The following is a 70,970-nucleotide window of genomic DNA, read 5'->3' on the forward strand; positions in this document are numbered from 1 at the left end:
AGGATGCCACCTCTCCACTCTCTCTCCAGCTGTGTGAGGATGCCACCTCTCCACTCTCTCTCTCTCCAGCTGTGTAAGGATGCCACCTCTCTACTCTCTCTCTCTCTCTATAGCTGTGTGAGGATGCCACCTCTTCACTCTCTCTCCAGCTGTGTGAGGATGCCACCTCTCCACTCTCTCTCTCTCCAGCTGTGTAAGGATGCCACCTCTCTACTCTCTCTCTCTCTATAGCTGTGTGAGGACGCCACCTCTTCACTCTCTCTCCAGCTGTGTGAGGATGCCACCTCTCCACTCTCTCTCTCTCTCTCCAGCTGTGTAAGGATGCCACCTCTCCACTCTCTCTCTCCCCAGCTGTGTGAGGATGCCACCTCTCCACTCTCTCTCCAGCTGTGTGAGGATGCCACCTCTCCACTCTCTCTCCAACTGTGTGAGGATGCCACCTCTCCACTCTCTCTCCAACTGTGTGAGGATGCCACCTCTCCACTCTCTCTCCAACTGTGTGAGGATGCCACCTCTCCACTCTCTCTCTCCAGCTGTGTGAGGATGCCACCTCTCCACTCTCTCTCTCCCCAGCTGTGTAAGGATGCCACCTCTCCACTCTCTCTCTCCCCAGCTGTGTAAGGATGCCACCTCTCCACTCTCTTTCTCTCTCCAGCTGTGTGAGGATGCCATCTCTCCACTCTCTCTCCAGCTGTGTAAGGATGCCACCTCTCCACTCTCTCTCTCTCTCCCGCTGTGTGAGGATGCCACCTCTCCACTCTCTCTCCAGCTGTGTGAGGATGCCACCTCTCCACTCTCTCTCCAGCTGTGTGAGGATGCCACCTCTCCACTCTCTCTCCAGCTGTGTGAGGATGCCACCTCTCCACTCTCTCTCCAGCTGTGTGAGGATGCCACCTCTCCACTCTCTCTCTCTCCAGCTGTGTAAGGATGCCACCTCTCCACTCTCTCTCTCTCTCTATAGCTGTGTGAGGGTGCCACCTCTTCACTCTCTCTCCAGCGTGTTTTAGTTTTCCATGACCTGGTCCGGGGGGAAAAATGTCGGTTTGCATTTTAAAAATGATTTACCATGGCAATTGAATATATTTTTCTGAAGTTTGTTAGCCTCTCATTTTTTTCTTTTCTGTAATTTCTCTACCCCTTATGAAGCTGTTTTCAGTAAGATTCCTTGTCTTCTCATGACTCATAATGGAGGAACTTCGAATTCAGTGAATTTTTATCCCTTATCTTTTATATATGCTGCAAATATTTTCTCCTAGCCAATGATTTGGTATAAAAGTTTAAAATTTTATGTGTGTGCATGGTTCTGGGAACCAAATCCAGGGCCTCTGTGTGTTGTGCACCCATGTATGTATGTTCCTGTGTAGGCCGGGGGTTGATATCAATTGTCTTCCTCTATCATTCTCCAGTTTACTTTTTATTTGTGTGTGTGTGTGTGTGTGTGTGTTGTGTGTTATGTATGAGTGGTATGCATAGGTGTATACTTGGGCATATAGGGAGTGTGCAACAATGGAGATCAGAGGAGGATGTTGGGTACCCTCCTTTCTATTACTCTCCACTGTATTCCCTTGAGGCAGGGTCTCCCACTGAACCCGAAGAGCACCATTTTCCCGCTAGGCTCATAGGCTCTGTTTCTTCTTCCACCCCTGCTTAATTTTGCTTGTTTTCCCCTTTGGAACCAACTGGTCAAATTTCTCTTCTTTATCTCTCCAGGTTGCACTTAATTCTAGATAAGTAGGTTAGGGAAAAGTCTTCCATAATGTTGGCTTCCTTTCTAGGGCAGTATATCACCTTATTCTTCAATACATCTATTATGTCACTCAATAAAGACAGTTTTCATTATAATAACTCTACATTTTTGTAGACCGCCTGGCGGGTCACTCAGTCTAGGGGTGTAACCTGCCTAGCAGGATCAGTTATTCCAGGGTCCCAGAGAGGCGCTATCTGGAAGATATGGGCGGGAAAGAAGAAGAAGGCCAGGCAGATTTGTCGAAGCCTTCGTTTATTAGAGTCATGGTTACAGCTTATATAGGATGAGGAATTTGGGGGGCAGGGGCATGGGCTCTTGCCGCGTGGTCCACGCTGGTCACGTAGGCCAGGAGGTTACGATCGGTCAGGTCACGATTCCTCGGCCAGGAGTTTACAAGTTGACACACCTAGTTCTCTAGATAGTTTGGAATGTGAGGCGGGTTCCACTAACAGTTAGCTCTCTATTAGCAGATAATTGGGGGGGGGGGGGTAGGCTCTGCTAATAAAACAATTGTTAGGGTGTGGAGCTCTCTGCAAACTCCTCAGGGTGATGGTTCCTGTAATGATTTTTAGGGGGAGATGGCTCCTGACACATTTTCTTTTTCGTTTAGTTTTTATTTATAATCATAAACTTAACGCTGCAATTTACATAGACTTGGAGGGAATAAGGAGAATATGGACCCTAAAGAGATGCAATGAGAGCTCAAAGATGATGGGTACTGTGAGCAGAAGGGATGAAGGGCACTCCCCTGAGCTCCTGAAGAATGACCTGCTGCTTGAGACACACATGTCGGAAGAATTAGAGATGCCTATGCTTAGCAATGGTGGCTTTCTTGATGCTCTTGCTGTTTCTGGACCCAAAGTGCTTCATGACAATGCTCCTGCCCAGGTTCATTCTCCCAAAGACCCAGGCTTAGCAGTGTAGGCAAAAAAATGAGCAACCTTTTGTGTTTGGTCCAGCATTTTCCATAGACAAGATACCAGAACCTGGATGCTTCAGGATAAAGTTACTATCCTTATATTTCTTCCCTTAGATGGACTTGCCACCAGTGTCACCATAGTGTTTGAAGTTGCTGCCCTGGCGAAAGAAGCCTGGAATGATCCTGTGAAAGGAAGAACCCTTGTAACCAAATCCTTTGTCTCCAGAGCTCAGGGCAGAAAACTTGTGCTGCCTTTGGAACTCTGCCCTCAAACATCACGAAGGAAAAACCGCAATGTCGAAGAACACGGTGGAGTTGACCATGGCCGATAGCACATGGCTGCAGGGGACAGAGCCATATGTTTTCTTATCCCCAGATACTTTATAATTTTTGTTACTGTTGCATTATGATTTATTATATGTTTTATAACTGGGAAAGTTTTTAATTTTGTCCTGTAGTCAACCCACTTACTGAGCTCCATTATTATTTTAATAGTTTTATGCTAAATTTTTCTAAATATTATGGATTACTAATGAAAGACATATAGTAAGAGTTATTTTGACTTATTAATACTTTTTTTTCTTGATTTAGGCCTCAACACTGTAGTGTCTGGAGGTGGCTTTTCTCTTTGGTACCCTCTGAGACATGACTTGACTTTGCCGTCCAACTGGAAGACTCTTGATTGTGGGTGTAACTTTGCCATTTTGTGGGGATTCAGGGCAGCAATCTCTTGAGGCTGCCAGAATATGGTCTTCCTCAAAGTGTAGGTTTCAATTTCTCATGGCCTGAGGTCTCACATCATGAGGCAAGTGGATAGTGATTCAAGATAAACCCTCTGGGGATGATCTGCCGTGCCCTGAATGTCAGCAAACACCTGAAACCATCTCAACCTGCGTCTTCCCACACTGCCCCTCTGGGTCTGCCACTGCTGGAAACCTGGGCTACTCAATCCGGTAGTCTTCCGTTTCCAACTCACCACCCCTAGTACCTCTGGTTTTCCTTGGCTCTTGTCTAAATGATCTACTAAAGTCTCAGCTTGTGCCTTTTGTCCTTCATCACCCCAGATCCGACCAAGGGACTGAAGAAAGTGAATACAATGATGAGAGAGGTTAGCTATCCTCCTCTCTGAAGGCAGACTGCTGCACCTGGTGAAACAGTAGGTATTAAGAAGCAAGGAGAGGGGCTGGAGAGGTTGCTCAATGGTTAAGAACTTGTGTTGTTCTTGCAGAGGACCCGAGTTCAATTTCCAGCACTCACTTCAGGCAGCTTACAACTGCTTGTAGCTCCAGCACCAGGGGATGGCCCTAACCTCAGATGCATGCAAATATATAGAGACACATACACACACTTGTGCACATAAATAAACAATAATAATTTTTCTAAGTGAGGAGAGCTTCCTAGAGCCTTCAGTCTGCTTCAAGAAGTGACCAGCTACCATATTAAATGGGGTAACCTAGAGATGCTTTAGTTTGGCAGACCTCTGCATAGATACATGCTGCTGGTATAATTTTGTAATCTTAAGGATGCACTTAACTGAACATGATGGCACACAACTTAATCCTATTATCTGAGCTACATGGTGAGTCTGCATCCAGCACGGGCTACATGAAATTCTGTCTCAAAACAAACGAACACAAACAGAACACATCCATCACCCAGTCTAGCTGGCATGGCTTTAGACAGATGCCATTACAGGCACATAAAATTCAGGACAGAGGTCCTCAGTCTCTCTTCAGACTCTCATGTTTCTACTAGGTCCTCCTAACATGCCTACTAGCCTGGGCTACAGCCCACTTCCAGACCACAGCTGGCATCCTCCTCCTGACTAAGGCCTTTTCAAGCGATTGCCTTTGTCAATGTCCCCAAGTCCCCTCTGAGCTGCCCAAGATGATGGTCCCAACAGCTACCTCCTGGCGACCGGGCCCTTGCCTGCCTTGGCTATCTTCCCCTGAAGTGCTGGTTCCCGAGGACTAGACCAGGCACCTAGGTATGTGGAGTCAAGGGGTACTGTGGGACAGGATAATCCTTTTTTACACGGTGAATATGTTTTGCTCTCATTGGTTTAATAAAGAACCAACTGGCAAATAGCTAGGCAGAAAGGGGTTAGGTGGGAAAGTCAGACTGAGAGAATGCTGGGAAGAAGGTGGGTGGAGTTGGCAGTCACATGGAGAGGAAGCAGGAGGTGAACATGCTGTGCTGAAAAAAGGTAGCACCACATGATAGAGTGTAGATAAGAAATATGGATTAATTTAAGTTATAAGAGCTAGTCAGTAATAAGCCTAAGCTATCAGCAGAACACTTATAACCAATAATATGTCTCCATGTGGTTATTTGGGAGCTGGCTAGTGGGATAAAATCCCTGCCTGCAAATGGGAGGTCATTTGGTGAGCAGGAAGAAGGACAGAGGGAAGGGATTTCTGAGTAAAATGGCTCATGCAGATTTGACAATGAAGGGAAGGGAAAGAACACTAAAACAATCATTCTTTTTATTTGAGATTGTCTTTCCCTCTTAATGCTAGCTAAAAATATGTTGTAGCCTGGGGGAGAGGGCTTGGGAAAGGGTTCAAAACATCTCATCGAGGAGCTGAAACCTGGCCATTTGAGTGAGGCTTGTTTCTTGGCATCTTGAAGCTTTTTTAAAGATTTATTTTAATCTATGTGTTTAATGTGTGTGCACAGGTAGGTGCCGGCACCCATGAAGGCCTGAAGAAGGCACTGGATACCTTGGAACTGCAGTTACAAGTGGTTGTGAGCCACCCTGTCTGGGTGTTGTGAGCTAAAATCTGCTCTGGAAGAGCAGCAAGTGTTCTAACCTGCTGAGTCATTACTCTGCCTCTGCTGGCCTCTGAACAACAGTCAACAAGCACAGGACACATTTGCCTGGATTCCTCATCTCCTCCTGAGTACCTTCCTCTCCAGACCTCAGGAGAAACTGGAGCTCCTTCGTCACATAAGAAACATACTGCCCCACCACCACCTAAACTACACCTCAGAACCATGCAGGTAGCATTCCTATACAACATACCTAACCTGGGTGAACTGAATTAATGATTAATAAAAAATGCTGCAGGATCCCCGAGTCCCCAGCGGCTGTGGCTGCAAAAACACTGCAGGTCCCCAGGTGGTGGCAGCAGGCCATGTGGTGGCAGACAGCTGGCAGTGGGTCCCAAGAAAGCCAGTCCCAAGAGCGGCCAGTCCCAGGCAGGGACGGCACAGTTTCCCTAGTGGCTGCAGCAGGCCACAAGGAGAGACAGACAGATGGGCATGCCACAAGAACATGCTGATGCAGGTCTCTGAAGATGGCTGGTCCCAGGCAGGGAGACACACAGCGGCAGGCAAGAGACAGACAGATAGGTACACCATGCAGGGTGAGGTTGGATATTTATTTAGTGGGTTATGGAAGTATGGAAGGGAAGGGAGAGAAGGAGAAGAGGAGACAGAGAGAGAGAGAGAGAGAGAACAAAATCCCCTAAGCTGTGTGACAAAGCAAATCCCACCTCCCTGAAGTTGCTTCCAGAAGGTATTTTTGTCAATGACGAGAAATGAAACTAACACAATGGAGTACTCACAGTCTAGACTAAGGGATCTGAAGAATCATGCCAGCTAAGCATGTCATGCTCATGGAATGGAATCTTGAGAAAATGATGTGTCATTTCTGCAACAAGTTCCGAATGATTCAACAATATGCATATATCCACGTACCTGTACATACATATACTGTGTGTGGGTATCTATGCTTACAGAGTTAAAGTATGTGTGGCAAATTGCTAAGGACTGGCGGTGGCTCTCAATTATAGGTGGCAGAGAGTTCGTTATGCTCCTCTTTCATCTTTTATGTAAAGTGAACTTTGTGGGGTCTGGGGAGACAGCACAGTCAGTAAGACACTTTCCGTGGCCTGAGTGATCCCAGAAACCATATGAAAAAGCTGAGTGTGGTGGTGCATGCTTGTTACCTCGGCGATGGGGACATGGAGACAAGTGGGTCCCTGGGGACCGCTGGACAGCCTGTCTAGCCCCCTTGGTGAGTTCCAAGCCAGTAGGGCTCTGTGTCAAAACACAAGGTAGAAAGCTCCTGAGGAAGACACACACACACACACACACACACACACACACACACACATACACGCAAGCAACTTTTAAGAGCTAAGCACATGCTCTACCACGAAGCTCTATCACTCACCTAAACTTCTTTTCAAAATAATGAGCTGGAGGCAAGGTCACCTGTTGTCTGTATTCAGGCGCTACAGTGACCCCTGTTTCTGTTGACCCACTCCTGGGCCTCCACCTGAAGAATAGCTCCCTCTTCCATGCCTTATTACTAAGGATACAAGACTCTTCTGCAGATGAAAGAATCTTCAAAGGGACTCTGGAGAAAGTACAGGCCAATATTATTGGTGTTTGACAGTAGAAACAGCAGGCTTGGACAGTTGCCGGAGGAGGGTGATGGACATGAGGAAGAGAAGTTAGGCCTTGTGAGTGGGAAGCAAAGAAAGGGTGAGGCTTGGCAGTGGCAACCTGTGAGCAGATGCAGGGGGTAGAGAGGAAAGAAAGGGACGGGACAGGCGGGGGAGGGGGAGGAGGGGAGAGGTGAGAGAAGGACAGGACAGGCAAGGGGTGGGGTGGTGGTGAGAGAAAATCCAGAGCGTTAGGGCAAGCAGGCTGAGGATTTTAGCAGTGTCTGGAAGGGAGAGATGGAAAATATGGGAAAGAGGAACAGTTGCATTTGTGAGTTAGGACACAGAAAGTACGGGAGCTCAAGAGCAAGCTCCTGTGTTTGTCCCCTCCACAGTCAGCGAGGACCTGGAGGGCAGTGACCGCAGAGACTTCAGGGCATAGACAGGGTGTAAAGTGAACACTGCCACGTCTGGACTTGGCTTGAGACCAACCCTCCTACCTTTGGCCTATCTTCCAGGCCCCAGAATACGTTCCTTTACTGCCACTCTCAAAAGAGTGACAATTCCAGAGAAGAATCTGTTTCAAGTTTGTCTCAGGGTCCAACTGGGGAGCCAGACCACTTTGAGTGGGTATTTTAGTAGGGTTGTCCATGCGTATAAAATGTATATTATGTGCACACATAATACTACAAATCTCATTCAACTACCAATATCAAGAATGGGTTTCCCATGTATCCCCCTCAAAGACAAATATGGTTTGAACGTGAAATGGCCCATACAGGGGAGAAATTTTAAAACATGTATTTATTATTTGTGTGTGTATGCGCACATTAGCGTACACGTGTGAAGTCAGAAAACAGCTTGCGGAAGTCAGTCCTCTCCTTTCACTATGCGGATTTCAGGTACTAAACTCAGGCTGCTGTGTTTGGTGGCAAGTGGCCTTACCTGCTGAGCCAACTCACTGGGCCCAAGAAGGTTATTTATTTATTTTCCATTGTTGGAGATTGAACTCAACCCTCAGATGTTCTGGATAAGTTCTCTCTAACGGAGGGGGAGGAAGGTGGGAGAGGTGAGAGAAGGACAGGACAGGCAAGGAGGGGGAGATGAGAGAAAATCCAGAGCATTAGGGCAAGCAGGCTGAGGATTTTAGCAGTGTCCGGAAAGGAGAGATGGAAAATATGGGAAAGAGGAACAGTTGCATTTGTGAGTTAGACCCTCAGTCCAACGGAGAAATTTTTAAGGATTTGGATCACGTGTCTGAGATATCTCAACAAGTCTACTCTGTATAGGAGGCCAGCTGGTAATAGCTAATAGTCCTTAACTATTAGGAGAATAAAATCAACACGGTATTTTCTAAGATATTTAATTATTTATTTACTTACTTATTTATTTAATTTTTGGTCTTTGAGACATGGTCTTACTATAGAGACCAGGCTGGCCTGAAACTCACAGAGATCCACCAGCCTCTGCCTTCTGAGTGTTGGAATTAAATGTGTGTACCACTATAACTGGCCCTATTTTTTATTTTGAATTGTGGGCGAGGGGAGGCAGGTAGTGGGGTGGCCCATGAGTGGGAGTGCCCTCGGAGGCCAGAAGAGGGCATCAGATCCTCCGAAGCTGGCATTACAGTTGTGAGTTACCAGACATGCAGGCTGGGAACCGAACTCGGATCCTCGGCAAGAGCCCTATGCACTCTTATGATGTGTTGACTTGGAACTGGAGCGTCAACACATCTTATGTTACTTGACGAAAGGATAATAAAGAGAAGGGAACCAAGTGATCACTGTACACATAAACATAGTTATAAAGAAACAAGGAATAAATATTCATGCCAACTACATACTTAGCAACTGGTCACATTTATGGCTCTCATCCACTACTAGGTCTGTCTTCCCTTCAGCCCCAGGAAGCATGTCAGCCGTCACATTTCTCTCCAGGTTATGTGACCAAACCTTGTTTTCTGAAGAGACCAACGCGGGTCACTAATTCAACCCCGCTTACTTTTCCATTGAGTTTATCCACTTGAATCATAGCACGACAATACTAAGAGCTGCCCCCAAGGGATTCTCAGAATTCCAGGCATCCCCTGCAAAGCTCCTGAAACTTTCAAAACTCTTCCTCAAGTCGTGTTTCCTGCTTATGCTTCAGGGTACCCTGGCTAGTCCCTATTCTCTTCAGCTAGTTCCTGAGCTAACTTGTGTCCACAATTGCCTGCCTGGCAGGGTGAGCTTTGCCATCTTTTTTTTTTTCTTTACAGTATTTCCCTTAGCGGCAGTATCAACCCTTGATCCTCTGCTTGCCAGAGGGTCAAATTCACAGACAGTTTAAACTTAAAACAAATGGTAACAAAACCGAACTTTGCCCGTTCAATAGCAAACACGTAGACGTCTATCCAGAAGCTTGCTTGATACCGTATTTTATCAGTAGGTGGCTTTCCTGTCACGCTCGTGCGGGAACTTTCATTCCCAACTAAAGGAAACACATTAAGTCTGGAAGAGATTTTGCTGGGCAGTTATTATACCCTGCTGGGAAGTCAGAGGACTCTGGGCATCTGGCTGGTTGCAGTCTGGGAACAACTCCCTGTGCTGGCAGTGTTGCAGAAGCTTGCTAAGGTAAGAGAAGGTGGACCTGAGAATTGCCTGTGGAAGGAAATGCCCCTGTGTCTCCAGGGATGCTTAGCAGGTTCGAGACAAGTAAACGGGCTTTTAGAAAGAGGTCCCAGCTACTCCTAAAGACTCAGTAACTATGCAGTTTGATAGATGGAAAAATTAGGTTCCAACTTGGGTGCCAACAGCAGAAATGAAAGGGATGCGTGCTCACTGAAAAAAATTAATTGAAATAAACATATAAATTTGACCTTGATTTTAAAATTTGTTGTAGTATATTCAATATTCTTTTTAAAAAATAGACCTAGAAGTATAGAAACTTAACCAGATTTAAGCATTGAGAATTAGGTCCCATGTACTATAATTTAAGGTTTATATGAGCCAAGTATGGTATTATACACACCTGTAGTTCCTGAAATCAGAAGGCCGAAGCAGGAAGATTGTGAGTTCAAGCGCAGCCTGTATACAGTGAGATACGGTGAGATCTTGTCTCAAGAGAAAGAAAAAAAGTTAATATGGTCAATTAGGTTAGTTAGTACCAGAATTGGCCACTATATCAGAATCACTATGAGTCATTTCCATGTAACCCAGCAGCTATGGAGAACTTGCTGTAGAAAGGAGTCCCTATTCCAAGTGCCTCATAAATTGGATCATAGCCATCCATCTTGATAGGAGTGCTGAGATAGCAGATGTGCAGCCACATTTGACTTCTTACGTGGGTTGGGGTGATGGGGGGCAGTGTTGAGTTCGGCTTTGGCTTTTGCTCACCCCCTGGTGCCACCTCCCCAGGCCTCCAGGTTAAAAGAAAAACCCAGTTGCATCAAAACAGAAAGTCTGTGGGATCTGAGGTAGCAGATGGCACCATTGTTTTCTAGCCCCGTCCGATCTCATAGCAAATTGTGCGGGATTTGGGGGGGGGGGGGAATAAAGGCCGATTTAGTCTACACCAATCAGATGCTGCACTCTCCACTACCAGCAGCGAGCAGAGGCACCCGGGGCCAGGTGTAGTCTGAGTTGGGCAGGGTCCAGAAAGGGGAGGGATGTTAACTAAACCGGCCTGGGTCAAAGTGTGAGATGACGAGAACCTGATTCAGCAGGGGACTTAGGTGTTGCAGTTTTCCTGGGTTTTTATCTTTCAGAAAGCCAATTCTTCTCTAAAACTTCTCCCAAGCGCCACACTCCCTACTCTCACTGAATGTCTCTGTCCCTCTTTCAGAAGATTTATGGTAGGCATCCCGATGACTCAGCTCGCGCACACAACTCATTGCCTAAACGGCAGAGATTTTTTTCCCTCCCAAACCTAGTTGGTTATTTGCAACAGCGCCCTCTGGGGGTTCAGGTGAGGTGCACAGCTGCTAAGGAGCCTGGCCCCAGGCCCTGCGTCTGGGCCGAAGTGCGGCGGGAAGCTGGACTCTTGGCACATGTCTTGTCTAGAGTGACCTGGTTCCCACAGTTTCTGCTTCGTGTGCTCACATTCACAGCCAAGCCTTTTCTCCAGCTCCCAGATTGGAAGACAGAATGACTAGAGATGGAGCCGCCTCTACTCGCCTCTCTTGCCTACTGGATGGCTTTCTCCTGGGAGTCCCCATTTCCTGCCTGTCTCTGAGTGGTTAGTGATGCCCTCGAGGGCAGGACATTTGGGAAATGAAGGCGTGAAATCTCAAACCCAACAAACCAGTTCTTCATTAGCAGGTTTGGGAGCAGTCTTTAGAAAGAGGCCTGACATGGGGCTAGAATGCCTCTTCAGAGCTGCCATTTTCTTCACCTGTGTACCCCCTTGCCCCCCACCCCAAGCAGACCCTAAAGAGGATGTGTATACAGATGGCTTATCTGGGGAGCAAACCCCGTGTACGTGATTAACGGGGTGACAAAAGAGCATTTTCACTAATCACGTGGCTCACTGCCATACAGGGAATTTTTTTTTTTATGTTTAAAAGGAACAAGAAGAGTCAGGCGTGGTGGCGCACGCCTTTAATTCCAGCACTCGAGAGGCAGAGGCTGGCCAGTCTTCCAGGCAGGGTGAGACCCTGTCATTATATATATGTATGAGAAAATCGCACAGGGAACACACCCCATCGATAAGACACATTAACTACACTGTGTCTCCATTTAATTTAGACCCCAGTTTTGAGGGTCAAGCAGTTTCCTTGGGATGAAGGTAGCCTCTGCATACAAAGTCTAGCAAGAGCTCACAGCATACCTTCCTATACGTTCTTAGGAGGGATGACTTGGCCAAGCCCCCAGAAATTCTGAAAGGCATAGGATGGCCCTGCTTTACTAGATGGCAGGGTGCTGGTGATCTGCCCATGGGTACCAACATCTTAGGGGTGCTCTGTGGTTTGCAATTCAGTAATCGAGGTCAGTAACTGATGCCCGTGGTCTGAGAGTGTCTGGCAGACAGTGCATGGCTTTCCCTCTGGGGAGAGGATCGCTCTGTATGTCATTTGCACAGCAAAACAGGACACTCACCCGGGCCACCATTGGGAATCATTTCCGACGTGACTGCTGTAGTCATGTGGGGAGGATGGAGTGGGAAAGGATGTGCTAGAGAGTTGGTCACATGGCTCACTACCACCGACTCCATATTATCATTTCAGGACGTACGCTAGGCTCACTTCAGTACTGCTAAGGGGGTAATGAGGGCCAGATGTGTCTCAAGGGGGTGATATTGGTCAGAGAAACATCCCAGAAGGCGTTGGCTCTTTTATGCTGGCAGGTTTACCAGTATAGGAGAGCAGTGGGTCGCCCCAGTGGTCCTGGAGTGCTGTGACAATGGGACACATTGAAGTCAGGAGGTACGGGTATGGCTGAGGTGGGGGCTTCTCAGGTTACACCAGCAAAGCTGGGCTGGAAAGACTGGAAATCAGCCGCTAAGGGTGTCTAAGCTAATGTCAAAGAGGTCAATTAGTAAGTCTTCTATAAATCTTTATACATAATTCTCAGCCCCAAGTACCAAGTTAGAATTTACGGTTCTCCTAGATGGGAAGATTAACTCTCTTCCAGCATGACACAGCCCTCAAAGTGTAACTCATTCTATGATGATTTTATGATTATGGGTGTTTTATAGGTTTTTGGTTGTTTTGAGACAGGTTTCCCCTGGAACCCTGGAACTCACTTTGTAGATCTGCCCGGCTCTCCGAGTGCTGGGATTAAAGACATGTACCGCCACGCCTGATTTACGTATAGGGATTTGTTTTTATGGGCTATGGCACCATCTACTGAGAGCCATTCTGAGTCTGGTTTGAGTCTGTGAAATGGGCACAGCAAACCAAGGCATTCTCTTTTCAGGACTCTTGGTCTTCAGTGTTCTGGGTGCCAGAAGCGGGGCATAAAAAAGAAACACAGCCTCAGCCCTCAAAATTCAGGGACGGAGATGGCAGGTTTCTTTAAAGCCCCCACCCCACCCCCCACAACCGCCCCGGTACTTCCCTCGGACGTTCACCTTCCTAGTTCCTTTCTGAGCAGCCGTTATGTAATTTTTCTAAACATAGCTCCATCACTAACAGCCTGGTATCTTCTCTCAGCCTGTTTCTCATCCTGGAAACAGGTATCTCGTGGTAGTGGGGTGGCTGACTGCCCCTGCAGACCACAGGCAGATATGTCCTATTGGTGAAACCTTGGGACGTTGCGATACGTTCAAGAATCTCAGAAGAAATGTTATATGTCATTTGGTTAAATGACATTTAAAAGTCAACCAACTAATCTTTTAGCTCCGGTGAGCTTTAAAGACAGCAAACACACGAAAAACCTGGAAGGAGTCTTGTCCTTCGCGGGATTTCTTCACTTCCTGGAAGCTGCACTTTCTCCCCTGGTTTGGGGGCGCGGGGAGAGGGCTGTCGCCTTCTCTCACCTTTTGCCTTCCTGCTCCATCCAGGGTCCAGGAAGGAAAGATCAGATGGCAGCAGAGATCTGTACCAGGCTTATATTGGGATGAACAAATTATCTCGGGGGTGCCTAGAGACTAGGGGCACCCTCTACTGGAGCAGAGCCAGGCCGGGATAAGGAGGGCTGAGGAGGCTGCGCCCAAGCTCTCCCCGCCTCCGCGCTGTCTGCCGTCGGGCCCCGCCCGGCGCAGCCCTAACGCAAGCAACGGAGTGTGTAAGGCACATCCGGGTGTCGGAGGCAGAAGGCCGGTTTTAGGGGATTCAGGAGAGTATCCTGGGAAACAGGAGCAGGGCGCCAATTCCAAGCCAGAAGCGCGAGCACCTGTACAGCACCAGGTTGAGACTGCGCACCAGCCCAGCCCTCGCCTTGGAACCCCCTACCGGGTCGCTTTGGGGTAAGAGGAGGGAGGGTCTTCATCGCGGTCACTGGGGCAGGCACGCCAGCGCCAACTGCCCGGTTTGGTTTGGCCTGGCGTGGCTCCTGTGCGGGGTCCTTGGAATGCGGGTGGGGAAGGGACATAGTGTCCTCTAGGCAGCTCTGCGGCCAAAGAGGAACCAGAGATGGATCGATCGATCTCCCTGTCTCGGCCCCCGGTCGTCTGCACCCGCCACCCTCTAGCTGCTTCCCGCTTCCTCCGTGCGCGCCTCCAGGAACTAGGTGCTTTATTTTCGTAACGGGAGGCCCGAGGTTGATTACGCGGCCTCGTGGCCCCTACGTGAAATCCTTGGCACTCACTGTTCACTGCTCGCGCAATTTCACAGACGGGAACTGAGACCCTAGGAATGGAAGGAACTGGCCCAAGGTCACTTCGTAGCCCCTTTCTTCCAATCTTCTAGCCTCGGCTGTAAGCTCTGCCCGATCCCGACCCTTCTCCCGACCTTGCCCTACGTTCACCCCCTCCTTCCATGACCTCCACTAGGCTCTGTTCTCGGGGTTTGGCAACTCCTCCTCCGTGCGTGCTGCGCCCAGAAAGGATGCCTCAGGTCCAGCCGCTTGAGAGTGAACAGAGCCGGGGTTAGTGGAGACCGGATTGACTTCGGTGCTGGGGGAGGAGGAGGTCCAGGCAAGGTGGCGGCACCGTGGGGGTCGGCTAGGGATGGCAGAGCTGCGGGGACCCTGGCAGGACCAGGCCCTAAGCCACCCCAGCGCCGCGTCTGGAGGACAGTGTGGCTTTGTCTAGGTGGTGCCGCCTCAGCCAATAGGAGCGCGGCTTTGGCCGAGCCCCCTTGGTCCCCGCCCTCATGCCGGCTGGAAGGGACCCTGGCTCTGGGATTGGCTGTGAGGGGCCGCGGCGTGGAGGGGGAGGCGCCTGTGCGACTCCACTACACCCCTTGCGTGCTGGAGGGCGCCGAGATCCCGTGGGTTCGTGCATCTGGGTGGGGCCCCAACGTCATTTTCCCTCTCCCTGTGGCTGCCCCTTCCAGGAGGCGGCGGCATAATACCCATCGCGTGTTTTTCCAGCCAGTGAGCCAAAGTCGACCCATAAGTCAGTAGATGCAGAGTCACTGTCTAGCCCAGAGGTTCCCACTTGGAAGAGTTGCAGAGGCTTCCTCTTGCCAGGATCCTTTGTGACGCAGCAGACGCCTTTCTTTCGACATCAGATTCGTCCTGAAGCACGGTACATAAACACCCTAGCCGGCCAGGCAGCCAAACGGAGACATTTATTGTTCATGCTTTCTGAACAACGCATCTCGAGAGGAAACCTAGAAGTCAGTGATTCACCATCTGAGTCCTGTTCGTGGGGTGTTCACAGTGCAGGTGGGACCGATGGTTAGCTAGGGCTTGTGAGTAGTTGGAAACAGAAATATCTCCAGTATACCCCACTCAGTGACTGCAATTCCAGAAGTCCGGAGGGAGACGGAAAAGAGGGAAAGGTTTTATTGGTTGGTTGGTTTGTTTTGTTTTGTTTTTTCCTGTGAAGAGGGTTAAAGCCAAGGCTTCATGCATGATAGGTGTTTACCATTGAGCTATATCTTTAACCTGATTTCTATTATTTTCAGATAATGTTTCACTCAGTTACCTGGACTGACCTAGGACTTCATATAGTCCAGGAAGGTCTTGACTCTACCCCATCCCCACCCTGCCTCAACTTCCTGCGAAGCTTTTGGGAGGCTGATTTTTGCTATAGGCAATTAAGAAAGGTAGCTTGGAAGAGATTTTATTTGTTAGGCGTGAAGTAGATCCGATTTGGTATAGGATAAGGGAGACACAGGAATGAAGAGAGATAGCATAGCAGATAAAGTGAGCGCTGGTAAGAACACAGATGCTATGGATGCCTTCACAGGTGGACTACAAAATCAGCTCCTCAAAGGTCAGGCGTGGAAGGAGGAGGGGCTCAGGGGCCCCCACCCCTCACGACTGAAATATTTACTATTGACTTAGGGAGAGGGAGAGTCATGGGCTAAAACTGAGTGCTCGCTAAAGACCCCACCAGGCTCCGATGGACAGTTTCGTTGCAGTGGTCAGTCAGATGGCCCTGGTTAAACTATGTGCTTTGCAGAACAAAGTGACAGAAAAGGACTGATATGCCTCTTGAGTTCTAGGATTAAAGGCATGGACCACCACGCCTGGCTTAAAACCCCCTTAATTCACTCAGCTTTGGGTCTCGAAGATGCAGATAAGATAGAAAGAATGTGTATAATGCAGATAGAAAGGTTGTAGTGAGGGACCAAGAAGGAAAGCAAAAAAGGAAGCAGGGAGCGGACAGAGAAATTACCAAACTGGGGTGTGATGGACTGAGGTGTTGCAGCTCTGTAGATGTAGCTGTTTTATGAAGCGTCTCCAGGCAGAGGGACAATAAAGGCATGACCCTGAAGCTGCAGTGCACCAGATGTTCCAGTGACAGCAAGAAGGCTATTATGACAGAGACACAGTGGACAGAGATGAGGTTAAAAGGACAATGGGGCCAAGGTCAGGTAGGGTTTTGGGCAGTCTGTACCAATCTGGGCTTTAATTGTTAGGGGAATGAGATGCAAGAGTGAAATGGTATGATGTCTGTTTTGCAGGACTACATCCTGCATGGAGACCTTGATGGGCTCAAAGAGCCTACTTGGGAAGCTGTTGCAATTCTGCAGGCGAGGAGGGACAAAGGCTTAGATGGTGGTGGATCCTAGCAGAGGATCCTAGCTAGCTCATGGAGGGGACGTCAGTAAGATTTGCCAACTGCTGGGCTGTGGAATGTGCAGGAAATCAGAACACCTACACTTGGGACAAATTAAACCTGGCATACCCAATCAAACCTTCAGAGGGACAGTTGTATACCGCAGCCTGGAGTTTGGGGCAAAGGCTGAGCTGGAAATAAACCTTAGTGTATTGACAGCAAGTGAATAACCAGCTATCAAAGCTCGCCTTATGGTAAGAGCAGACCAGGCTGGAGCCCCAGATAGCATCAGTGATCTTGCCCTTGACAAGCAAGCCCTGGTCTCCTGGGCATAGAATGTTCTCTTAGTCTGGCTATTGTAGTTTATAGTGATTTTGACATTTCTGATAGCATCTTCTCTTGGGAAAACACAGATGAGTGATGGAGTATGGGAGGCAAGTGTCACCTTGTCATTATAAGGTCGAGAATGAAGCATTCCCTGAACGTAAGGCAGATAAATTAATGATAGTGTTCAGTGGGATCCACCTTTGACTGCCTACCCTCAGCAGGTGTTAGGTGTCCAGCTCATAGAGGCTGATTTTCATCCATTCCTAGGGGTCATCTAAGTCATCCAGGGTCAGGGGACAGGCCATCTTCCCCCCCACAACTGTGCAGCAACAGCTGTGGAGGCAGAATCCTGTGGGCTGGACCAAGTGGGAGAAGAGGGGGTTGACAGAATAGACACACTGCAGTGACTACCTTTCAGGGATTCTTCTGTGTCCAGAGTCTCCCGGGCAGATTGAGGTGCCCATGTTAGGTGTGTCTCTGCAGAACTGTGCTGTGCAGCTAAATCCTTGGCTTTATTAAAAGACTCCATTGAGATTTGTTGTGTGTTATGTCTGCATTGTGCTGGAAGTCTGGTGTGTGGGTACCATCTAACATTCCTGTGTAACCCTATGAGGCTTCCTGTCCAGACTCTCTCTCAAAGGACTGGTGAGCATCTCTTTGAACAAAGGCTTTTACTTTTTTAGTTTTTCGAGACAGGATTTCTCTGTATAGCCCTGGCTGTCCTGGAACTTGCTCCATAGGCCAGGCTGGCCTCAAAGTCACAGAGATCTGCCTGCCTCTGCCTCCTGAGTGCTGGGATTATAGGCTCTACCATCCACCTACCTCGGCCTCCTGAGTGCTGGGATTATAGGCACTACCATACCAAGCTCCTGATTTGGACTGCTTTGATGGGAGGAGAAATGGGGTTCATCTTGGGTTTCCCACAGATTATGCATTGATATCTGAGGGGGTGCTCATGAGAGGAGACCCAAGTTTTGCTAGCATCTTTATTTTGTACCTATGGATTTGGTCCCTCCCCCAGTTAGACCCTTGTGCCCTTTTACAGTGGTGCTTGAGTTTCAAGGCCAACAGAGCCCAGCCCTTATGAGATCTTCCTTTTTCTGGAACCACCTGCTTCCTGTCACCATTTCTGTTCCCAAACCTGAAGGCAGAGAACTTCCTGTTCTTTTACAGAGAGTGAAATCCAGCTGGTGGCATTAAGATAGCAACAGCAACTGGGGGAAAGTCCTTAGGTATGCCATGATATCTCTGTGTTCCATAAACCTAGGCCAGGCTGGGTGTGTAGTTCAGCGGCAAAGCACTTGCTTAGTATGAGGCCCCGCCTTCCACTCTGTGTATGAGAGACCGTATTGTAAATGGGCATAATTCAAAGGCCTGAGTTTTTATGTGCTTTAAGCTAGTTTGACTATAACACTTCCCATTTTGCTGACTCTAAGGAAAACTAAGTTGAAAGCAACCCTCTATTTGGAGACTCTACTGAGACATTTTTCTTGTGCAGGCATTGAGCCAAAGGCTGGGGAAGGTCTTTAATTGCAGACAAGCATTTGAAGTCACCCAGGAGCAGTGGGCAGGCCTCGGTTGTGGTGGGAGGAGGTGGAGATGTGTGTGTTCAGCCATGTTCAGCACATGGCTTCCTGTAGAGAATGAAGTTTCTGGCTTGGGTCTTCCACAGGGGCCAAGTTGGGCTCTGTTGTGCTGCCGCCTGCAGGGACCTGCCACAGGGAGTTCAGTATGGACCGCATGCTGCCTTCCTACCCACAAGGAAGGTTACTCCTTGGTTAACCTCCTTTCAGACTCAACAGAGATGTGCTTGATGCCTCCTCTGGTTGTCCTGGGCACTGATGGTTACTGAAAGTGGCCAAGAGGATGGGCAGGTCCTCTGGTCTCATGAGGTTTTGTCTCATAGAGGGAGATTAAGTTAATAAGCAGGGTAGCTCGGGCATTAAAGACAATGGGCCTTCAGGGTCATGCTGTGCATCGCTTGGGAGGTCTCTAAAAAGGGGGGATGACTTTGCATGGTTCTGTGGCTCTAACAGAATACCTGAGGCTGATACTTTTCAAGACAAGAGGTTCAGTTCGACTGTGCTTCTGAGAAGTCCAAAGCACAGGGCAGATGCTCAGCTTCCAGTGAGGACGCCATGCTGTTTATAGCACAGCAGAGGCGGGGTGAGGTGGGAGCTGGTTTGAACGTGGCGGAACATAGCAGAAGGGTTGCTCCAGACAGTCTGCTCTTAGGGTAACTCATCCAGCCCTGGAGAGTGACGTCTCCCGGGGACCAGCACTAATTGTCCCTAGTTACTAAACACTTTTTTGTTGTGTAAAGATAGGAAGAGCTCCATGTGAAGCCCAGGCGGCTTGCTCTATGTGTGTTCCTCCAGCCTCAGTTTTCCAAGTGTTGAGACTGTCGGTACGACCACACCTGGCTTCTAGTCACCTCTAGTTTCTGTTTTGGTCTTGTTTTCTTATATAATCTCATGAGACTCAAGGTGGCCTTGAGTTTTCTCTGTAGCTGAAGGTGATTTTGAACCCCTGGCCCTCCTTCCACTGTGTCCAGTTTCTAATTACCCCATGTGTCATTGCCCCAGTGACAGTCGGATATTAGTCTTAGTGACTTGGGGAATAGCTCAGTAGGTCATTGGCTTAAATGTGTGAAGATCTAGATTCCATCTCTAGCCTTTTCTCCCTTCCATTTCAACATGACTTTTCTAGGAGGCAACCATATTCAAATCACAATAGGTAATGAAGAGCAGCCACTCCAAAGACTGAAGGGACAGAAGAGCCCTCCCAGCCTCAGCCACCCAGGAAGAGGGAGAGCAATGCCAAGGGCTCTGAGACTGGAGAGAGCTGCCTCCCAGACGTGCAAGAGACAACGTTGGAAAGTGAGCAAATTGGTTGTGTAGAAAGGCAGTTAGAGGCCAGCAGAGCAGGCGTAGGTAAGTGAGGCCATGCAGGATTTGCCTCCGGCTGTTAGATCTTTCTAGCTGGAAGCTCTTGGAATGGGAGTGACTCATAGAAAGGAGAGTACAGAAGAACCACCGTCAAGTTCAAAATCAGAAGTCAAGGGGGCCCTGTCTGCCTACCTGGGAATTCAGCAGCTAAGCACCTCTGCCTGTCCCTTGAGCATTGTCTAGGCAGGCCTGTTAACTAGCATAAGGCTCCTCCCATGATCTAGATATGGTCTGAGCCTTAACTCGAATTGTAAAGTTTGAAGGGTAGAAATGTAACCGGCTGTCCTTTTTTTTCCCTTTGTGTATGGGCGTCTTTGCCTGCATGCAAGCCTCTGCACCACATGCAGAAGAGGGATTCTGGCACCAGAAGAGGGAGTGGGATTCTTTAGAACTGGTGTTAGAGATGATTGAGAGCTGGCCATGTGAGTGTTGGGAATTGAACCTGGGTCCTCTGAAAGAGCAGCCAGTGGTCTTAACCCCTGAGGCACCTCTCCAGATCATAAGTGAACTATTTTTTTTTTTTTTTGCCCTCAGAGGAAGGGCCTTTGGGAGCTGATCCAGATTAGCTAATGCCATCAGGGTGGAGCTCCCTAGTTGAATCTTGATGGCTCTATAAAAAGGTCTGTGTGCCAGGTGTGGTGGTGTGTGCCTTTAACCCCAACATTCATAGAGGCAGGCAGATCTTTATGAGTTTGAGGCCAGCTTGGTCTACATCTTGAGTTCCAGGCCAGCCAAGGCTACATAGTGAGACCCTGTCTCAAAAGGAAGGAAGGAAGGAAGGAAGGAAGGAAGGAAGGAAGGAAAGACAGAAGATGTGGAGTTAATTCCTGCTACTGACTACTGACTTATGATGTCTTGATGTATCGTAACAACCTGGGACTCTGCCAGCTGGAAGTCAGTAACTAGACGTACACCTTTAAGTTTGGAATAAAAATGTGGGTCAAAAATGAACCTGTTGGCTTTTATATATACTCGGTATCAGGTACTTTATTAATTGTCATAGAAAATTGACTGATGTACTGGCCTCATGGCTGACCGTCAGTTGTGTTTGGGGCGGGCTAGGGAGAGATTTCTCCCTGCTGGGATCTTATTATTAACAAGATGTGGCAATCTACAGCCCCTTTCACAAAGGAGAGGCCAGGAAGAAAGACATCCGCATCCAGGTCTGATCACCTGGGCTCCAGCCATGTGGAACCTCCCAGCCTCTCCTCCTTTGGCCAGAAGCTGTCACTGTCCCCTCCTAGCCCTTTAGCCAGAAATTGTCACCGTTAGCCAGAGCAGGCGCTAACACACATGCTGAGCCACAGGCACTAATGAAGCATAGCGCAAGCTGAGGAGACCTCTGCTTCTCTTCATTGTCTGAAGATTAAAGCAGCGACACAGCCCCAGCTGCCCCTGCGATGAGCATTGCTTTGGTCGCCATAGTGCAAGCCCGGTCGCCATAGCGGAAGCCTGTCTGGGTCTGGTTTGTATACGTGACATTTAATCACCATGGTGCTGGGGAGGCCTTAGGCGCCACCAAGTGACGTATGACGTAGTTGTAGTAGTTTGACTTAACCTAAAATGGATAAGGATGAGGGGGGATATGTGTGGTCTTTGTTTGTTCTGTGTGCAGGTTTTGTTGTCGATGATGTTTGTCTGCTTGTTTCGCAGTCTTATAGCCCAGGCTGGTGGGGAACTTGCCTTATAGTCGAGGCTGACTTCCAAGTTGCAATCCTCCTGCCTCAGCCTAACAAGTGCTTACAAGTGCTAAGTAGTACAGGCGTGTCCTACCCTGTCTGGATTTTATATGTGTGTTTTAATGTGAAGAGTCTCACCTTAATTCAGAGCCTCCAGTTTGCTGAGGTGAGAGGGAGGTGGAGTCCTGAGCCAAGCGATGCATGTTGTGGGACAGCACGTGCCACCCACCGAGGATGGAGACACGCTGTGGGTGACATTGGTGTGGGACGTTATGCGCCACCCGCAGAGTATGGAGACACGCTGTGGGGCAAGCAGGGTGTGGGATGTTACACGCCACCCGCAGAGTATGGAGACACGCTGTGGGGCGAGCAGGGTGTGGGATGGCACACGCCACCCGCAGAGGATGGAGATGCGCTGTAGGTGAAGGCTGGTGTCCATCACCACAGATGGATATTTCACGAGATGTAAGAAACCTGGACAAGGGAGGGCTTTCTGAGTTAGACTGGCCCCAGCCGGTGGCTGCTCTCCCAGAAGACTCCCCAACAGGTGTGTCAGACCTGTGGCCTGCAGGTCACATACAGCTGAGGACAGCTACAGATGTGAGCCAACACAAAATTCTAAAATGACTTAGAACATTATACCTTTTGTGGCAGTGGTGGCCCACACCGTTAATTCTAGCACTCGGGAGGCAGAGGCAGGCAGATCTCTGTGAGTTCAAGGCCAGCCTGCTCTACAGAGTGATTCCAGGACCACCAGGGCTATACAGAGAGAGCCTGTCTCGAAAAACAACAACAACAACAACAAAACTCAATTGCACAGTTCTTGAGCATGAACTTTACAGATGAGGTCATTTTGCCTTGTCACAAAGTTAGATATTCCTTGGTTATGTCCCGAGTCAGTTCCCCCAGTAGTTTCTGTACAGCCTGCCTGGAGGATCACTGGTCTAGTTCAATGTTGTCTGTCACACATAGGTGACCACCCATCCATGGTTGTCCTATGTTGGTACACCCTGGCTCCCCATTTTCCATCTCCCGAAGCTTTAGCTTGAGCAGTGCCTTGTCAGAAAGTGGACTTTACTGACTAAACTTCTGAGGGCAAGCGGTTGAGCATGCATTTTTGTGTTTCAGACCCACCAGAAGAAAGCAGATCGCCCTCCTACTTGCTGACATGATGCTGGCCGCCCGTCTCAGACCCCTGTCGCAGCTCCCAGGAAAAACTCTAAGTGTCTGTGACAGAAACAGTGTGACAAGGTAAGCCACTAAAGGAAGAGGTAGGTGGCCTTGAGGGCTGTGCTTTTCCCAGGTGGGTCCTGACTGTCCTCAACACCTGCCGGCCCTCAGGGAGCGCTCAGAAGCCAGGCTTTCCCAGGACTCCTAGGGCAGAGAGCTCCTGTCTTGTAAACCCCTTTGATGTGCTGGGGTTGTAGCACAGGGGTAGAGCACTAACCTGGTATACACATGGTCCCCAGTGGCTGCAAAAATGAAGAAATAAACCCTTTATTTGAAACACTTTCAGAATTTCCTAAAAATTGCAAAACCAAAGGACCCCCAGCTTCCTCCGCACTCAACTTCCTTAGCCATTTGCATCATATAAAATCGTAGTGCCATGGAAATGATACTGATAACCAAGCTGCAGACCTTGTCTAGCCTTCGCTGAGTGACCCACTGATGGGATCTTTTATACAGTCGATAATTTAGCCCCTGCCACCACCATTGCATTTAGTTGATGCGTCTCCTCCGTCTGCTCTCATCCGCAGCAAGTCTTCCTCACCTTAGTCATGATCTTGATACTGAAGGACCACTCGCCAGTTATTCTGAAGAATGTCTGTCCGGATGTAGGGTGTGTGTGTGTGTGTATGTGTTTGTGTGTGTGTGTGTGGGTGTGCCATTGTGGTGTTGTGGTTAAATACAGATTAGCATGTTTGGCAAGAGGCTTCAAGAGTCCTTGTGACCGATTCTTTGGGGGTATTTTTGGTTGTTTTTTTAAGTTTACACTTTAAGAGAATACCCTAGGCATCCCTGAACTGCTGTGTGATTTAGAAGAATTATGAAATAAGGAGACCAAACAAACAAATATTTGGGATTTTGGAGACACATCTTACCATGTGGCCCAGGCTGGTTTCCAATGCCTTGCTTCGAGGATCTTCCCTCTTTAGCCTGGGCATGCCGGGCCTAGGTGTATGTCGCCACACTCAGCAGATCTGGCCTGTTCCAGGGGGAATTCCATAGCTCTGCTGCTACAAAAGAAGACACACTTCTCCTGGTCATATTTGAGGAAAGTGAGTCAACAGTCAAGTTAAATGCTAAGTCTCTATAGCAAGATGCTTGGTCTTTCCTATGCTCATACATGTCTTTAGAACAGACATTGAGGGCTGGAGAGATGGCTTAGCGGTTAAGCACACTAGGTGCTCCTCCAGAGGTCCTGAGTTTAATCCCCAGCAACCACATGGCAGCTCACAATCATCTTTAATGAGATCTGATGCCCTCTTCTGGCCTGCAGGCATACATGCAGGCAAAGTGCTGCATGCATAATAAATAAATAAATAAATAAATAAATAAGCCTTAAAAAGATAGAACAGATATTGAGAATTTTTTCCTTTTAAAAATTTATTTTTTACATACTAATCCCAGTCCCCCCCCTCCTCCCGCTCACCCCACCTTCCCTCCACCCGCTCCTCAGAGAGGGTAAATCCTCCCTTGGAAAATCAACTAAATCTGTCCCATCACCTCATTGAGGCTGGACCAAGCACATACATACACACACACACACACACACACACATACAAACACACACACACACACCGTGCTTAGGTTGAACAAGGTGTCTCTCCATAGAGAAAGGTCTCCACAAAGTCAGTTCATGCTTTAGGGTTAGATCCTGGTCCCACTGCCTGTGGCTCCACAAAGTGCCCAAGCCCCACCATTGTCCCCTGCACTTAGGTTGCCTAGTTCAGTCCTACGCAGGTTCCCCAGTTGTCAGTGCAGGTCAGTGAGCTCCCACTAGCTCAGGTTCGTGGTCTTGACGCCTTCGTTCATGTTATCGCTCCTCTCTCTCTTCCGTTGTGCTCCCGGAGCGCAGCCCAGTAGTTAGCTGCGGATGTCTTCTAAAACCCATTTGTATGGGACCCAGAGCAAGAGGCTCTGCTACAAGCAGGACTTCAGCTCTCCGTTGTCGGCGTGTGACAGACTTTAGAGAGAAGTGTCTTTCTGCCCTCTTTATTTTTAATCCATTCTAATTTGCTTTTTATTTGTTCAAGTCCTTGAATGTTACAACATCAGAAATTCCGTGTCAATGGCTTAAGCAGAAAATTGCCTGGGAATCTGGCAGGAACCACGCCACTGTTTGCATGGGCACACATTGCCCGTCTTAGATGGCTGCTTCTATCCAATTTCCTGTCAGGACTGCATGGTTCCAGCTTTGTTGCATGCAAGCGCAACCCTTGCCCAAGGAGAACTCACTTTCATCTTTGGCAAAAGTGTTGCACATTTCGGAAGAGCTGTGTTCCCTCTGCAGACCATGCCTGCCACCGGGGGGAAATGGCTTTCACCCAGGTTTCTAAACATGCTTGTCTTTTAGATGCTCTATTCCCAGCAGGCTAGGATACCCCATTCTCCAGGCCTTGGGGACCCAGCAATTCAGTCCTGTGGTTCCCCCTCCTGCCCAGTTTCCCTCGAGAATCTATAGAAATTACAGGTCAGCAGAATCTCCAGCTGTACCAGGGCCTTGCTGAGGGATATAGTGAAACTGCAATAACTATATTTGCCTGCCTCTGTTTGTTAAAGCGATTCATTAAAACACACACACACACACACACACACACACACACACACGGGCGGGGGGAGGAGGGAGGGAGAGAGAGAAAGAGAGAGAGAACAAAACAAAAAACAACAAAAAACAGGGCCTAGAAAGACAGCTCAGTGCTTAAGAGAATTAGTTGCTCTTCCAAACGACCCAGATGCTCCCAGGGGAGCATCCATGAGTCTGTGCCTGACAGTCTAGCTCCAGCTAGAGAGGATATAGCGCCCTCTGCTGGCCTAAGAAGGCACTGCACACAGGCAAAATATTCAAGCGCATAAAACACAAAATAGAACAACCTGTCTCCAAAGTGGCATTTAGAGAGTTCTGAAATTTTCTTATATCAAAACAACCCCAAAGGAAATTAAAATATTTCTACCAAACATTTATCCTTCAAGGGGAGTGGGGTGTTAGTTGCACTTGGTTTATTGAGGAGGAAACAAAACCTCCTACAGGGACGTTCTTGACTGTGTGGGTAAGAGAAGAGTTATTTCAAAGTGTGTTGGGGCAGCAGAGCTGAATCAGAGTGAATTACATTCCCAGGGTGGGCCATCATGGAGGTCCAGGAGGAGAGCAGATGCAAAGGGGGGCTAGCATGGGGGTGACCTGTGCCAAGGATCAGACACAAGGTCATAGGGAAAATTACCAGCTGGAACAGTTCCCTTGGGCCTCAGTCACGAAGGGCTTCATGCTCCAGTTATCCCTGAGGGTGAATCCTAGCATCCTTGATGTGTGACCTTCCGTCTTGGTGCAGTTGAATGTGTCCATTGATGGGAAGGTCATTACCTCTCCCAGCAAGCCTCGTGTCTTTGGACAGCTCGGCACACAGTCCTTCTTCATAGTGGGTGGAACGTTTTTCTCCTGTAAAGGCCACCCTTTGTTCCTGAGTCCACCTCAGAATTCACACTGTCACCTCTCTGGACACCATGTCACCCGGTACCCATCTGCTTGTCATCTTTTATTCCACCCGTGTGGTTCCCTCCTGAGTGGTCTTTCCTTGGCCTGTGACGCCCCGACAGCACATCCACCACCGGTCACTCCTCAGCAGGAGTCTCACGGACACATCCAGGTGCAAACTTCGCAAGGGGTGGCGGGTTCCAGCCCCTGCCAAGACACCTGACAATCTGCTCCATTTAAAGACCCCATTAGCCTTTGGTTTTAGGAGTGTCTGTGCCGGACACCACTGGTACCTCTGACAGCTAGGTAGCCGGTGTGTACCACCCTGGACTAGCACCTATAACCCACGCTCGTGATCTGCCCTGGCAGATAGGAAACATAACCCCTAGCTCTGGTCCAGCCGTGTAGAAGTGGGTGCTGGCATTTTCGCCTGGTTCTTTTAAGTCCACCCTGGGTTTGCATGCCCGCTTTTGGCAGCCGTGTGACCCTGGAGATTCCTGACTGAATTTGTTTCCCCCAGAGGTCATTGTGCGACTACTTGGGTCACCCTGCCTTCTCAACCTAATCTTCCTGGATGCAGCCTACACTGACTCATGGCTCCCTTGGTGGGAAGCTGAGTTACTGGAGACCAGCTCTGGTTCATGATGGGAGCAATAGCACAGTTAGGAAGTCTGACCAAAAAGACAGGGCAAGAATCAGAATGGATACCTCCGCCACTCTGAACGGTCTCTTCTACGTGGCCTGGAGTTTCCGGATGCAAGGGTTCAGATGAGCAGTGGTGTCTGCCACAGACCTTGGCATGGAGTGCGTGCTTCCTTCTGCCTCGCTCTGGGGATTCTGCTTTAACAGCTCGTGAACAAGAGCCCCTTCACAGTGAGAAACAGCCCTAGGCCAGGGATGCCACAGGCCTGTAGGAACCCTGGAAGGACAGAGCAGATGAGGCACGGCTGGCAGTGGTGAGAAGCGGTGCCAGAGAGCCCTGGCAGAGCCCAGCAGGACCCCTGCTGGTCATAGGCTGAACCACGACCACTCTGTAGGGCTCTGCCTTTGAGGGTTAGATCCAGAGGGTTTGGGGCTGTGAGTTCTCTGGGAATGTAAGTATGCACCACCGACAGCTAGGTGTGGGTGGCGGAGCCCGGTGTCACATTCTTCTTGGCCATGGCCGCATTCGTATCCGGATAGATTTGAGAATGGGAGGGTGGGTCACGGACAAATCTGGCAGCAAACTTCTGACCTAAGCCTTTATCTTACTTGTGACTTTTCTGTTACTTTTTAAGATGTCACCCATGGGCCACTGAGATGGCCCCATGGGTAGGACACTTGCCATGCTAGCCTGGTGATCTCAGTTTGATCCCCGGAACCCGTGTAAAGGTAGGAGAGGACTGACTGCGCAGAGTGTGCCGTGCCATGCACAAGCACGCGCATGCACATACACACATCCGGTCATAATGCTAGTAATCAATAAATAAAATGTCACGTATTTAGAAATGCTGTAAGTACTAAGGACCCTTAAGGAGATAAGCACACTTCAGTTCCACTAGAAACACCTTTCTGGTTCTTGTTTGTTTTTGTAGAGTCACGCTGGGGATCACGGACACACGGTGCTTCTCTTTGGGTGACGTCATTTGAGCTAGCTCTGGTAAACTGACCTTGCTGTTCTCACTCGAAACCATCTACACATGAGAGCTTAACTCAGTAAAGCACAGAGCATCACCCAGGCAGATTTTCCAAGTCAACCTTGTTTCCGTCTAGTGACCCACCACCTTAAGAATGGTGAATAACACGGTTTTTAGGTATAGGGACCCAGGGACGGAACCTAGGGCCTGAAGCATCTTGGACAAGCAAGCTACCACTGGTAATACATTTTAATGCTTCGGTTTAAATAGGTACCGAAGTTCAAAGGTCAGAAAATAGTCACTCATCTGCCCTGGCCTCCTCCTGCCGCTGCTGGTTCAACAGTCACTTCAGAAGAGAACTTCCATTTCCAGAAAGATGAGGTGCATATGCTTTTCCCCTGCCCATGCCCCCTGCTAAGCACAGTGACAATTTCTGGATCTTCTACAAAGCAAACAGGCCGTTCCGGTGGACAGAAAGCAGATGAGGCGAGAACCTCAGGCCCAAGGAATGACAGCCTTGAGGTTTCTGTTTATTTGATGTATCCCAGATTCTGAGCTGAGGAAGCTGGTGGCCTGGAAACACTGGTGAGCCAGACACAGACCATCCCAACCGAAGCCACTTTCTCCAGCTGTAGGACCAACCAGCCCTGGCAAGGGAAATAACATTAGCCCGTGATTGCTCTTCTCACATCTGTGGCCTCAGCCTGTGTTTGTTAGCGAGGGTCAGCAGACAGCAGAGTCTAGACTTCATCCCAATGAGCAGGGTGTGTCGGGGAGGTGAGGACCCTAGAGAGTCAGAGGAAGCCAAGTAGAGACCAGGACTGTCATTTTCAGGTAACCCTGTCTGCTCTGGAGGAAGGAAGCAGAGTCACGGGAGGAGACTGTCTGTGCCCATCAGTAATGAGATCATATGTCCCCACATGTGTGCAAAGCAGCAAGGAAACCACCGCCCTCTCCCTCTCCCAGCCAGGGAAGCAGCAATGGAGGCCTGGGGCTGGGCTGAGCTTTCTCTGACTTTATGAAGTCATGGAAGTATTTATGAAGCTAATATTACCGTAATCTTCAAGCCAGACAAAAACAGTACCAAAAAGTGGGGAAGGGAAGCTGCAGATCAATATCAATGTGTGTGTGTGTGTAGAGAGAGAGAAAGAGAGAGAGAGAGAGAGAGAGAGAGAGGAGAGAGAAAGGAGAGAGAAGAGAGAGAGAGGCTTCTCCGTGTAACCCTGGCTTTTCTGGAACTTTCTCTGTAGACCAAGCTGGCCTCAAATTCAGAGATTTGCCTGTCCAAGTGCTGGGATTAAAGGTGTGTGTACCACCACTGCCTGGTCAGACCAATCCTTTATGAATACTCTTAAATTATTAGCAGGTAGAATTCAACAATATCTTTTTAAATTATGAAACATAAAAAGATGTCTTTGTTCCAGGGATATAAGGACAGTTCTTTATTTACTTCAGTCATTTGCTTTACATGCATGTGTGTGTGTGCGTGTGTGCATATGTGTGTGTGTGCGTGTGTGCATCTGTGTACACATTTATGTGGGTACAAGTGGGTTTGAATGTGTGGGTGCAACGGAGGCCAGAGGATGACCTCAGATGTCATTCATTAAGTTCTGTCCATGTTACACTATACAAGTTATTCTAAAATTTACATGGAAAGGCAAAAGAAATAGAGTAATAGTTTATTTTTCAAAAAGAGAAATAAGATGAGGGTACATAGGTCAGTGACACAGATAATAGCAGCCAGACAGAGGCCACGCAATATGCTTGACCGGTTTTTGGCAACAGTGGTTCAGAAGATAGCATTGCAAACAGTGCTGCTGGGATCTCATAAGCAAAACCAAATCCTTTGACCTAAATGTTGTCTCATGCAAGAATAAACTCAGAAGAATCATGAGCTTAAATGAAAAACTTTTAGAAAAAAAAATAAGAGGTTAAATTTAGGTAAAGAGTCACATGTGCCCCGTAAGAGGAAAAGTGGGTTGATTAGACTTCATTAAAATGAAACACATTTCCTTGCAGTAGCCCCTGTTAAGAAGAGAGCAGGAGGGGGCAGGTATGGTAGTGCACACTTTTAATCCCCACGTGGGAGGCAGAAGCAGGCAGATCTCTGTGAGTTTAAGGCTAGCCTTATTTACATAGCAAGTTCCAGGTCACTTAAGGCTACATAATGAGCCTGTCTCAAAACAAGCACTTAAAGGAGGATGTTACAGATTAGAAGAGACTTTTATGCTGCATGCGCAGCAGAGGCATCTAGAGCATCTAACGGATGCTGCAGGTGCAGCAGTGAAGGAAGAAGTCCACCTAGGATGTGGCTAAGCGCAGGATGAGCATGCCATGCTCTGGTCTCAATGCTTGTGTGCCCCCAAATGTGTGTGCTGAAATCCCGCTCCCCACACTGCTGGTGTGATGTGGTTCTCTAGAGGGATACAGGAGGACGTCCTGTACTGCTGGTGTGATGTGATCCTCTAGAATACAGGAGGACGTCCCGTACTGCTGGTGTGATGTGATCCTCTAGAATACAGGAGGACGTCCCGTACTGCTGGTGTGATGTGGTTCTCTAGAGGAATACAGGAGGACATCACGTACTGCTGGTGTGATGTGGTTCTCTAGAGGGATGCAGGAGGACGTCCCGTACTGCTGGTGTGATGTGATCCTCTAGAATACAGGAGGACGTCCCGTACTGCCGGTGTGATGTGATCCTCTAGAATACAGGAGGACGTCCCGTACTGCTGGTGTGATGTGATCCTCTAGAATACAGGAGGACGTCCCTTACTGCTGGTGTGATGTGGAATATAGGAGGACTTATAAAGGGGTGTGTTAGCTTGGCTTACAGACTAGAGGCTGGCCACATCGGAGAGGCTGGGACCCCAGAAGCTTCTCAGAACCTAAAGCTAGATGCCTTGGAGGTCTGAAGCTAGTACTGGAGGCCTGGGAGAGGCCTTCATCGCCGCTGGTTCTCAGTCTGCATTGGAAGGCAGAAGAAGCTGCAGTCAGATCGTAGCCGTGGAGTGCACCCCTCAGGAGGATGCAAGCGCAGGCCAGCAGCACTGGTTTCCCTCAGTCCTCTGCACATACGAGCCCCCCTTTAGAAGTGGCCACCCACTCTGAGGCTAGCTCCCCCACCCGGACCCAATCCAGAGCGTGTATCTCGTAGGTTGTTTACAGATTCGGTCAAGTTGACAGTCAAAAGCGATCACGTCAGCTGGTGTGAGGAGGTCAGGTCTTCGGAAGTGTTGGGTCGTAGAAGCAAAGCTGTCATTAGTGACAGAGGTCTAAGACACCCCCTATCCGCTCCGACCAAGCAAAGTCACAAAACTCTAGGACGTGTGCTCTCATGTCTGCCAATACCTTGAGCTGGAGCTTCCCAGCTTTCAAAACTGTTAAGTCTTCACCCTTTATAAACCACTGCCTTGTGTGTAAGCCACCCATACTGTGGTGCTTGTTTAGCTGTCTGACCTGAGACAGGTACCAGATAAACATAGAAGAGATGATCAACACTCTTAGCTATTAGAAAAATGCAAATTAAAGCCACAGTGAGAAAACTGTGTATAGTTTTGGACATGGGTAAAATAAAGCAACATTATCTGTAATCCCAGCACTTGACCTGCTGCGACAGGAGGATGCTGGGCAGTTGGAGTCAGTCTGGTCTACAAGCCTGAACTACATGACTCCCTGTCTCAAAAGCCAATGATAACAAATAAATAAAAAAAATTAAAATAGTGATATCATCAAATTCTGGGAATTATATGGAGAAACCGGGCTCCCATACATCTCTGCTGGAAATGCTGTATGCTTCCACTACTCTGGAGCTGTAAACAGCTCCCCAGTCCCTTAAAAACCAAGCACACACTGACCATAGGACCCGATGGTTACGCACCTGGGAGTTTATCCAAGAGAAATATGTTTATACACAATCCTGCCCAGGAATCTTCGTAGCAGCTTTATTCATAATAAATCCAACCTGAAAGCAGCCCAGATGACCTTCAGAAAGTAACTAGTTATACAATTGCCCCAGTCATAGGGGGACTTAGACACAGAAGGGGAAGTTTATTTCCAGGATGAGTTCCAGAGAGCAGCACTGAGGGTAGCAAGCCAGACCCAGAAGGCTGTCCACCATATAATCCATTTTATAAGGTTCTCTTTGTTGTTATTGCTTTGTTTTGTGTTTTTAAGAGAGAATTGTACTGTGTGGTCCAGGCTGGCCTGCAACTCCCTGAAGTCTTCCTGAGAGTTGGGCACCTGGCTTAACATTGTTGTCGTAGTGATGGAGAAGAGGTTGGAGAGGTGGGGTGGGCTAGGTGTGGATCTGGAAAGGCCAGAGAGAAAGATGCAAGAGGTAATGGGAATGTTCCACATGGTTACTGTATCTTCATCAGCATCCCGGCTGTGACATTGCAGTTGTGCAATGCCTATCATTAATGGACATTAGGCAAGAGGTACCCAACATCTCTCTGCTTGCTTTTCTCGCCTTTTCTCTTCCCTCTCCCCATCCCTTCCCCCTCTTCTCCTCTCCCCTCTCCCCTTTTCCTTCTCTCTTCTCCCTCTCCCCATCCTTCTCTTTCCTAGTACTGGGGATTAAATCCAGGGTTTCGCATGTGTGATAGAAAAGCACTCTATCACTGAACTGTATCCCCAGCCGTATTTTTATACTTGTTATGACAAGGGTCTCACAAAGTTGCCCAGGATGACCTTGAACTTGTGACCCTCCTATTTCATCTTCCCAGTTAGCTGCCTCCACCAAGCCCAGCTCTATGCATCGTTTCTAAACAGTGTGTATATCTGTAGTTATCTCTAATAAAAAGTTTAAAAACAATGATTAGGAAAGCAGCACTGAGCTCATGGAGAGTTAAAACACTGAAAATAAAGTGTGTGTGTGTGTGTGTGTGTGTGTGTGTGTGTGTGTAACTGAAAGTTTCTCTCCTGCCTGCCAGTTCCTGAATAATCACTCAGAGGCTTAATATTAATTACAAACTGTTTGACCTATTAGCTCAGGCGTATTATTAGCTAGCTCTTACAACTTAAATTAACCAATTTTGTACTATTCTATATTTTACCACAAGGCTTGTGATCTCACATTTTGCTTCTCTAGTGGCTGCTGGCATCTGCCCAACTCTGCCTTCTTTCTCCCTGTCTCTCTGCTTGGATTTCCTGCCTAGCTATATTCTGCCCTGCCATAGACCAAAGCAGCTTCTTTATTAACCAAAGGTAATAAGACATATTCACAGCATACAGAGGGGCATCCCACATCGTGCGTGCATGTGTGTGTGTGTGTGTGTACACGTGGAGGTCAGAGGACGGCTTGCAGCAATCAGTCCTCTTTTCTAGCCTCATGTGGACTCTGGTGATGAGCTCAGGCCGTCAGGGTTGGCAGCAATAACCTTTACCCTCTAAGCCTGCAGAAGGCATTGAAAGTGTTGGTTTCTGAAAGCATATGCACGCTTTGATTACTCCGGAGCACTCCACCATTCGTGTCTCCGTGGAAAGCAGAAAATGAGGATCACTGGAGTAGGCCAAGGGTCAGTCAAGTTTTGGCATGTCTTCCTAAGAAAAGTAGCCATCAGGCTGGCTTTCTTCTCAGGAAGGCATCTCCTGTCTAGTAGCCGAGCTGGCTGGTGCGCTGCCCACCTGCCTGTCTCCCGGTGGGAAGGTTCTCTAAGCAGTAGCAGTGCTGTCCCCATAGCCTGGGATGGGGAGAAAATCAGTGCTACCTAGCTGGTGGTTGAGGGTGTTGTAAGCAGTTTCTGCCCAGGGGTGGGGTCTGGAGTGGAACCAGAACCTGGCGTTCACGGCTGCTGTTTTCTTGCAGACACACACTCTTGTTTTACCCAGACTCTTTCACGGCAACCACCCGTCGGACTTATGCCAGCGAGGCAAATGAGGTGAGTGGAAGCCCTGGGAGTGGAAGCTCCCTGGGAGTCCTTGGGTCTAGGAGGGCCGTCTGGGGACCCTAGGCCTCGAGTTACCCTCTGCGTGGGCCTGAACAGTGCTCAGGACATTCTGAACCACATTTCCGCTTAATCCTTTTTTGAGGCTCTCCGTCAGTAGGAAGACCCTCTCCCCATGCATGTGGGAGCGGTAAACACACACACTCCATCCCTCCCAGCCAGGGAGCTTGTCGGAGACCTGCCGGGAAGCAGAGAGCTGGGGTTCAGCGTGAGGCTCTGGGGTCTCTCAGCCCCATCTGTGCTCAGTCCTGTCATTTGAAAGTGACTCTGTTTCCTCTATGGTGGCATGGAATCATCACAGTGACTCCATGGCAGCAGTTCTCAACCTGTGGGTCATGACCTCTTGTGGGGGGTTGGGGTCATACCACCCTTTCACAGGGGTCACTTTAGACCATTGGAAAACATAGGTATTTACATTATAATTCATAACTAGCAAAATTACAGTTATGATGTGGAAACAAAATTAATTTTATGGCTGGGGTCACCATGAGGAACTGTTGCAGCGTTAGGAAGGTTGAGAACCACTGGTCTGTGGGGTTATGGTTGGGGAGGGGGATGTGTCATGATGGAACCCATAGCCAGTGCCTTGCTCCCAGAGAGCACTGCATAAGCCTGGCTTTGATGCTGAGGACGAGGACAGTAAGCATCTCGGTGACTGCAGATAAAGACATGGAGATCCTGCCAGCAGGAGTCGTTGCTGGCAGGGACCGGGTGATTCTGAGTTCCACTCCCAGCATACCTCGGTGGTGCTTGTAGTTCTCCGGACAGCGAGAGCCAACTAGGAGGATGAGGCTTGGCCACCCAGAATGCGTTAATATTACTGTGAAGAGGGCTGGGGAGGGCTGGTTACTCCGCTGTGGGGTCCTGGCTTCCTAAAACGGGTCTAACCCTCTAATACAGGCGAGCGGCAAAGCTGTTCTCATCACAGGCTGCGACTCCGGATTTGGGTTCTCTTTGGCCAAACATCTACACTCAAAAGGTTTCCTTGTATTTGCTGGCTGCTTAATGAAGGTAAGACTGGGCCGTTTTCTTTACCATTGTCCAAGCAGTTATTCTGTGTGTGTGCATGTTCACATGCATGTGCTTTTCTAACATGTGTTGCTAAAATAGCCTACATCTTTTCCACTTCGGTCTTGTTTGTTCTACGTAGCTCTTTGCATGCATGTATGAGTATATACATGCATCCATCCATCACCAATCCTTATGTCTGTCCATCCATTGCTCTGCCATCTATCCACTTGATAGGCCCAACTAGATGATGGTGATGAGCCCAATGCTATGCTAGATGTTGTGGAACAAGACTGGTCCGAGATCCAGTATCTTAGTTAGGGTTACTATTTCTGTGATGAATACTATGACCAAAAGCAAGTTGGGGAGTAAAGTGTTTCTTTTGCCCACACTTCCATATTACACGTCTTTGTAGAAGGCAACGAGGGCAGGAACTCAAATAGGGCAAACTCCTGAAGGCAGGAGCTGATGCAGAGGCTGTGGAGGAGTGTTCCTTACTGGCTTGTTCCTCATGGCTTGGTCAGTCTGTTTTTTTTTTTTTGTTTTCGTTTTTGTTTTTTGAGACAGGGTTTCTCTGTGGCTTTGGAGCCTGTCCTGGAACTAGCTCTTGTAGACCAGGCTGGCCTCAAACTCACAGCAATCCGCCTGCCTCTGCCTCCCAAATGCTGGGATTAAAAGCGTGCGCCACCATCGCCCGGCTCAGCCTGCTTTTTTATAGCACCCAAGACCCCAGCCCAGGAGTGGTATCACACACAATGACCTGGGCCTTCCCAAACCTATCACTAATTAAGAAAATGGTCTATGGGCTTGCCTACAGCTTGATCTTTTGGAGACTTTTTCTCCGTTGGCATTCCCTCCTCTCAGATAACTCTTGCCTGGCCCAGACTGACATAAAACTAGCCAGCACTCCCAGAGAGCTCTCCATCCCGTGGTGAGAGGACACCATGCACAAACACAGTCGAAGAACGAGAAAGAAAGCATTCTCAAGCCCTTTCCAGAATTTTCCAGGGTGCGGGTGGGGGTGCAGAGAAGGGAGAGATTGACAGACAGAAGGGACAGTCTTGGAAGTGTAGAGCTAGCTGCTTTGGGACATCAGGCAGCATTTAGGGGCCACGAAGGGAGGTATTAAAACATGAGGCTGCACATGTAGCTAGGGGACTGTTCCCCAGTTCGGAGACTTGTGTCACCTTCACAGTTCACTTTGAGAACATTTCCTTGGCTCAGTATTTTGCCTTTTGGTTCTTTTCAGTTATTCGCCCCCTGCCCCCCGCAACACACACACCTCAAGCCCTGGACAACCACTGACTTCCATCCCCCTAGACCTGCCTTCTCTGGATGAATCTCACATTGGACTCAAAGTCACTGGGTCTTTTTACTGTGTGTCTTTCACCTAGCACAGTGTTTGTTTGTGTTTAGACAGAGTCTCACTGTGCAGCTCTGGCTGGCCAGGAGCTCACAGAGATCCATTTGTCTCTGCCTGCGGAGTGCTGGGATGAAAGACCTCCCTGGGCAGCCAGGGCGTTGCCTTCACAGACCAGGAAGTGGGGAGGCAGTAGCATCAGGCAGCCTGGAGTCATGGACTTGGGGCTTGACAAGAATGGAGCGCCAACACACCTGGCCTCAGCGTGTTTTTGAGAGTCATCTATATTGTAGCATTTGTTATAATTCATTTTTCTCTGCAGAATATTACTTAATTATATGAATATGCTACAGTACTTTGCTCATTTGTACCCCAGATAAACTATATAACATCTTTAGAGATTTATTTTTTTGTATATGGATTTTTCTTAAAAAAAAAAGATGTATTTATTTTATGAATGAGTGTTCTATCTACATTTGCGTCTTTATACCAAAAAAGGGCATCAGCTCCCACTGTAGATGGTTGTGAGCCACCATGTGGCTACTGGGAACTGAGCTCAGCACCTCTGGAAGAATAGCCAGGGCTCTTAACTGCTCAACCATATCTCCAGCCCACGTATGGATGTTTTGCCTGCATATATGGAAATCACATGTGTGCCTGGTGCCTCCAGAGGCCAGAAGAGGGTGTCAGATCTCCTGGATCTGAAGTTCTAGATGATGGTTGTGCGCCACTATATAGGTGCTGGCAACCGAAACCAAGTCCTCTGCAAGAGCAGCAAGTACTCTTAACTGCTGAGCCATCTTTCCAGCCCCAAACTGCATTTTAAAACTTACACAAAAATCAAAATAAACATTCATTCAGAATATTTATAAAACTTGCCTTGGCGTTTGGCTATTTTGAATAACGTTACCATGAACTTTCTTAGTCTTGTGTCAGGGTAAGCCTCAGGCTTTGTAGGGGGTTAGAGGCAGTCCCTACCTGGGCTGGGTCCTAAATCCAGAACCTGCCCAGCATAGGAAGGACAGTGGTGACCGCAGCCCTATCTCCCCCAGGACAAAGGTGATGCTGGGGTCAAGGAGCTGGACAGTTTAAAGAGTGACCGCCTGAGAACTGTCCAGCTCAATGTCTGCAACAGCGAAGAGATAGAGAAAGCAGTGGAGACCATCCGCTCCGGCCTGAAGGACCCTGAGAAGGGTAAGGGTGCCGTGAGACTCAGGGTTGGTATGTGACGCTCTTCCAGGGATCCTACCCAACACTGCCCTCTGTTTGCTGGCCTCCTGGAGAAAGGTTCCTCTATTTATTGTTTAAACTCTTCCTTCTGCTCGGTATAAGGAAGTGGATTAAATTAAACATACCTGTGTAATAGGGCAGTGGAATAGGGCTAGAGGCAAGCTTGAAATCTGTGGAGTGACAGATTGACTTCCTAGTTCAGGCCGGTTCATCCAATTCTCTTTGAATGCCCACTCTGGGCTGAGTGACGGGGACACAAAGATACCCAAACGCTCTCTGTCCCTTAGGATCTTAGGGTTCAGTGGGTGGACTGAGTTCATCATCAGGGATCAGGACATGAACAGAGGCAGAACAGCAAGGAAAGGGGCCGGGCCCAGTGTCAGGGGTATGGGAGGAGTGGGTAGTGTGGTCGAGAGCCAGGGAGGTGATGCCGGGGGGGGGGGGGGGGGCAGAGCATGAATGGTGCTGGGAAGCAGCCCATGCTGTGCTGGGTGTGACAGAGGGTCCCATCGCAAGGTTGAGACTGGAGGCAGCAGCAGATGAGGTAGGGGACTGGCTTCTTGGCCGAAGGTGCCGCAGAGTAAAGGGATTGTCTTGAGGTAATGGCCTGGCTCGACTTCCAAAGCTCCCTCTGAAGCCTGCATTAGAGTGGGGACAGATGGGTTAAAGGGGAGTGTGGGTGGCACAGGCCTAAACATGGTGGTACTGGCGCTCGCCGGTGGTACTGGAGCTCGCTAATGGCACTAAAAGAACAGAGCTGGCAGAGTTGATTTGGATATGGGGATGAAGAAGAGGCAAGAGGTGTCTGTCCTACATAGTTGGTGTCCTCAACGGCAGGAGCAAGATAAGGGACAGGTAAGAAGGCATGGAAGTGCCCATGGGACACCCTGGGGGGAGTGTCCAGAGGGGATACAAGGAGTTAGGACCCAGGGAGGAGAGAGATGGATGTCACAGAGGTTGGATGGAGTACCTCAAAGAAGTATAAAGTATGGAGAGCCAGGGGACCAAGGATCGAATCCTGCAGAGCTGCCTCAGCACACGGTGTCCTGAGTTCAGCCTGGGTGGAGGACCTTAGTGTGAGGGGATCTGCTTTCCAGCTCAGAGGGGGTGGGGTACCATTCAAGTGGACCCCGAAAGCAAGGAGCTAGGCCACACAGTAGGCCCTGTGGAAGAATCAGCCTGTGCTGTTGATTTTAGAGCCCCTTGGCAGGCCAGGGAGGGGGGGGGGCTGCCTCAGTTAGCTCCCTGCTGCACAGCTTCTGGGTGGGGTCCAGTGATGGGGGCCGGGGGACCCGCACCTGTGCTGTGTAGATTACCGAAATCGCCAGGCTGAAAAACGCTGCCATCTCTGAGAAGAGCTTGTGCCATACGGCCAGCCATGGGAGAGACTGTCCGTTAGGGAGACTGTCACTGGGGTCACCTCCCCAGCTCCTTGCTGCCACCCTACCCGCCTGGAGGCCATTCTGGGGCCCTGTGTTCTCCAGGAGTGCCCAGTGTGTTACAGACCCACTGAAATCTGTTTAATGATTAACAGCGGTTGGTGTCCCTGGCCCATTTAGAAAAGGCCGGCTGGGCCCCAGTGGGATGATTGCCAGCCACATAGCCTGTCACCCTTTGTCCCCACAGCCTCCCTGGGCAGCTAGGGTGCTGCCTTCACAGACTAGGAAGGGGGATGGCACAGCACCAGGCAGTCTGGAATCACAGCTCGTGGGGCTTGATGGTAATGGGGCACAGCTGGGATCCACAGCCTCTGCTCCGCCCGTCAGTCACCGTGACCCACTATAACCATAATGCAGTTAGGGGGAAATGATTTGGAACTCTTGGGATCAAAACCAGAAAATAAAACAGTCAGATGGCATTTGCATGCCGGATCCTCCCGCCCCCCAGTCTTTCCCATTCTCCCCATCTACCTCTTCCCTGCCAGTTATCCACCCCACCTCCCACTGCTCGCCCCCTTGAGCCCTGTGGTCCTTTTCCTGGTAAATCAGCAACAGCTCCCACATGCAGTGCTAGCTTTGACCTCCAGGTGGCGCCCTCCCAGAACATCTCAGCAGTCACGGTTAACACAAGGACAGGTGTACTCCCATCTTGGGCACATTTTGAGGTTGGTTTTCACTCTGGTTCCATGGCACAGTCACTACTGGAGTCTGAGAAGTCACCTGAGGTGCTGAGGTGTCCTTAGAGCCACCTTTCACTAGTCCCACCTACCCTGCTTTGTAGGACTCAGAGGGACTGGACATCTGTGCCTGTTAACAGCCCTCCCAACTCCAGGAAAGCGTACACACAGCTGTTGACGGGCTGTGGGTGTGGCCTGACCCCGGAGTCATTCCTTACCATTGAGTAAGCATTTACTGAGTCCTTGCTGTTTGCCTGGGACTATGCTTGGTGCCTGGAGGGCTCTGATCTGGCAGGAGGAGCTTGGAACTGGACACCAACCTAGTGGCTTCGGGATAAACCTTCGGAGAACAGTTAAACAACCCAGAGGCTTGATGCCTTCGGCAGGGAACCTTTACATCAGGCCCGTCTCTTGGTATCAGAGTGGGAGGACTGGATTTCCCCGGGGCTCCACCTCTCCAGAGAAATGTGACTTGGATGTCAACCAGGCCCTGCGTGGGCCTCAACTTGCTCATCTGTGAAGTGGTAAAGTACATCTAGCCAATCCCATTAGTCTAGACTTCACCCCTGTGGTGACAAGGGGCAGGCTTCCCAGAGGAGCAACTGAGCTGTTGGTACTGAGGGAGGCAGGATGTGTAGGGGTGGGAAGAAGTCTGCCAGGGCTTGTGTGCTACCCACAGACTGAGAGCTACAGGAGCCAAGGAGAAAGACAAACCTGGCTGCACGGCCTGCAGAGAAGGAAGATACAGATTGAGGCAGGGAGACCTGGGTCTTCACCGACAACACAGCAGAGAGGTCAGCCAGGACCTAAGTTCATGCAGAAGGGAACAGAATGGACTCTCTGCCCCAGCAAAGGAAACCAGCAGCTATGTGGGGCTGAGCTTGAAGGCTCCTCCGTCTAGGTCCGAGTTGCATCTTCCTCGCCTGGTCCTAGTGACACCGAGCTTCAGTTACCTCATTCAGCTATGGGCTGATTTAGCATCTACTGGTGGCTTAGTTATGAGGGTCAGGTGACATCATCATAGTGCCTCTCCAGGGCCTGGTGGCTGTCTTTCTAACCGCCAGGCATCGTCCCAGCCCTGGCTGACACATCGGAGGGGAGAAGTGAAGGAGCTAGAGGAGCGAGTGTTTTCACACTCACAGGACAGACGCGGCATGTTCGCTGTGCTCAGGGTGAGTGAGGGCCATGCAGTGCAGGTAGAAGGGACGGTAAGGCGGAGTTCTGGAGCTCTTCCTCTTAGGGGTCCATGGGAGTTGTCTGGACATGGAGGTAATGGTGAGATCTTTCTCAGGGAGCAGCTGCCTTCTGGACTGGCAGGGGCGCTGTTGGAGCTTTGGCTAAGGACTCTGGAGAGCTCTGAGGTTAACTTCTATCTGCCAAGTCACCAGCTCTACCATGCAGTAGACTTTCACAGGTCGAGTTTAATTCATCTTTATGAGACAGTAGTGCCAGATAGGATTGTTTCATTTTCAGATTGAGCATGCACGCATGCATTTTTGGTCATGTGATACCATCCCATCTGAATCAAACACAAAGCCGCTGGAAGGTTCTATAAACATCTAGCAGACAAGGAGACACTGTGTCAGCATTCAGAAGAGTCAGGCTGAGCGGGAGACACTGGGTGTGTCTGCGACGGGTGGAGGCTGGTAGAGGAAAAGCGCTGGGATGCCCGGTGTCACTAAACCCAGGGGAAAGCTGGTGTCCAGGGCCATTGGTAGACAGTGTCTAAGAAGAGAATAGAGACAGAGGCGGGGTTTACTTGGTGGCCTCTCCGGCCGGCTGTAGGAGAACCTGGTGAACAGGAGACGGAGGTTGTAGTCCAGAGCTGTGTGACCGGATTGAGAGGATAGGATGTTCTCAGAAGTCTGGCTGCAGAAGGAAGGAGATCAGGTGACATGGTTAAGAAGGCTCCTTGGGATGTGGAAATGTAGTGTTTGTAGACATCCACCACCAACACGCACGTCTTGAATTCCTAATAGAGATGGAGTTGAAGGGCGGCTACTGGGGCAAAGGAGAAGTACCCAAAAGGAAGAAAAGCCTGCCAGCTCTGGGCGGGGTGGCATGGGTAGAGGCCATGGGTTAGCCTAGCCTCTGGACTCAAGGAGAGAAGCCTCGGGGAAGTCAAAAGACGGACCTGGGAGCCGTGGATTTCTTGGATGCCTTGGACCACGTGGGTTGTGCCTCAAGGTCACAACTTCAGCTTGAGAGCTGAGGGCAGGAAGCCCCGGCAGGCAGCTGGTGCAGGAGGGAGCTCTTTGGACACTTAGTTAACCAGCAATTTCCTCTCCTTAATAAATGCCCTTAATTCCCCGTAATTGAAGGAGAAGGCACCAGAGGTCAGCTGACTAAGCTTTAATTTGGGCAAGACGGAAGGAAAGCAACATGAGACCAATTACTCTGTCATTTACACATTCATTCTCATGATGCCCTGGGCCGTATTCTCACAGGCCGCGAGCAGGCACCAAGTCGGCTGAAGCCCCTGCAAGGAGCACAGAGCTTTCAGAGGCAGGAGAATAAGCCATAAGGAGACCAAATGCTGAGGATCTCCACACCAAAGAGGCAGGACCCCACTCTGCCCTGGGGCTCTGACCCATCCACTGCTTACACCCAAAAAACCAAACTCGAACCGAGTCCTGGAAAACAGGCTGTGCTCCCTTGGCTCAGGTTCAACTCTGCCTCCGACTTAATGATGAGACTTAAATCTGTCTTTTCCCTTGACAGCTTTGGTTTCCCTTGCCTTGCTGCAAAAATAGTTTGCAGACAAACTCCAGGAACTTTGCAGAACCAACACTGTCTGAGTCTACAAAAGCCAGCTGTCCCTTAGCTGCTCTCGTAGGGAACAGTCAATGCCTGAGAGAACAGGCATCTTCTCATAGCCTGTATCACCGCACAGTCTCAGGAGAGGGTAAGAAGAGACACACTGACTGAAAGACTCCCCAGCCAAGGTCCCTTAATGTGTGACCACCAGCAAACAGCAGCCTGCTCAGAGGAGGAGCTTGAGAGAATAGAGGATTGTTAACAGTCCCAAGGTGGAGTGGGGCGGCGCCTGACCATGAACAAGGCTTGGCAGCAGAGCCCATAACTTAATGGGTGACCTTGAGGTTGTGTGCCCTTCTATGAGCTTGGCTTGGAAAGTTCCTGAGGTTTCCTTGACTGCTGGCTAGAGGGGCCGTCAGAGCAATAGCTGAGTTGGATGAATAGGTGCAGGGTGTTCATGTAGAGGAGAAATGCCTGTCGCCTTCACTCTTTTGTTGCTGTGATAGACACCATGACCACAAGCACATTGGGAGAGGGTTTATTTGGTGTATAAACTTCCACATCATAGTTCGTCACTGAAGGAAGTCAGAGCAGAAACTCAAAGCAAGGGCCTGAAGGCAAGACAGAAGCAGAGGCCGTGGAGGAGTGCGGCTTCCTGGCTTGCCCTACATGGGTTGCTCAATTGCTTTCTTCCACACCACCTGGCAAGAAGGCATTTGGAGCACCCATAGTGGGCCCCTCCAAATCAAGAAAACGCCCTACAGATTGCTTACAAGCCGATCTGATGGAGGCATCTTTTTAATTACTACGACCCCTTCCCAGATACGTGTCAAGGTGATAAGAACCATACAGAGCTGGAATGGAGGGAGACACAGGCCTCCGGAGACCCTACAAGGCTCAGTCAGGAAGGGCTGAGAACTGATTCTGTCAGCACTGACATGAAGCCTGGATGTTCTACCATAGGGACAGTCTATTTAGTCAGGGTGTTGGCTCTCTCTCTCTCCCTTTCACTCTAGAGATGGCCGACTCTAGAATTGTTTCCTGGAAGCCTTGGGCGAGAGGCTGGGAGTCGTGGAAGAAAGAGATCAGAGCAGAGAGGGGCAGACTAGTGTTTGTGTTTGAGTCCATATGGTGACTGGCTGTGTCCTCTCGTGTGCAGGAATGTGGGGCCTGGTTAACAATGCAGGCATTTCAACATTTGGAGAGGTGGAGTTCACCAGCATGGAGACGTATAAGGAGGTGGCAGAAGTGAACCTCTGGGGCACGGTACGCACGACAAAATCCTTCCTCCCCCTTCTCCGGAGAGCCAAAGGTGAGTTGGGGATCGACAGAAGTACTTGGACAGGCAGGGGAGAGGGGTCTGTGGCTTTCAGAAGTGGAGCAGATGAGCTGGGATGGTGGTGGACATCTGTAAACCCAGCACTTGGGTGACCGAGGCAGGAAGACCTTGAGGTTAAAGTCAGCCTGTGATACATAATGAGACCCTGTCTCAAAAACACACAAGAAAGGTAGTTCAGTTGTCTGTGCACTCCGGGCTCATGGGTCGTAGAGGCTTGTCCTCTAGGAACCAACTCTGCAGAAGTCGGCACATGTGCACCAGCTGTTCTACATGCTGTTCCATCGCTGTGTAATGCTAAACAAACATTAGCATGTTCCGTAGATTAAAAATGAGACGTTGAGTTATTCAGTTCAAACAAGACCAGAAACTTGGAGAAGAGACGCAATCCCCAAATCATATAAAATAGCCAAATGTGAGAAAACCATCTATAAAGTCATAAGATCTGACTTTTCCCCTGGAACAGCAAGCCCTTGTGACAAAAGATACCAGATCCCCAGATCTGCCCCAAGGTCTTGGCAGCATAGGCATGAACGGGGTTCAGTCTGTAGTCTTTGTGAGGAAGCTCAACCTTTCAGTGACTTCACACTGGGGGGGAGGGGGCAGGTGCTCCTAGGGGCACGCCTTAGGCAAGCTGACCCAGGTCAGCCTGGACTGAGAGGGATCTGCCCCAACCCTATGGGGAGTTAATGCTGGGCCTGTGACCAAATGCTTTTGAGGGCACCATTTTCTCTGTGCCCGAGTCCCACAGTGCCACCTAATGTCCAACCTTGAAATCAGCTTTAAAAACCGGGCCCCTTCTCCTGCCCCAGCCCACTTCTCTCTGGATCTGGTGTTGGGAACAGCCCACCAACCCAGGTCCTCCTCTCTTCTGGGGTGTTCTAGGCTCCCTTGTGCCAACCTCGTTCTGGGCACTCTGTCTTCTGCGCTCTATCTCCATCCCTAGTTGTGCCAGCGGTCAGTCCCCACCTGGACTTGCCACGTTACTTCTCTGTGCGCCTGACTGGGGAGAAAGAGTTTTAGCTTCCTATTCTCCCTGACCAGCATCAGACCCTGCTTAGAGTCGATCACAGGTCCACACAGACGTAGCCATTCCATGTCCCACGGGCGCCCAGTGTGTTTTCACCCCACAGTATTGCCACCAGGCAGGCTTTGGCTGCCATCAGCCAGTTGTGTGTCGCCTAGTCTACTGCACCCTCCTGGTCCACAGGCTTGTTTCTCATTTGTTCCCCTTTCCTGGTCCTGCCTGGCACAGCAGGACCCTTGGAGAAGCTGGGGAATACTGGTTAGCTGGGTGGCCCAAGAAGGTCCCCTGCCTCCGGACGGTTCTAAAGCTGTCCCCGCCGGGCCACCACGTCACAGGGCAATGCCCCCTGAGCAGATGTTTGCCGTCTTCTTCTATAGGCCGTGTTGTTAATATCAGCAGCATGCTGGGCCGCATGGCCAACCCAGCCCGCTCGCCATACTGCATCACCAAGTTCGGGGTAGAGGCTTTCTCTGACTGCCTGCGCTATGAGATGCACCCTTTGGGCGTGAAGGTCAGTGTGGTGGAGCCCGGCAATTTCATCGCTGCCACCAGTCTGTATAGCCCTGAGCGTATCCAGGCCATCGCCAAGAAGATGTGGGACGAGCTTCCCGAGGTTGTTCGCAAAGACTACGGCAAGAAGTACTTCGATGAGAAGATCGCCAAGATGGAGACCTACTGCAACAGCGGCTCCACAGACACCTCCTCTGTCATCGATGCTGTCACACACGCCCTGACTGCCGCCACCCCCTACACCCGCTACCACCCCATGGACTACTACTGGTGGCTGCGAATGCAGATCATGACACACTTGCCGGGAGCCATCTCTGACAAGATCTACATACACTGAAGAGGCTCCTGTGTCCTCTGCCACGGGATCTGGTGGGAGGGGGAAGGCTGAGGGGAGGGAGTTCATACGGTTACCTTTTGATGACTTGCTATGGAACATCCACGGTCGTAGGAAGACTTATCTTAGCATTAACCTTACTTGTTCACGTGGTGGTAGGCCTTCACAGATGTGGGGGTCACAGGTGGGTGACCCTAAGCCTCAAGGCCAACATGGTGCTTCTATCTAGTTCAAGTTGATTTTATACAAAGATTTGTGGGAAATACCTTTCTATTAAAAACAGATTATTAGACTAGTATCCAAAATCATTTCTAAGCCAAAGCATCTGTTCAAAATATTTATCCCATTTAATCCTTAAGCTAGTCTCACGAGTAAAAAGAACAGATTTTTTTTTCTTGTGTGCAGGAAGAATTTGCAGCTCCGTGGCACGTGGGTGCAATGAAATACCCCTTCCATTGCACCCAGGTGATCCTGCTCGTGCTTGGGCATTGCCGTAAGACTCACCACATTGTGTTCCAGGGACACCTTGGACCCATTGATCCCTGAACCCTCTTACCAGCAGAGTGTCTTCTCTTGAGACAGTCACACCAGGTGCTACTGTGTGTTCTCTGCCCATCCATGGCACTGTGCGACTGGTGGCCAGCAGCCACTGACTCTCAGCTGGCTAGGGATGGGAGATCTAGAGGTTGCCAGCTGAGGTTTCTCCACCATCTTTGAAGACTCAGGTTGGGTCTGGGCAGAGGTGCTCTTTGCCTAGGAATATGGTTTGGTTTCGCCTTGGTGCTATCCTTGGGGCTGTAGACAGATTAGCAGGGCCAAGGCTGGGCACTGAGACATCTCCCTAGCAATGGGTCTGGGTACCTACTGTCTCATGTGCTTATGTGGTGCATGCTCACTCGCGCGCACAGACACACACACACAGACACACACCTGCTCCACAGGACTTCAGGGTGGTCACCTCTCCTTCCTACTGTAAACATTTTTTAATTATGCTGAGACACTGCTAGGCAGTCTGTGTTGCCCATCAGGAAGGTTTGAATTTGAAGGCTGCCTGTCCCTCTAGTTGATCAGGGTCTGGGTATTTGGATCCAAACCAAGTACTGCCTTCTTCCTGGTGGTGTCAAGCCGTGAGCTAGAGAGTGCCTTTTGTGGCAAAATCCCGACCTGCCACCAGAGGGAGCCATGCCTCCTCGGCTAGAGTCTGCTCAGGCGTTTTTTCTTCCACACAAGCTTGAGGTCCTCCAAGAGCGTTTGACCACCTACTTAGACACTGCCTGGGAACAAAGAAAGAAGCAAAGCCCCTTTAGAAACGGTGATCCTTACACTCCCAAGCAGCTGTCTGGCCTAAACCCGGAGCCCAGTGCCAGGAGAGAGCAAAGGAACCTAGGCAGCTAGACCAGGCTGCCGGGTGCAGCCTTTCTGAAGCTAAGAGGGTTCCACAGAGAGCAAATTCAGCTTGCCGTTTGGGCTTTGGACCGCTCCGGATTCAAACAGGGGTACCCGGTTCCAGCCCCTGTGTTCAGGCAAGACAGATAGGGCCTGGGAGGGAAGGAAAGAGGGAGGCGGGGCCTCAGGGTCCAGAGAGCTCCCTCCCAGCAGCGAGCCCACGGCACCAAGCCGCTTTTGTACTGCAGTGACTGTTTCCAGCTGGAGCCTTCAGGTGGCGTTTTTACATCTTGGAGAATTTGTTTTCGTGCTTAATAAAGAGATTGGTTGTAACATGTGGAGAGTGGCCTGGAGTTGCACGTCTGCATCCATCCACCACTGGGAACTAGAAGGGGATTAGAAGTGGCACATACTTGAGTCCCGAGTAGAAATAAGCTGAATGCCAGAGAATCGCCACCGGCATCTTAAGCTGCAAAAGAGGACTGCCTGGTCAGGCTCTTGTGATTTATTTTACTTAAGATTACGCTGACTGTCTTGCTGGCCCTGCGTTTTCCTCTGTATTCTCGTAACTGAAAAGCCTGAGGCTACCAGGCATGGCCGCACACCCCTTTAATCCCAGCACTCCTTAGGCAGAAGAAGCGAGCTGATCTCTGTGAGCTCAAGATAAGCCTGGTCTACATAGGGAGTTCCAAGCCAGCCTGGACTATACAGTAAGACCCCTGTCTCAGAAAAGAAAACCCCAGTGTACCTTCCCTCCAGATAATCTCAGTGGTAATTCAATCCCCTCCCCCTTCCCTTGTTGCAGCTACCATCCGGCTTGGACACAGGACTGCCTTTGATCTTTAGGAGACAGGTGAGGTGGGCAGATCACAGGGTATCCCCGTTTTATAGGTCATATAACCAAGGCCCAAAAGAAGAGGGTGACTCGTCCAGCATCAGGGGGTGGGGACAGAACATCCAGCCTCCAGAGTTATGTGAATATGTATTTTATTGCTTAATCCTCAATCGCTGGCATGTTTTTATAACTGCCAAACTGACCAGTATAGCCAAGAGCCTGGCATTCTTTGTCTTACGGGCTCCTTCCCATGGCCTTTATGGCAGGGAGATGGGCTTGCAGTGTGTGCTGGCTCCGTCAGCCCAAACCTTTGGTTGTGCCTTTGAACCTCAGTTAGTTCCACAGGCAAGAGGAAGGAAAGCATTTCGGACAAACCCTTGAGTGGGGGTGGGGGGAATAAGGATGGGACTCAGGTTGAGCTTAGCCTGCACCTAGGACTTCAGCTGGGACCTCTGGCCTGCTGCAGCTAGCGTGAACCCACCTTTGATGGCTGGAAATGCACAAGGTTTTTGCAAGATTTTTCTGTCTGCTCAGTCAACGCGGGCCGAGCTTCACATTCCACGGCCACCGCAAGGCCAAGAGGCCATGCGAGCAGGTGACGAGACCACCTGGCCTTGCCTGTCACAAACTGCTAGGGCTGTGCCCCTGCCACCTATGGCAGGGAGTCTCGAGCTTCCCGTGGCGAGGTCTGTTCACTTCCAGTGTTTCAACCCTGCTCTGCAAATCTGTGGGCACTCTCCTTCGCCCAGCTCCGAGAACCAGGTTAACAACCAGACTCCTGTGTACAGCGCCAGACACACTTACCCAGCCAGTTACACCTCTCTGCTGATCCTTCCAGCTGCCCTGGCAGGCAGGCAGGGCGGGGTCAAGATCTCGTTTTACAGATAAGGTAACAGGCTTTCCCAAGTCTCTCATCACGTGAGGGACAAAGCGTGAGGGACAAAGCCGACTGGCCAAGCCTGAGCTCACCTCCAGCCCAGAGTCAGCGAAGCACGAAAAACAGGACAGATGGTACCAGGATCTAAAATAAGGAGGGGGGAAAAAAAATACCTCGATTATGTAACAGTAAGAGGAATCTCTAAGCTCAAGCACAGTAACCATCCCAGAACACGGCCACACAAACCAGCTCCCCCTGCCCCCACCCCCACTCCATAGGCATTCTAAGCAGGGCTCCCTGGGAGGCGGTGCTAGAGGAATCCTTCAGCCACTTTGCAGCAGGCCGATACTGTGCCCAGTGGGCATTTCAGAGGACAGGTTCTAGAAACGCTTGAGTCCACACCCCTAGGGACTTGAGAGACATGGGAACAGGGCTTAGGACAGAAAGGATTGGTTTGGCTTAAAGAGCACTAACAAAGTGAGATGAAGGCACCAGGACTGCTGTGGAGATTACCCAAGGCATACAAAGCCTTTCTGGTCTGCACAATCCTTAGAGGATGGCGATTCGTGAGTGACAGCTTCAGAGGCCTAGTGTGAGCGTCTAGGATGGGGACCAGGGACCGTAGTTTGGCCAAGGGCTAACAGAGGCTGCCTTGGAGCTTGAACCTCGCTAGTGACAGAGGACTCAGTACCCGGGAGTCTTTCCTTGGTTCTAGAAGATTTAGCCAAAGGCGGAGTCAACCCTGCCTCTACTGTCTAGCCTCAAGTCTTGGGCACATGACTTTGGCTCTGACCCAGACCTCCACAGAACAATTGACATCTCAATCCTCTTGATATTTGGTAGTGGCCAAGTTAAGTTCAAGAGCTCAGGTCCATCTTTTGACAAGGCTCCCATACCCCTGGTGTGTAAACGGGAGATTTCAGCCGTGGTTACCCCGTCCCTCACGGACAGATGACACGTTCTGGGCCGGAAGGCCGGCCGAGTTGCCTTCAGGCGTCCAAGAACTTTTCACCTCTGGCTAGGTGCTAACAGCCGCTTGCTCGCACGTGCCCTCACAACTGTTGTCTCTCATCTCCTTCCACGGTAAGCTGGTTGGTTATTAGTGATGGCGAACATTATGCCCATTTTGCAGATAAGAAACCAGAGCCTCAGGGAGGTTATGTGATTTATGGGAGATCATAGTCAGTGTGCCAAAGCAAACACAGCATTCAAGTTTCTGTCTCCAGGACTCCCTCCAATTCCCCTAGTCTCCATCAGGACCCGAGATCTGAGCTAGACTTAAGTTAGAGATGGAACAGTGGGCAATGCGGTAACATTAAAGCCAGCTTCTTCCCAGCCCACAGTTTGCAGAAGACGGAGCAGAGGGGAGGCCTGGTCTTCTTTGTCTTGTGCTATGTCCAAGGTATTGTCGAATGACCATTCCCTTGATGCGAGGGGGCAGAGAGTAAAGACAGGAAAGATTCTAAGGCAGGGCTGGGGCCATTCTGCCTTCCCATTCTTGGACATGTATCAGAAGGAGGGAGAGATGGAGGGAGGGGGAGAAAGAGAATATGAATGAGGATTCCGGAGATGCCGCTGCCCAGCGACTTTGTCCTGCCCCCAGTGAGAATTAATTACTCTCTCACATGTCAGGCTGGTCTTGCTTATCCAATTAGAGGTGAACTTAATTACAGCTCCTGGAGTAGCCGCACTGGGCTCCTCAGAAGTAGAGCAGACTGGCCGTCTTCCTCAGTTTCAGCTGTAGTCTTCACGTAAGGGATGCGTGGCTCTGCAGCCACCTCTTTCCTCCTTTTGCTGTGTTCCACCGAAAATATTTGGTTCAGAATGTCTGGTCTGACGAGGTGCAGGACCCACCATAAGCAACAAAGACAGAACTGCCGCCATACCACCCTGAATATGCCCCCAATCTTGCCTGATCTGGGAAGCTAAGAAGAGTGAGACCTTGTTAATACTTGGGAGGAAAAACAAAGATGGAAGCCAGGCTCTGTGTTATGTATCTGCCTTCCCAGCAGAAAGACAATCAGGAACTCAAGGCCAGCCTGGGCTCCAAAGCAAGGGAAGAAAAGTGAAACAAAGAGCAGCAGGATGCTAAAGGAGAAAACACGAGATTTACGGAGCAGCAAGGGCATCTTCAAGGAAAGGGGACAAAGAACAGGCCCCTTCCTGTGTCTTCTCCAATACTCGGGGTGGAGGGGGTAGAGTTAAGAGCTACCTGTCCTCTGACTGCAGGAGCTCTAGGGTGAGATGTTCTTCCCAGCCACGCTGGCTGACGTGGTGGGGGATGGGGTGGACAGACCACACCACTTTCTAAACTGTTGGGTGCTCAGGACACCCTGGTGTTACAAGACAAGTGTGTGGAAGTACCGGGGAGGGAAAGGCAAGCAGGCTGTAGGTGTTCCACTGTGGGAAGCTGGATTTCCAGAGGCCTGGACTGACAGGTCAAATGCTGGAACTTGGGGAGACAGCATCTTTAAAGAAAAAGCACAGTAATTTGGGGAGTCTGGAAGAACTGCAGCACCAGGAATAGGTGGGGTGAGATACGCAAAGACTGGTTTAAATAGGATCTCCAAAACCACCCAGGCCCTGGCTCCAAGAACAATTGTGTAAGAATCTCTCGGGAAACTGGCTCAAACAGCAGAGGGGAAAATCAAAGTCATGGTCGGCCAGGGAATGTGGCTCAGTGATGGAGCACACGCCTAGTATACAGGAAACCCTGGGAAATCCCAGCACCACAAAACACACAAAGACACCTAGAGTCGGGAGCTAGAGTGGGCCCAGGACTTTAATTCTTCAAGGTAACTCCAAAGCACAGCTGGAAAACAGAAGGCTGGAAGAGAAGAGATGCTGTAACATGCTGCTGCAGTGAAATCCAAGCGGGGCAGCCAGGCAGTGGTGGCACACGCCTTTGATCTCAGCACTCAGGAGGCAGAGGCAGGTGGCTTTGTGAGTTCGAGGCCAACCTGGTCTACAGAGTGAGTTCCAGTGAGTCAGTACACAGAGAAACCCTGTCTTGAAAACAAAAACAAAAATAAGATCCCAGCAGTGTGTTTGGGTGGGATGGAGGTGACATTCAACCCCAGCCCTTGTTCCACCCTTTGTGTCCCAGAAACACCTCTCATGCTCGAGGGCAGCTCACTGAAACTCTCAGTGCCTAGACACTGGAACTTTCTGAGATCCCTCAGAGTTCCTGGGTTTGACAGGGAAGGGGCAGCAATGTAGGCTCTTGTCTCAGTCAGGGTTCTGTTGCTGTAGGAGACACCATGACGAAGGCCACTCTTAAGAAAGAAACTAACTGAAGGCTTTTCTACAGCTTTAGAGGCTTCCTCCACGGTCATTATGGTGGGAGCGGGGACAGCGCTGGGAAAGTAGCTGAGACCCTTATGTCCTGATCTGATGGCGTCAGGCAGAGAGGGAGACACTAGGCCAGGTGTGGGCTTTGGAAATGTCAGAGCCCCACCTCCAATGACACACCTCCTCCAACAAGGCCACACCTCCTAATCCTTCCCAAACAATTCCACTAGCCAGGGACCAGGCATTCACATCTTTGAGCCTATGGGAGCTATTCTAACTCAGAACTTCACATCTCTGAACAGAGAAGGACAGTGGCACCTTGTCCTGGGTTTGAAATGGACTCTATGAGAACCACCACAGCTGTTGGGGAAAATCCTGCATGTTTTCTAGGTGAAAAACTCCGTAGGTCAACAACAACAACAACAACACAAAAAAGGAGATTGGGGAACATAGAGAATTTGGCTCCTTGGGGCCAGGATGGTACAGCTCCGGCCCTCTGTCCCAGGTCCCAAGCTCACTCACCCAGGATCTCCACAGCAGCTGGACCCCTGAACGTACTGTGAGCAGGAGCCATGGGCACTCACAGAGGACTGCTCTGAGAGGCTGTTCCTGCTCTTCTATGTCCCCTAACCCTTGAGCATCCCTGTCAACCCTACAGGTTGCAGGGATCCAGACAAACGGGAGGCACACTTGTCCTCCCAGCTCGTCCTGAGCTTGATGATGTGAGATACTAGTTACTGAGGTGACTCCCTCAGAAAAGTTACAATGTGGAGTTTCCCTCTGTATGCTGTGATTACCATTGATTGATAAAGAAACAGCTTTGGGCCTATAACAAGGCAGGACTTAGCAAGGCAGGAAAAACTAAACTGAGTGCTGGGAGAAAGGAGGTGGAGTCAGGAGAGAAGCCATGGAGCCCTGCCAGAGCCAGACGCCGGAACTTTACCTGGTAAGCCACAGCCATGTGGCAATACACAGATTAATGGAGATGGGATAAATTAAGATATAAGTGTTATCCAATAAGAAGCTAGAGCTAATGGGCCAAGCAGTGTTTTAATTAATACAGTTTCTGTGTGGTTATTTCAGGGCTAAGCAGCCAGGAACCAACAAGCGGCCTTACTATAACAAAGTTAAGGTTTCAATTACTGTGATGAAACACCATGACCAAAAAGCAAGTTGGAGAAGAAAGGTTCTATTCGGCTTATGCTTCCACATGTAGTCCATCACTGAAAAAATCAGGACAGGAGCTCAAACAGGGGAGGATCTTGGAGGCAGGAGCTGATGCAGAAGCTGTCTGGCTTGCTTGCCAAACCTCCTTTCTTATAGAACCCAGGATCACCAACCTAGGATGGCCCAACCCACAATAGCCTGGGCTCTTTATCACTAATAAGAAAATGCCCTACAGGCTTGCCTACAGCCCCATTCTATGGAGGCATTTTCTTTCTTCTTTTTTTCTTTTTCTTTCTTTTTTTTTTTTTTTTTGGAGGGGAAGGGGTGAGGCTTGAGACAGGGTTTCTCTGTAGCTTTGGAGGCTGTCCTGGAACTCACTCTGTAGACCAGACTGGTCTCGAACTCACAGAGATCCACCTGTCTCTGCTATGGAGGCATTTTCTTAACTGATGTTCCCTCCTCTCAGATGGTTTTAGCTTATGTCACATTGATAGAAAAGTAGCAAGTATTATGAGTAAGGAAAACAACGATCCGGGGTGATGCCTGAATCCTCACTGCTAATGTGAGAAGAAATTTTGAGCAGGTAAAGGTTGCCCCCCAAGGCGACCTGCCTACTTTGTGGGGTGCCTGGGTGTGGTGGTCTGCACAACCCCCTACATTCTAAAGAGAGTCAGAAAGTTGACAAACTTCACGACAACATTGACTGTTTTGGCAGGGGTTGTCTTCCAAATAAATCTTGTTTATCTACTATGTGTATAGTAGGTTATATACTATAACCTACTATACACATATTGTATAGTAGGTTATATACTATAACCTACTATACACATATACAGGGGGGTTAGCCAGCATAGTAATGGAAGGAGAGAAAAAGTCTTGGCCGCATCCCTGCCCTTTGCCCTCTTGTGTATGCTGTGAGAGCGTTCAGGGACCTGGCAGGAAGCTCACTGGAGCGCCCAAGTGTCTCTTTTGAGTTTAGAGGTCACGCAAGTGCTTGTGCACATGGGTCAGGGGCCACTTGCAGCCTTCTGTGAGGATAGACAGCCTCTCCTTTGGCTGCTGTCACCATCTGGCTGCCGGTAGGGTGCTCTGAGCAGCCATGGAGGAAGCCCCAGGCCCAGCCAGCCAAGAGGAACTCCCAGAGCTTCAATTTCACGCACTCTGCTCTTCAGCTATGGATTCCTGCCTAGAAAACACCCTGTCGTGTCCTCATGACACCTCATTTCCAGTGAAGCCTGCTGAGATTCAACAATGCCACGAGCTGTCCCCATTTCCTACCTGTGCCCCACAGGGAGGGATCCTGTCCTTAGGGAGTGTAAATGAACTCTACATGAAGCAACCTCCCCGTCTCTGAGGCACAGGGTTTTGTATATACACACACACACACACACACACACACACACACACACACACACACAAGCACGCGCGCCCTCCTTTGAAGTGTGTTTTCCCATTTGTCTCAGTCACTGATTTACTGTGTGACTGTGGTCACGGTCCGACTGTCTCTTCTTTGAGCCTTGGTTGCCTGTGCACACAATCAATCAGTGACTCTTCTGTGACTGATCCCAAGTGCTTGGTAAGAAATTCACTTATACTGAGGTCTTGTGGAAGAAAGGGTTCCACTTTAAAAAGAATGAGGGGAGGAAGGGGAGGAAAAGGAGGGGAAGGAGTGAGGAGGAGCTGTTTAAAAAACGTTGGCCTAAATGACTTCACAACTGCATCAGAATTCTTTTTTTTTTTTTTTTTTAGTTTTTAAATTGTTTTAAATGTGCTATACATTTCCCTCCCACCCTTTTCCCCCACGCCTCTTTCCTTCCACCTTCCCCCTGCCCCCCTCTCTATTTACTCAGGAGATCTTGTCCTTTTTTCCCCTGCCTAGGTAGACCCATGAATGTCTCTCTTAGGGTCCTCTTTGTTACCTAGGTTCTCTGATATTGTGGTCTTTCGGCTGGTTTTCTTTATTTTATGTCTATTTTCTACTTACAAGTGAGTACATGTTATATTTGTCTTCGTTGTCTTTGTAGGTCTGGGTTACCTCACTCAGGATGGCTTTTTCTAGTTCTGTCCATTTGCCTACAAATTTCAAGATGTCCCTGTTTTTACTGCTGAGTAGTACTTCATTGTGTAAATGTGCCACATTTTCTTCATCCATTCTTTAGTTGAGGGGCGTCTAGGTTGTTTCCAGGTTCTGGCTATTATGAATAATGCTGCTATGAACATAGTTGAACAGATGTCCTTGTGGTGCATCCTTTGGGTATATGCCCAAGAGTGGTATTGCTGGGTCTTGAGGTAGATTGATTCCCTATTTTCTGAGAAACCACCATACTGATTTCCCAAGCAGATGTACAAGATTGTACTCCCAAGCCCAGGATAGCCAAAACAGTCTGTACAATAAAGGAACTTCTGTGTCAGAATTTTTATGAGTCTCTTACTAAAAGCTCATCATTAGATTTAACCACCTCAATTCCGATTCCCAGGTCAGACACATCTTCTCTCCTCCATCTGCAGCCGAGGGAGGGAGATGGGAAATCAAAAGGGGGAGGCATCTCCCTTAAAACAGCCCCAGCTAGGGTTAAGTCAGTCCTCAGAGCTCTCCTGCCTCCTGGAGTTGGGACCATTTCAGGCCTTTGCAGGCCTTTCTTGCCCTGACACCCGTGAGAAATTGGTAAGGAACTTGCAAGAGTGATAAGCCCCCACCACCGACTCCTGCACCTGCTCGTTCAACACAGCTCGCCTACCATGGAATTACCCTCTTCTCTTTACAGACGGGAGAACGTGCTCAAAGAGATGAAGGGGCTTGAGCCAGGTGTCAGCACATGATTTGAACACAGTAATTTTGTTTTCTGATACCCAGCTGAGGCCACAGCAGCCTCTGTGGCCCAGCCAAGAGTGGCATGGCCATCCTCAGTTCTTGGAGTCCCTGTGACAAGCTGTCCCCTTACAACCAGGAAAAGGAATGCCCTGTTCAGCCACAGGTCTAGTGTGTTTCGTGTTGATGCAATGAACACCATGACCAAAGACACCCTGGGAAGAAAATGGCTTATTCGTTTCCTTCCACATCACAGCCCACCATGGAAGGAAGCCAGGACAGGACCTAAAGGCAGGAACCTGGAGGCAGAAACTGAATGAGAGGTCATGGAGGAACACTGTTTACTGGCTTGTTCCTTGTGGCTTGCTCAGCCTGCTTTCTTTCTTTCTTTTTTTTAAATATTTATTTATTTGTTATGTATACAATATTCTGTCTGTGTGTATGCTGCAGGCCAGAAGAGGGCACCAGACCCCATTACAGATGGTTGTGAGCCACCATGTGGTTGCTGGGAATTGAACTCAGGACCTTTGGAAGAGCAGGCAATGCTCTTAACCTCTGAGCCATCTCTCCAGCCCGCCTGCTTTCTTTCTTTCTTTCCTTTTCTTCCTTTTTTTTTTTCAAGGCAGGATCTTCCTATATAGCTCTGACCATCCTGGAAGTCTTTCTGTAGACCAGGCTGGTGTCAAACTCACAGAGACCTGCCTCTGTCTCCTGAGTGCTGGAATTAACAGTATACTCCACTATACCTAGCTCAGTCTGCTTTCTTCTATCACCCAGGACCAACTTCCAAGAGATGATATTGTCCAGAGTGGGCTGGGCCCTCCCACATCAATCATTAACTAAAATGCCCGCAAGCCAATGTGATTGAGGCAATTTCAACTGAGGTTCCCTTTTTCCAGATGACTCCAGTTTGCATCAAGTTCAACAACAACAATAAAAATCAACCATCACAGATACAAAAAGTCACATTATGGCTTGGGAAAAAATATTCTTTGTGCTGCCAGCAGCCCCAGACATTCAAGAAAAGCGGGAGTCCAAGAAGCCTGAATTAGTGTCAGGCTAGGCAACTGCTTCTCAGCTGGGGTGGAGCAGGGCACAGAAGTCTTTGGTCAGAAGAATATTTCTTTTGAAGTCTCAGTTTCCTCTTCAGTGGGAAGTGATGAAGGGTGAAAGGTCACTAATCCTGAACAAGCCATATAAGTAAAGCTCACCTGGAAATACACACAAACCTGGGTCTTCACCACAGGCCTGGGGATCAGCTCTTGGGGTTGAGACACCGTGGGAACCACGCTGTGAGGTTTTTCCCTGTGGCCCATTGATGTCTGAGACCACGCAGGAGACACGATGGCCTGACTGTCCTTCCTGCTCTGACGTCCTCTCTGAGGCATTGGGAAGCATGGTGGGTGCACTCTGACTCCCGCGATTTCCTCTCATGCCTTATGCCTTAGTGTCCACCGCTGGAAGTGGGAAAGCTCTCAAACAGATGACCAGTGTGCAGATTCTTTAGGAAAAGCACAAGTACCAGGAGGCACAAGGCCATGAACCAGCTGCAGTTCTGGGGCCTCTACATGATAGCTATTTCCCAAGCCCTCAGCTGGGATGAATCAGGTGACCTATGACAATGACATATCTCAACAAAAGGATGGTTTATCTAGTGGGGCCGCCACCCACACATATTTGCTTGCAAGCTCCATTTCCAAAACTGTCATCTTCCCTTCATATTTCAAAGGATACCTTAACGTCCAGGATTCCAGAGCGGTCTGGTCCACTCTTGGGTATTTGTATGCTCAGCATCCCTACACCTGGTACCCACATGCCTGATACTCACCTGCTTGGTCATGTGGAGTCTGCTCACTCCCAAATTAAGCCAGTCTTTGGCTATACACAGCAGAAACCAATTCTGGCCGACTTAAGCAGAGAAGGAAGGAACGTATTAGGGAAAATTTGGTGGTGTTAGGACTAGTGGTTAGAAAACCAGGCTTGGAGAACACGTAGAGACAGTTCTAGACACCTCCATGTCACGGAGAATCCCCAAAACTAAAGTGGCAGACCTCACAATATGATAACTATCTACTCATAGAGATAAAGCATCCTGAGAGAATCTGCAACCCAGGGAAATATTGGCAAATTTTGGTATGGTGGATGCCAAGAACTACATTTTCCTGCTCTTCCCAATTGAATGTGTGTCCCCTCTGAGATACACCCTCTCTATGTTCCGCCTACTTATTCATCCGAAGGCTATCCTGTGTTTTCCATACACAGCCAGAGGATCTATTAGCTCTGCCATGGGGACCCACCCCTTTCTTTCAGTACCGGGTAGGGGTAGGCCCCCACACACACTGACACTCCAGCCCATACTTCCTCAGTCCATTCGACTTTTTCAAAGAAGGGGCATTTGGATTTAAACTATCCACTGAAAATGCATCTTATTCTCAGAACACTTTTCTCCCTCATTCAACTGACAAATTATTTACCAGACATCTACCACTGCATACCACTTAGTGTGCCAGGTGCCCAGGGAGGGGAGCTGGAGTGTGGGGCAGAGCAATCCAGCTGCCTCGTTACTAACTAACCTATACGATGAAGGAAAATGTAAAAAATTATTGAACACTTTAGTAGGGGGACCTGATGGAAAGTTGACGCTCAGGTTAAAACATGAAATATGAACGAGAAGAAGTGGGAGGAAGGAGAAGGAAGGATTAGAGGAGAAGGAAGGAGGAGAGGAGGAGGAATGGCAAGGCAAGCAGGAGAGGGGAGGGAGGAAAGGGAAGGAAAAGAGGGAGGAAGGAAGAGAGAGAGGGAAGGAGGGAGGGAGGGAAGAAGGAAAGATGGATTCTGAGGAGATGCAACAGTATGTGATTCTGAGGTGGACCGAAGCCGTTTCCCCCAAGAAATCAAGGAAGGCAGAGTGACTATAGTTTCCAACACAAGTTTCAGGGGGAAATCATGGTACACGTTCAAGGCTAGGGAGAAAGGCATGGGCTGCACGGACAGAGTGCTGGGCCCACGTCACAGGTTTTAACTGTCAACACCAACACTGAAAGGCAGAGCGGGAACTTGAAGGTAGAGGGGGGTTAATGAGGAGCCCAAGTGAGAGATAATAACACTTTCTTGGACTAACAATTAACAGTCATATAATGGACCCAATAAATCAGATTCAAAGCAATTTCAAAGGTGAAATTGGCAGTACTCAGTAATGAGCAGAATTTGAGAATAGGAGAAACAAGCATCTAAGATGAGGGAGGTTTGTCCCTTGGGTAGCCATGTGGATGGAATTCGAGGAACTCTTAACGTTGACTCCTTATGCTTCCCCCCCATGGAGGGACTCTCATTTAATAACACCCCTTAGCTCTGTCCCCCTGGATCTTCAGATTGTTAGTGGGCTAGAGAGGAGGGTGTGGGCTGGTGTGGCTCAGAGCTTCTGGGTCCTCTAGTCACCCCTGACTACTTGCTGCAGGCAGATGTAATAAGTCTGCTCTATGGGCCGGACCAAGAGCTTGTGGGGCCTGGCCTCCATCGGTGGAGGCTTGTAATCTGGGGGTCAGTGAAGTTCAACATGGCATAAGAGCCTTTCGCCAAGCAGGCTCAAATGATGATTTGGTTGGAAATGGAAAGGGGGTGCCATCTTCCTGATCTAGAGGGGACATTTGGGTAAGTTGGTTTTGAGAGAGAGATTATGAGTTTTAACTTTGGACCCCTCTGCTAGACAAGTTAGTCTTTTTTAAACTTTGGCTTGCATGCGGAGGCCCAAAAATGTGAGCCTATTTCCACCTTGTCTGATGGAGGTTGCTCAAAACTGATGCCAATAATCAGGGCTACACACCCTGACTCAGCTGGTTCTTCTGCCATTAAGATGGCTCAGACAGGTAGATCCACTCCACCCTGACAGGTGGTCAGGATCCGCAAACGTACTTCTGCTCCTTCTTTTGTATTAAAAGGTTCCCTGGGGAGTGGCTGCCTTCAGGATGCTTAGTCTGGGGCGGCTTCACTACCTAAGCAGCAGAATGCTAATGACTTGATGTCTCAAAGCATTGAAGCAATTAATTCACTTGTCCTTTGTATCATGTTAAAGAAGTCTTGCCTTCTTTCCCTTTTGTGTTGGGGTATAAAAGTGTATGGAAAATTAAATGGGCGTTTTCAGTATTCACTGGAACTCCTGGTACTAACCTACAGTTCCTGTTTTATTATTTTATTAGCATCTTCATACCCTTTACTTATTTTTCTGATCCCTGTGCCCCCAACCTGGCAAGGGGTGTTTTTGTCAAGGCTGGCCCCAACACTTGAACATCCCATTAAGTTAGTAATTTACATAACAAAGGCTGGGGATCAATGGAGGATGGTTTCCTATGTCACACTTGTGCCTCCCCATGCTCAAGCACCCACAGAAACGGGCTCACACATTTACACACACACACTACACACACCATGCACACATATACCACACAAGTACACATACCACACACAAAAAATGAAAAAAAGGAAAACAAAGTAGGAATAGCTCAGGCTGGCAAAGATGGTTCAGAGGGTAAAGACAGTTTCCGAGTGTCTGCCATCATCAAGGTTGATGTTCTGCTGGTGCTATGTGCTTCCAGTCCCCGGAGCTCCTGCAGTGTGCAAGGCTGCACAGTGTGAGACTGCCTTGGACAGTTTGGGAGTGGGAAGCTGCCCTCTCATGGTAAAGTGTGCTGGGAGCTAGCACCTGGGGGTGGGGACACCAGTGAGTGTGGGGGACAGGAAGAGCTTGGCTCAGAACAAGGATGCAGTTGGAGGCCTAGTTTTCTGTCCTGGTCTCTTTAATGCAGCCAATAGGCCTGTTGTCTTCTTGTCAGGCGTGAAGAAGAGCCTCAGTGGAAGCCATCCCTGGGGAGACTGGTCTGCAGCCTAGGGTCTGTGCCCAGGTGGGCTTACAGTTTGCTGCTTAACAACCCTCTGATGATCTACCTCTGGACTTCCAGCTTGCTCCTGTTTTGACACAACCAGAATTGCCTTTTACCTTAGACAGGACTCTGGTTCCTATGGTGAGCGGAGGGCTGTGGCCTCCACTTGACCTCCAGCCCATGGCATTCTCAGCCCACCCGGTCTTCTCTTGGATTCATTTTGGAGGGAAACCTGACTTGGGCTCCGAGCAGCCAGCTCCTTTTGGCAGGCTCCAAAGCCAGGGCCAGTCATCAGACACCAAGCCCCTGGGGCTTGAGAGGGGCTCAGGTTACACTGATGAATGAAATGAACTCATTCCAGAGCCAAGTGCGGATTTCCTCTCTTGTATGTCCCCTGAAGGTGGGGGAGGAGAGAACTGCCATATCCTGCCAGTGGCCCCTGGAACTTTGCCCCATGCTTGGCACCTGGGAAACCCTTTCTTCTGCTGTGGCACTCGATTGACCTTGGGAATGAACACGAAAGAGGTTTCCTCCTGACCACTGACTTTCTTCCCCCACCAAACAGTAGTGGTTCTTCATGTCCTGCAGGCCCCTCTGGTCAGCATTAGGCTAAATAAATCCACCGAGCAGACTTTTCCCACACGGAGAGCGGGATCCTGGCCTAGAAAGTCGTCTTACTTGCTTCTGCCTGTGTCTGGAACAAAGAGCAGTGGAGAAGTATTATCTCTCCAGCTGGCTTCTTTCCTCTTTTTCAGAAGAGTTTTGTTACAAACTCAGGGTCCTGGGTTTCCCTTGATGGGCTGCCCATCTCCAGCTCCTTGGTAGATTGTCCATTACACCATGGGAGGACTGGTTGCTCCCAATCTCCAAGGGAAGGGTCTTTCTGGACTGATTCCACCCCTGATTTTTTTTTTGTTACTTCATTTACTTCCGTCCAATATAAACCCTAGATTGTCCACCTGCACATTCTAAACAATCATATTACTTTGTGGTAGCTAATCTTGGTGGTCAACTTGACTGCATCTGGAATAAACTAGAATCCCGGGTACTGGGCACTACTACAGTGAGGGATTTTCTTGATCTGATTACTTGAAGCAAGGGGTCTCACCCTAAAGTTCCACAATACCTCCTATGGCAGCCCACCTAGGACACAAAAGAAGGAAACGCCACCTTTTGCCTGCTTGCTTTCACCCTCCGTGGCAAGCCCACCTACTCTAGTGCCGTGGCATTCTCTCACCCGTGTTAAACCACTTCCTCAGTGTTCCAGCCTAGACTGAAGACAAACAGTGCTCCAGGAGTCCTTGGGGCCTTTGGTGCCGTACTGAAACTGCTGGACATCAGACATCCAGTCTCGTGGACTGAACAACTGCGAGATTTCTGGCCTCCTCCCACGTGAGTCAAACACTGAGCAGAATCCTGTAAGTCAATCTAATGAATCCCTCTTTGATATATGGGTTCATTCCATCAACCTGATTGATACAAACTTCCTTGAGTACCCTTCTCTTTCAGGCAGTCTTCCCAAAAGTTGTCGACTAAGTTTGTTGACCAAATTATATGCACACTCTAGCTCTCAGTAAATGGTGGCAGCAAAGGGGGAGAACGAGTGTGTTGTCAAGAACGCTGACTTGGGAGGTAGAGCTTCCAAGTTCCAGTTCTGTCTTTGTCGTTCACCAGTGTGATTCGGAGAAGGTCGTTTCTGCGTAAGGTTAGATGCTCTGCCTAGTGCTGGCTGACACTAGTGTCTACACAAAATGGATTCATGGTTTCTTGTCAGTTAGGGCAGCATCTCATCACTTCCCATGCTATTTGATCACCTTGAATACGCATAGATGAGGATCTGACCTAGGAACTAGGGTGATTCTAACACTGAGCAGAATCTGGGTTGTCTGACTTCATCACACAGGCAGCCCAGACTGCATCTTGCTTTGGGTATAGATGGTGGGATTTCCAATGAAAGTAGGGCTAGATTTACTGCACGTTTTGTAGGTTGGCCTCTAGGTTATTCCGTTTCTATTCCACAGGTTTTTTTTAAAAAAATATTTATTTATTTATTATGTATACAATGTTCTATCTTTGTGTATGCTTGCACCAGACCCCATTACACCAGACCCCATTACAGATGGTTGTGAGCCACCATGTGGTTGCTGGGAATTGAACTCAGGACCTTTGGAAGAACAGGCAATGCTCTTAACCTCTGGGCCATCTCTCCAGCCCCTATTCCACAGGTTTTGAGGCAGTCTTACTATCTTATGCTGAATAAGGGTGATGGCAGACGGAGGAGAAGCTCGCCACCACCACTGTAGTTGGGGGCTGGAAGCAGGAATGAATGGAAAATACTCTAGGAATTTCTTTTTCTTGCTTCACTTTCCCACTTCTCTGTAGCACTGAGAGAGCTGGGAGAGGGAAGCGGGGCAGTAAGTCTGATTGGGAACTCTCCTGAGTTTGGCAGTCTCTCTGTTGATTGGTCTTTATTCTTCATCTCATTTGCATACATACATCCAGCCAATGAGATCCCATCAGGGTCTATCTAAAACCCTGGGCACAGGCTTATGATCATCAGTCTCACTCCCCCTCACCAGACCAGCTCCTCAGAGGAAGAGTCAACAGGCAGGATTGCAGCAGGGACACTTGATCCTGCCTCTGGGGCTCTGCCCCTGAAACAGCCCGCCAGGTCCAACAGTTCTGCTTCTATTACGTTCACTCTCCCTGGTGATCTGTTCTTTTCTTTTTCTTTTGGTTTTTTGAGACAGGATTTCTCTGTGTAACAGTCCTAGCTGTCCTATAACTCACTTTATAGACCAGGCTGGCCTCAAACACACAGAGATCTACCTGCCTCTGCTGGGATTAAAGGCGTGTACCACCACCACCCAGGCAGGCCACCTGTTCATTACAGACTCCTTTGGTTGGCATCCCACGCACATTGAGAGCTCACAGCTGGAACGCCTGCTGCCATCCCCTCCTGGTTGGCATCCTGCTGCTACTGAGCATTCAGCTTTCATTTTTCCATCCATGATGTCACTCCCAAATAGTATATAGAAGTCATCCATGAGCCGCGGAGATGGCTTATCAGGGAAAAAGCACATGCTGCTAGGCTGGGGGACTGAGTTCAAGCCCTGGGACTTCTTACATGGTGGAAAGAGAAAACTGATTACTGTATGTTGTCCTACACATGGATGTCATGGCATGCATATACTCACACATATACATATATACATACAAAATAAATACACAAAATGTAATACAAATTCTTGTTTGTTCATCCTTTTGTGTGTCTATGTCATTCTTAGAGGAAGTCAAGAACTGCCCCAGTGAGTAAGCAGGGTCCAGATACGTTGAAGGAGACCGCTTGTTTGTTTCCCGACTGCCCGGCAGCTCAGACCCGAAATAATCACACAGAAACTATGTTATTTAAATCATTGCTTGGACAATTGCTTAATTGTATAGCTAGCTAGCTCTGACATCTAGTATTAACCCATTTCCAGGATTTTATATTTACCATGAGGTTTATATTTACCATGAAGAACTGGCAAGGTTCCGGCATCTGTCTCCTGCAAGGCTACATGGCTTCTCCCTACTTTCTCCCAGCATTCAGTTTAGTTTTTCCCACCTACCTAAGTTTTGCCCTATCAATAGGCCAAGGCAGTTTCTTTATTCACCAAAGGAATTCACAGGATACAGAAGGGAATCCCACATCACTTCCCCTTTTCTGTTTAAATAAAAAGGAAGTTTTTAACTTTAACATAGTAAAATTACATATAACAAAGTAGTTATCAAGCAAGAATTAGTTACAATATTTATATCTACATTATTTTTTATCATAACTAAGGAAAACTATATCATTACTATCTATTTCTCAACTCCATCAAAGACTCCAGAAGGATACCTAAGTAAACAGGAAATGCAAACAGTTTGTAAATGAAAGACCCCCCCCCCCCGCCCAGCTTATTAAACGACTTAGCACCGGTAATGCCATTTTAGAAGGCTTGTACTGAATATTCAGGGTTTGAACAAAGGGCAGTTTAAAAGCTGCCAAAACGAGCTAGAGACACCTGTGGCTGGGCCGGGGGAGGAACGGGAATACCGAGAATATGGCTAGGCACCGTCTGTCCCAGGCAGGGAGGAACGGTGAAGTCTGCCCTAGATAAGAGCCAAGGCAGCCCATATCTGAATTCTCGGGAACTAGAGACCTTGTCCCGACCTGAACTCGGCCACATTCAAACTGACCAATGAAAACCCTGTAACTACGCTTCTTGCTTCTGTACCGCGTTTTTTGCTCCCCAAAACATATATAAACCCATTACCCCGACCTGGAGGTGCACAAGTCCTCCGAGAGACTTTGTCGCCCCAGGTACCTGTGTATCTGAATAAACCTCTTGCTGTTTGCATCCGTACAAGTGGTCTCGCTGTTCCTTGGGAAGGGTCTCCCCAGAGGAAAGACACTCTTGGAGGGTCTTTCAGTAAACAATTTCCAAAATTCTAGAAATGACAGAGACATCTTGTTGCTTGGATAGTCACCCAAAGTTCTTCTATAACATTGGGGGAATCCATCTTCAGCCCATAGTATCTGGCAGACTTTTTCATGAAGCAGGAAATTTCAAAGACAGATCTGCCTATATTGGCAGTTTGTCAGTCACTTTCTTCTGTATCCTGCAGAATGTCTGGCAGACTCTTTCATGAAGCAGGAACCCTGAAGGACTGTCTCACCTTTAGGTAAGTTCAGTAGTCATTTCTCTGTGGGTCCTGAATTTCCAGTTCACCAGGCAGTACAGGCAAGAGCAGTTTCTTGCCCAAATGGCCAGCAAACTCCATAAGGAGCCACTTCAATGCCCATCTTCCTCTTGAAGTAATTGGTGCTGTCAGGAGCAGATGTGTCTCATAGTCATGGTAAGTCCTAAATTCTTAAAACATTTTAAATGCCATATTCTGTAATCTTTGAAAGGTTTGAAGAACGCCTATCCAACAGAAATATATCTCTTTACATCTAGAAAATCTAACATGAGTACAAGCTTGACTATGATGGATGACTATCTATTAACCTATATTTCTTAATTATACATGACATTTTAAAATGAGCTTTACAACAATACCTTGATCAAGATCAGAAATACATATACACAATATAACAAAATTGACCGTAAATTTGTATCAATAAACCAAGATCCACACCAATGCAAATCTCTATAGCATATCCCCCTTTAAATGTAAACAAACATTTACAGACAATATTTGGGAATTTGGGTGTAAGTCTCTCCATACTGGTTCCTGCTTTTTCTTGGGCAAAGTAATTTTGGGGGGTATTCATGGCAACCTTTTAGGGGGCCTTGGTGGATCAAAACTACGTTAGCCTAGAATGAATCCACAGGTTCTCATCTTCTGTGGAAATGAAAGAACAACCTCTTTTCCAAAGTAACATATCCTTAGCCCCATATGTTGAAGTCAAGACATCTTTAAGATATATATATATTGGTTTAGCTTAGTAGCCTGTACAGTGAAATGTCTTTCTGTATTTCGTTCATTCACAGTCAAAACAATCAAAGGGAACACAATAATATCATAATCCAGACTCTTTATGAATTTTTCATCTTAATGTGGCTTATTTTTTTACTTTATTCCTTTAATCTATGATTATCTATACTCTGTTTCTTTACCTTTTTAAAAACGATTTACTTCTTTTCTTAACTCTTTTTATTCCTTTTCTTCTCTCTCCCAAGCCTACGTACATTTATCCAACACTATGACTCATTTAGAGGTCATTTATGTCTGAATCTGTCCTATTGTGTATTTGTAATTCTTTTGTTGTTGTTGTTGTTGTTTTTTCTCAAGACAGGGTTTCTCTGTAGCTTTGAAAGCCTATCCTGGAACTAGCTCTTGTAGACCAGGCTGCCTCTACCTCCCAAGTGCTGGGATTAAAGGCATGCACTACTGCTGCCCGGCTATATATCTGTAATTCTTTACTGTCCAGGAGCGCTTCTTAAAATGCTAAGCCCTCCTTATGAACTTAAGCGGTGCCATTGTTAGGGGAAATACAGCACTGCCTGCTTGCCCAGCCCAGCCCAGCATGGCAGAGCTGTTTGCTGCCTCTGAGAGTCATGCCCACAGACCCATTTTTAGGCACACAGCCAGCCTATGTTGCCATTAAGCAAGTTGTAGCACTCTGTTCACAAGTTCCATTTAAATGCTCCATAACCAGATCTCGTCAGAGTTCACACTGGCAGCATGGCCCAGAAAGCTGGCATTTCAAACTGCCGCTTATTTTTGCTGCCACTGAATCAGGAAAACCTCTCTTAAACGAGCTCTTTGCCAGCAAGCAAAGCCCATTTTGGGGGGGGGGGGGGGGGGGGAATGCAGGTAAACTTTGTTTTTTAGTGTCTAGAATTCCTTTGCAAGTCCTCCCAGGTTTTAAGTGGATTTTAGTTGGTCACGCAGGCGCCAGTTGTTGAAGGAGGCTGCTTGTTTGTTTCCCGGCTGCCCGGCTAGCTCAGTCACTAGAGCGTGAGACTCTTAATCTCAGGATCATGGGTCCCACCATACCCTTTGTTCAGTTCTTCTCAAATGGAGGTCTCTACAGACACCAATGTGACCTTCTCATAACCCATAGGACAGATCTTCCTGAGGATCATGGCTTCCTGTCCCCACCACAGCCTCCCAGGTGTAGAACCAGCGACAATCACATTCAGCAATGCTTGCCACCTAGCAGCCGTATGTCAATCACTTCAACTTTCCAAAAACCCTGCAGAGAAACTTGCTTTGAGACACACATAAAGAATTGCATTTTCAGAGGATCCATCTTCTATAAATGTAATCATTTGACGCTAATACTCTTCCCCCACACACACTCTTTTAAAGCACAGAAGATGTTGTAAGACTTGTAAGTTGCTCCTTTTGTATAAGAAACATCATTTGGGGACACAGGGACATGGTAAATAAATTCAGAAAAGCACAATCTGCCTTACCAGAGAAGCTGCAGACCCTGACAGTCAGGGTGTCTTTTCTGGAACATAGACACGACCAAGAAACAACTGCCCGAGGGAATCAGGGAGAGGACGGTGTATGGAACAGTGTCCTTGAGATGGACACTCTTAGTTGTCCTGCAGCTCTCAAGATGATGCTGCAGGTTTCAGTGGTCCCTACATCATGGTGTGTAGGTTGTGACCTGTGTGTAATCTCATTTGTCCCCCTCCGTCCTGTTCTAGGCTTCCACCACAGAGAGGCAGAAGAAGAAATAGGGCATCTTCTGCACTCACAGGCTTTGGCTCTGTTAGAAAGTGGTGTGGTAGGAAAGAGATTGCTTCAACTTACTGCTCTGAATTGATTGTCTGCCCTATTGCGTTCAGCCCTCCAAAGGTCTTGCTAACCCAGGCAGTACTGGAAGAAATTTCTCTACTTTTGTTTTTTACGTGTGCAACTTAGTTACACTACATAAACCTAGCTTCCTGATGGCTTTATTGGACTCAAAGCATGACTGTCTCAGGTTTTATACAAATATTAAATTAACATTCCCTGTGCAAGCAAAACCTATAATCATTAATTTGGGTTATGTTTAAAACAGTGATTCCCATCTAGGGCCACGCACTGATGAAATCATGGTCGCTTTATAAAAATTCCCATGCCAGAGGCCCACACCTCAAAAATCTATTTTAATTGATTTGGAGTGGGGCCTGGGCATTGGTTTTTTTAAGGCTCCCTGCTGATTCTAATTGCAGCCAGGATCCAGAAGCATTGTTCTGAAGGATGCCTAAGAAGTATGTTAATTTAGTTGCGGGGAAGACAGATAGTCGGAACTGCCTGACGGGCTTTGTCAGTTTTTAGGCCCATATCTGGAGAGGAACAAAGCCAAAAATCACAGTGCAGTTATATAAGGTGTGGAGCACACGCTACTTCCCGAACTGGCTTGTTACTGGATGTCTAGTTCATCCAGGGCAATGGAAAGCAGTGACGTGGGAGCACTGGGTAGGAACTAAGTACACGCTTTCTGACTATAGAGCCCAATAATATTAGATAATCACCAGGCTAAACGCAGAAAGGATAAGAGACAATTAAAAAAAGAAGCGAATTCTTACCCTTTTACTATCCTGCACTGAAAATGCCTTTTTGCTCTGGAATGCCAACTCCTAATAAGCCCTGTAACACAGATTTACGTTGCCTTGAATTTCGAGGCATCTTCCCTCTAGTGAATTATGATGAGAGGTGCAAGCCAGCATCGCTTGCCTGGGAGAGGAGTTTCTGGCTTGGTGTGTCTGAGGCAGAGTGGGGAAGACAATGCAGGTAGCAGAGGAGACAGAACAAAGGACAGTCCCTGAGCAGGCGATTCTGAGCTCATTAACAGTTAGCCAGAGCCAGGACTGATCACCGCTCAGCAGGATTTCCAGGCCCTATGAATGGCTGGAACCTTTGTGTTCTCTTCCCTGGGAAAGGCAGGCCCATTAGCTCACTGGCTGTATTTAAGCTTCATTTGTGTTTCCCCCCCCCCCCCCCTCAACATTATGAAGGGGACAAATACTTTTCAAAACTTAGAGGACAGCTAAAGGAGATTCTTTCTCTTTCGAGGGTGTCATTAAGCATATGGTGCCTCAGGGGATGAGAAGGCCATTAACCGACAGAAGCCAGGACAGGGATCAGCTCCCAGAAGAGGAGGCAGCGGGATGGATATGGAGAGCGCTGCCGGAGAAAGGGGCTGGCACTTGGGAATCAAGCTCAGGTCTAATTGTGTGTTTAAAGAATGGTCATCTTTCGAATAGGTCAGCTAAAGAGTCAGGAATTTCCCTGAGGAATAAGATGCATTAAATTCGTAGACTGAATTCAGACAGACTTCTGCATCCGGTGGACATTTCCCTGGGGCCAGGTCTCCCTGTACAGCATCTGCCTGCTCTGAGGAAGCCAATTTGGTATTTAGTGGAGGAGCACTGGCTGGCTTGCATATGGGGCTACCTGATCCTACACTGTCTAGAAGCAGCGCCTCTGTTACAAGGACAGCACTAGGAACCGCTCTGTTCTGAAGGGCTCTCTTTACAAAGACATCCAGAAGCTTAACAGACTCACACCAAGCTCCCTGCTAGCCCCGGGGTAGAAAGGGAATCCCCAGACCTGTCCCCGGGGTGACAAAGGAGGGGCCTGGTTGCTTTCCCTCTCCAGGGTCTGTGACCAATGGAGGCGGAAGCTTTTGTGCTGTAAGCCAGGAGAATTTAACAGGCAGGGTCACTAGGTTTCAGAAAAGACAGGCACGAGCATCAACAAAGTTTAATCCTGGGGAGTCTATCTGACGCCCCTTCACCCCCTAGTCTTAGAGTCTTATGAACAGCTGACCACACACTGAAGACTGAATGTAATTCTTTTACCCAATTATTGAAATCCAAGTGTTGATCTTGCACGAGTAGACTTCTACCTGCCAATCACCGCCTTCTGTGTCTGACAACACCCCGCATTCGTACTGTCCTTTTCCTGTGCTCCACGAGCTGCGCTCCAGTCTTAGACTGAGGTGATCTGTGAAATGGGGCTCCCCTGCCACAGCCAACCACACTCAGTCGTTGCTCATGGTGTCTGTGGAAGGCTCTAGTGACCCCTTTTGAGTGACATCTGTGTCTGTGTGTTCCATCTCTCACAAGCACTGAAAGCCAAAACACCAAGCTGAGGTCATCAGGAAAGAGGTGTCGGGAAGCCGTGAGACAGGAGAGGAAAGTGGAAACCTATTAAAACATTCAGAGCTGGTCCATTGCCTCCCCGTGTCACCTCTCCTGATTCCCACCTCCTCGTGTGGGGCACGGCTACCCCTCACCGGAGCGAGTGGGGGCAGAGGATCTGTGTCAAGAATGAGCGGGGTCTTTAGATTTAATGGACTCTGTGGCCTGTGGCCAGTATCTCTCTTTCTCTGGGCCTCAGTTTACCCTACTATTGAATGAAAAAAGCAGGCGGATCTCCTGTCAGCCTTATGACTGTGGCACTTAGTAATTTTATGCACTTGACTGGCAGAGTAATCACATGTTGGAGGAGGGGGCAGTTCCCGTGGTTCGATGGGCAGAGAGTGCATGTAGCACACAATGCTCCAGGCCCTAAGTTTATTCAACAGCCTTTGGCCTTGGAGGCCTTTCAGGAGTTTCAGCTTCAAAACATTTAGCATCTCAAATGCCAGACCACAGCCGCACAAAACAGGAAAATCTTAGGAAATAGACACAACCCCCAGGAGCCGGGGCAAAC

The 70,970-nt window shown here is 48.9% G+C and overlaps 1 protein-coding gene and 1 non-coding gene across 3 annotated transcripts; both read left to right on the forward strand.

Moving 5' to 3' along the window:
* The first annotated feature begins 9,537 nt into the window (after positions 1-9,537).
* Bdh1 (3-hydroxybutyrate dehydrogenase 1) lies at positions 9,538-47,258 on the forward strand. Of its 2 annotated transcripts, none has more exons than XM_041673108.1 (7): positions 9,538-9,672; positions 22,734-22,856; positions 33,721-33,793; positions 34,760-34,870; positions 37,280-37,421; positions 43,490-43,642; positions 45,071-47,258. In XM_041673108.1, the coding sequence occupies exons 2-7, from the start codon at positions 22,774-22,776 to the stop codon at positions 45,538-45,540; spliced, it is 1,032 nt and encodes a 343-aa protein (XP_041529042.1). In that variant the 5' UTR covers positions 9,538-9,672; positions 22,734-22,773; the 3' UTR covers positions 45,541-47,258. The 2 variants fall into 2 exon arrangements, with proteins under 2 accessions (XP_041529042.1, XP_041529040.1); XM_041673106.1 differs by lacking the exon at positions 9,538-9,672 and adding an exon at positions 13,743-13,945.
* A 6,334-nt stretch (positions 47,259-53,592) lies between these two features.
* Positions 53,593-53,741, forward strand: LOC121462075. Its single transcript, XR_005976251.1, has one exon. It is a non-coding gene; the product is annotated as a U12 minor spliceosomal RNA (small nuclear RNA).
* The last annotated feature ends 17,229 nt before the right edge of the window (positions 53,742-70,970 follow it).

The sequence above is a fragment of the Microtus oregoni genome, unplaced genomic scaffold, assembly GCF_018167655.1.
Source record: "Microtus oregoni isolate MIOR12 unplaced genomic scaffold, Mior012 000023F_ref0000262, whole genome shotgun sequence".
NCBI lineage: Eukaryota > Metazoa > Chordata > Mammalia > Rodentia > Cricetidae > Microtus > Microtus oregoni.

Coding starts and splice junctions, on each gene's coding strand:
- Bdh1 (XM_041673108.1), top strand. CDS start 22,774: ATGATGCTGGCCGCCCGTCTCAGACCCCTGTCGCAGCTCCCAGGAAAA. Junction 33,794..34,759: donor ATGCCAGCGAGGCAAATGAG/GTGAGTGGAAGC, acceptor CCTCTAATACAG/GCGAGCGGCAAAGCTGTTCT. Junction 43,643..45,070: donor CCTTCTCCGGAGAGCCAAAG/GTGAGTTGGGGA, acceptor CTTCTTCTATAG/GCCGTGTTGTTAATATCAGC.